The sequence below is a fragment of the Micropterus salmoides genome, unplaced genomic scaffold (assembly GCF_014851395.1).
Source record: "Micropterus salmoides isolate LMB-PRFRI ecotype aquatic unplaced genomic scaffold, ASM1485139v1 Ms_hic_scaffold_7, whole genome shotgun sequence".
Classification (NCBI taxonomy): domain Eukaryota; kingdom Metazoa; phylum Chordata; class Actinopteri; order Centrarchiformes; family Centrarchidae; genus Micropterus; species Micropterus salmoides.
Window position 1 is genome coordinate 16,537,296 of NW_024044459.1, and position 67,133 is coordinate 16,604,428.

The following is a 67,133-nucleotide window of genomic DNA, read 5'->3' on the forward strand; positions in this document are numbered from 1 at the left end:
GTGTGATTGTAATTAATGTACAGCTGTAAGTGACAGTTAAATACATATTGACAGCTGTTAAGCATTAGAGTATTTTATGGGGACAGAATCCATTTTTACTGTAGTGAAAGGCTTAATAGGTAATGTCTACTTTATCTACTTTATCACTGTAAAGTTTAAACAAATCAAGAGCAAAATATAAATGTTTATATATAGGCTACTACATACAAAATTGTGTATTATTTGACAAATGTTTATGTTCTGAAAATCATAATCATAGGATAATGCAGATATTTTGGATCAAATGTATCTCAGTCCTTCAAAAAAATTTTGAGCCTGAAGGTTTGATCCAGATCAAAACCAAGATTGGATTAGGTGATCTGATCTAATTTCAGAATCCTGTTCATTTGAACAATCCCTTTTCAGGATTTGATTCAATCCGATAGTCGAAATCCTATCAGTTCACTTTTGAACAATAGGGCCCTGGTGTTTTTTCAGGATTTCCCCCCAAACCACTAGACCTGAATCGTCCAAAATATTTTGCAAAAACATGGTTACATGCCAGCATGCAATCTTTTATGCCTTGTCAAATGAGACGCTTTACCAAATCTTTTCCCGCAGATCTGGCAAAGGTAAGGCTTCTCACCTGTGTGGGTTCTTATGTGGACTTTCAAGTCACTGCTAGCACTGAAATCTTTCCCACATATTTTGCATAAATATGGCCTCTCACCTGTGTGGATTGTCATATGCCTTTTCAATGCGAATGTTCGACAGAATCTTTTCGCACAAGTCTTGCATTGGTACGGCTTCTCACCTGTGTGGGTTCTCATGTGGACTTTCAAGACACTGCTAGCACTGAAAGCTTTCCCACATGTTTTGCATGAATATGGCCTCTCACCTGTGTGAGTTCTAATGTGGCCTTTCAATGCTGAGTTGTCAGTGAACCTTTTCCCACAGGTGTTGCAAAGGTACGGCTTCTCATCAGTGTGGGCTCTTCTCATGTGGATTATCAGGGTGCTGTTAACTCTGAAATCTTTGCCACATGTTTTGCAAGAAAATGGCTTCTCACCTGTGTGGATTGTCAAATGCCTTTTCAATTTTGACATTTCACCAAATCTTCCCCCACAGGTTTTGCAAAGGTAAGGCTTCTCACCTGTGTGGGTTCTTATGTGGACTTTCAAGTCACTGCTAGCACTGAAAGCTTTCCCACATGTTTTGCATGAATATGGTCTTTCACCTGTGTGGATTGTCATGTGACTGCCTGTGTGCTTTCTCATGTGGACATTCAAGGCAGTGCCACTTCTAAAACCTTTTAAACATGTTTTGCAAGAATGTGGCTTCTCGACCGTGTGGGTTCTCAGGTGTCTCTTCAATCCTGACTTATACCTAAAAGCTTTTCCACATGTCTCACATTGGACAGACTTTTCACCTGTGTGAGGATTATGGTGAATTTCTGACCTGGTAGAGTTGTGTACATTGTTACTATGACTTCTGTTTTCATGATGTCTCGTCTGTGGCTCTGCATCTCTAGTTGATCCTGAGTCTTCATGCTTGCCTCTTGCCTGATCTTGACTCTCAGCTACATGAGAGCTGTGAGAGAGGAGCTGGTGGTCTCTGTTTGGTTCTGGTTCACTGTGGTCACTTTCCTCATAAGCAGGAATCCACATAAAGACATCAGTCTCCTGCTTCAGTACATGCTGCTCTCCCTCCTGACTGCTGCAGGGTTCCTCCTGTTCCTCTTTAATCTGTGGAGGCTCTGGGTCCTCCTGGTCCAGACTGGAGTTCCTCTCCTGAACACAGAGCTGCTGGTCAGCAAGAACCTCATCTTCCTTACAGACATGTTGCTGTGGGAGCTCTGGAGGGCCAGAGAACAAAAGGAACATGATACTACTGCGATGGTAAAGAAAACATGCAGACATGCGAGCAAATCAACAGCAGTACACTTTTAAACCACTGCCACTTGGATTATATATATCTGTTGTTTTGTTTTATTAAAATAATGAAGCTTCACTCACCTGTCCTGTGTAACTTTATTTCGGGTTTCCAAGCGATATCCAGCAGTCTGCGCTGACGGTCGATCTCTTCTTCGTACTCGAGGACAGTTTTTCTAAAAACTCCAAATATTTCCTCAGCAGCTGCAGTTAGTCGCTCGCTGACAAACTCTCTCAGAGACTCAACTGAAGACATTGTTGCTTAATTATAAAGTAAATAATTAGCTGCGTTACGTTAAATAAATAACGTTATCTGCGCTACGACTGCAATAGACTATCTTCTTCCAGCTAATTGAATGCATTCATGCAGTTTAAACTACTAGCGCCAGTGTTGTTTACTTCTTTCTTCTTCTTCTTCGGGTTTTATGGCAGCTGGCATCCATTGAGTTGCATTACTGCCACCTTCCGGCTTTATTTTCCATTTGCTTTCTGCCTATCTAATCCAGTCGCCCTCAAAAACAAATATCCATTTCCCACACTCTCTCCATACTCCAATAATTTTTTTACTGTATTATCTACCCGTCCCATTTTTTAAAAACTGTGTTATCATTTCTTGTCTCTCCTGAGTAAATATCTTGCATGTTGTAAGAAAACACTGTTTCAGCCTCCTGACATTGTTCACACATTCCTGTAGAATGTTTTCCTATAATTAAAAGTGTGCTGTTAAGATTGCTATGCCCAGTTCTCAGCCTGCTTATTATCCCCTGCTCTTTCCTCTTTGCTCCCCTCCTTCTTGATATGCCTACTCTGCTTTGGATTGCATACATGTCTCCCTTTTGTTGCATTATCCATTGCATTCCATGCATTGTTGATTTACACTTCTCCACACTATCCCTTTCCCCTCTGATTTTCATAATTTAATATTGACTTCAACTGCTTCTATTGCCATCTTATCTGCTTTCTCATTTCCCTGAATTCCCGAGTGTGCAGGGACCCACAAAAATATGACATTTTCCCCCTGCCTAGCTATTCTTGGGTTCATAAATAAGTTCATAAATAAGACTTCACACAGCAGGTCCAGGTGACTTCTAGCTGTACCTGTCTTCATGCTTATAAGAGCTGACACAGAGTAACTACAAATTAATATTTCCATATCTCTAATTTGTTCTGTCCATTCCAATGCCATCAATTTGGCAAACAGTTCAACTGCAAACACACAGATGTTCTTTTGCCAAGTTCCACTTGATACCTAGGAACAACAACTGCAGACCCCGTTTTCATCTGCTTGCGTGTCCTTTGACCCATCTGTAAAAATCTGAATACTTTCCTAATACTTACTTTCCGTATAGCTATAATATACACTAGTTAAATCAGCAGTCTTATTATAGCGTTTAATCTTAAGTAATTTCAAATCTACACATGGTGTTTCTAATTCCCAGACAGGTCTGACAGGCCACACGACATTTGTGCCAAACTCTTTATCATATACTCTTGTTTCCTTTGTCATTTGATCCCCTATCCACCCAAAACTTGTTTTTTGTGTTGTCTCCGTCTCCCAGCATGTCTGCAGCACCCTTTTTGCTGGATGGCCATCTCCATGCCCTCTTAAATTGACCCAATAATAGCCCCCAGCTGCTTCCTCCTCACCCACAGTGGCATTTCACCTGCTTCAACTTGGACAGCGTATACTGGGGAGGTTCTAACCGCTCCTAAGCACACTATTAAAGCCCGAGTTTGTATAACATCCAGGTCTGCTAACACAGATTTGGTTGCTGAACCATATACAATACTTCCATAGTCTAACCTTGATCATATTAAGGTGTATATATGTATTTCAGTGATGCTACATCAGCTCCCCACCCTAATCCTGCAAGACACCTCATGACCAACTTTTTTGCACTTATCAACTACATATCTAATATGTTCCCTCCATGTTAATCTCACATCAAAATACACTCCCAAAAAATGAAAACTTTCAACTCTCTCTAAATTATTTCCATACAATTTCAAATACCCTTCCCCGACTTTCTTTCTTGTGAAGAACATAGCTTTTGTTTTTTTCCACTGAAAACTTAATTCCTCATTTTGTTCCGCACTTTTCGACTTGATTTATTCCAACTTGCATTTTCTTAGCTACATATACCACATTTCTCCCTCTTTTCCACAATGCTCCGTCATCTGCAAACAATGGTCTCCCAATATCAGTTGGAATGTTTACAAATACATCATTTATCATAATGGAAAATAAAGTTGGACTTATTACACTCCCCTGAGGTGTCCCGTTCTCTACAGTATGTTGGCTAGATAATTCTGCTCCTGTCTTCACCTGAATAGTTCTTTGATTTAAAAAGTCCATAATCCAATTAAACATTCTCTCTCCAACACCCATTAGGTTCAGTTTAATTAGCAACCCTTCCTTCCATAACATATCATATGCCTCTTCCACATCAAAAAACACCCCAACCATTGTCTGTTTATTCACTTGAGCTCTCCTTATTTCATCTTCTAGCCCCAGCACTGGATCTATAGTACTTCTTCCCTTCCTGAAACTGCTTTGATATGGAGCCAACATTCCTTTTTCCTCCAGGAAGTACGTTAACCTCTCACTCACCATACGTACCATTAACTTACAGATATGAGACGTCAAGGCTATTGGTCTATAGCTTCCAGGTTGGCTGGCATCTTTTCCAGGTTTCCTTATTGGAATCATTAGCCTCCTTCTTAACTCCCTGGCATTATTCCCTCTTCCCACTTCCCACATTGTTCCAGACTTCCAACACTTAGATGCTTTATCCTGATATAACATATTTCATCTTTCACCGGCGCTGTCTGTCCTGCATTATCTAGTGTCCTTTTTAACTCTCCTATTCTAAAGGGGACATTCCCAGCAAGCAATAGCCGTCTAGGTTTACTATATATCAAAAAGTTGATTTATTTCAGTAATTCCATTCAAAAAGTGAAACTTGTATAATGTATACATTCATTACACACAGACTGATATATTTCAAGTGTTCATTCCTTTTAATTTTGATGATTATAACTGACAACTAATGAAAACCCCAAAATCAGTATCTCAGAAAATTTGAATATTGTGAAAAGGTTCAATATTGAAGACACCTGGTGCCACACTCTAATCAGCTAATCAACTCAAAACACCTGCAAAGGCCTTTAAATGGTCTCTCAGTCTAGTTCTGTAAGCTACACAATCATGGTGAAGACTGCTGACTTGACAGCTGTCCAAAAGACAACCATTGACACCTTGCACAAGGAGGGCAAGAAAGGGTCATTGCTAAAGAGGCTGGCTGTTCACAGAGCTCTGTGTCCAAGCACATTAATAGAGAGGCGAAGGGAAGGAAAAGATGTGGTAGAAAAAAAGTGTACAAACAAAACCCATTCAAAAATGTGGGGGAGATTCACAAAGAGTGGACTGCAGCTGGAGTCAGTGCTTTATGAACCACCACGCACAGACGTATGCAAGACATGGGTTTCAGCTGTCGCATTCCTTGTGTCAAGCCACTCTTGAACAAGACACAGCATCAGAAGCGTCTCACCTGGGCTAAAGACAAAAAGGACTGGACTGCTGCTGAGTGGTCCAAAGTTATGTTCTCTGAATTTTGCATTTCCTTTGGAAATCAAGGTCCCAGAGTCTGGAGGAAGAGAGGAGAGGCACAGAATCCACGTTGCTTGAAGTCCAGTGTAAAGTTTCCACAGTCAGTGATGGTTGGGGTGCCATGTCATCTGCTGGTGTTGGTCCACTGTGTTGTCTGAGGTCCAAGGTCAACGCAGCCGTCTACCAGGAAGTTTTAGAGCACTTCATGCTTCCTGCTGCTGACCAACTTTATGGAGATGCAGATTTAATTTTCCAACAGGACTTAGCACCTGCACACAGTGCCAAAGCTACCAGTACCTGGTTTAAGGACCATGGTGTCCCTGTTCTTAATTGGCCAGCAAACTCGCCTGACCTGAACCCTATAGAAAATCTATGGGGTATTGTGAAGAGGAAGATGCGATACGCCAGACCCAACAATGCAGAAGAGCTGAAGGCCACTATCCGAGCAACCTTGGCTCTCATAACACCTGAGCAGTGCCACAGACTGATCAACTCCATGCCACGCCGCATTGCTGCAGTAATTCAGGCAAAAGGGGCTCCAACTAAGTACTGAGTGCTGTACATGCTCATACTTTTCAGTTGGCCAACATTTCTAAAAATCCTATTTTTGTATTGGTCTTATTAGTAGTAATATTCTAATTTTATAGATACTGAATTTGGGATTTTAATTAGTTGTCAGTTTTAATCATCACAATTAAATTAAATAAACATTTGAAATATATCAGTCTGTGTGGAATGAATATAATATCCAAGTTTCACTTTTTGAATGGAATTACTGAAATAAATCAACTTTTTGATGATATTCTAATTATATGACCAGCACCTGTATACTGCAAACACTGGAAGACATTTACTTTGGTCTTGTAAGTATCTGTGTCTTTGTTTGACATGTCTTCATTATTTATCTAAATTATTTGTTAACGTGTAGGAACCGTGACATTTCAGCGGGTAACAGTGTAGAGTAAGGCACGTTGTGGTTAGCTTAACATGCTGCATGCAAGTGTAACTTAACGTTACTCCATGATACCCACAGGTTTCCTCGTGCCCTTAAAAACTCTTACATTATATTATCTGAATTCAGAAGGGATGAACATAAAACATGTGCAACCTTACCTATTATAATTTGTAATGAAAGCCACACATATATTTTACTCACCAGATCATTATGATATGAAAATATGAGTTTTTGACTTTTGACACTAAATATTTATTGCAAATTATCAGTCAGCAAAGACAACAATAAATATTCAGAACAGAACACTTACATTCACCGCACATACCTCTCTCAAAAGAATAAAAGCAACTTCTCTATTTGGTTGTTCTAATGCAACATGGCTAAGTTCAAGTATCTTTATATTTTCCATAGAGATAAATGGGTCAGTAATAAATACTTTTAAATTAAAAAGAACGTTATAAATGATTTTTTTTAAAAGCTTCATTAGAATGATAATTAGAAATATACTGTATGTTTTCATTTAAAATCATTTGATGATAGTTGTCATATCTTATGGGAAAACGGTGAACATAGTCAAATTATGTTTACTTATATTCATATTCTTACATATTCAACAGTTATGAATCCCATTTACCCGAGAGACTGGCGCCAACCGAGAGACCCATGTGTTGCTCTTCCTGCATCAAGTAGCAGCTTATATGAAGATCTAGATTTGGATGTAGCCAAACAATTTATTTTATCATTATTTATGTTTTTATTACCGCATGTTGTTAAAATTGTTTGTATTTTCATATATAAAAGTTATATATATTTTCATATATATATAACTTTTGTATTTATAATATTTTAGCAATAATTCCTTTATATTTTCATCATGTTGTATTATCTTAAGTTGTCTACGTTGTAATCCTTTTTCTTAATAAAATCGTTATATTTAATTTGTTTGGACGAATTACCATTTGTGAGAACCTGTTTTGTTTGAGTAAAAACAATCCTTTAGCCTTATTCTGTTGTCTATTAGAGGTAGATAGTTCAAGACATATGCATATTAGCAAGTTATGGCATATGAGAGAAAAGGCTTAGCCTAACAGCCAATGATAAGTTAATCAACATCCTTTATCTGTCATGGTCCGCGATTTATTTTTTTTATTATAGAACATTCTTATACAACACTTTATAGCTTATTTCAACAATCTGAAACATAAAATGGTGTTGAAACAGCATTAGATTACAGCAAAGCCAAAAGAAAACAAACCAAAAGAAAGAAGGAAATTGTGAGTCTTATTCTAGAATCATAATATGCATCTGTATTGCTAGGATTTTGCTAAATGTGGTCAATGAATTTTATCGTTTGAGTATGAGAATGTGCAAAAGTTTGTGAACCCTTTGGAACTGGCTGGATTTCTGCATAAACTGGTCATAAAATGTGATCAAATCTTCATCTAAGTCACAACAACAGAGTCTGCTTAAACTAATCCCACACAAACAATTATATGTTTTCATGTTTTTACTGAACACACCGTGTAAACATTCACAGTGCAGTGTGGAGAAAGTATGTGAACCCTTGGATTTAATAATTGGTTGACCCTCCTTTGGCAGCATTAACCTCAACCAAACGTTTCCAGTAGTTGCAGATCACGATTCAGTCAGGGTGTAATCAGGGGTAAATCAGTGGTCGATCGGGGGTCGCCCGTCGTTATGTGTGAACTATACAATGATGCATCAAAATGGCTCCCCGACACATTTCTGACACATCGCCGACTTCTGCCAGACATCTAGCATGCCAAATATCTAGAGGAGTCAGCCGACTTGACATCCACATCCAGCCAATGAGAGCAGGCAGCTGGCAGAGCAGGCAGCTAGCCAGTTCTCTCTGTAGCTCTGGGCCCCAATGGACGATGGCATCGTCTATCGGCCCAACCCTAAAAGATACAATCAAATATTTACAAAAATGTCAGTGGTTTACTCACTTTTGTGAGATACTGTAGATCCTCAGGACATGTGTTAGAATTTGATTTGAGTAAAACATTTCCCACAAGTGCTGCAGTTCTGTGAATTCTTGTGTGTTCTGACCATGAACCACTAGACCTGAATCATCTCTCACATATTTTGCAAATACAAGGCTACTTGTTTGAATGGCATTTTCTGTGCCTTGTCAAATAAGATACAATGTATATTTTCAGTGTTTTCTGTTGTGTTTTGACCATGAACAACTATAACTCAATTGTCTCCCACATATTTTGCAAATTCAAGACTTTTTGCCTGTATCCAATTTTGTGTACTTTGACAAATGAGACGCATCAAAGTATCTTTTCCCGCAGCGTGGGCTCTCCTCATGTGCACTATCAAGGTACTGCAAAGTCTTTCTCACATGTTTTGTAAGAATATAGCTTTTCATCTGTGTGGATTGTTGTACGCTTGTTCAATTTTGACATTTCACTGAAGCTTCCCCGCTTCCCAGGGTTTTGCGTAAGTATGGCTTTTCACCTGTGCGAGTTCTAATGTGAACTTTTTCAAGTGTCCAGTAAATCTGCAATCTTTCCTACATGTTTCGCAGGTAGACTTAAATAGCTTCTCACCCATGTGGATTCTTTAATCGTCACTGTCTGATGAAAACCACGTAGCTCCAAAAATTGTTTATTTCAAGGACATGAAAAACTGTTTTTCTCATAAAATAAATTACAAAATGGACCTAAAACACTGTAATCAGACACATTTAGCAACATAAAAAGTCATTACACGGTCATCAGTGAACCGTTTAATAGGCTAACCTTCAGTTGGTAAACTATCGATTGCAAGCCTGCCCTACATGTTTCCACAAAGCTTTGCCAAACCAATGTAGTTTGAAATCTGTAATAAGTAAAGTAAATGAGTAAATGTCCTTGGATAATTTCCACCACTGATATCTATAGAAGGCAATAGTTGTGTAAGAATGTATGTGTCTGATAAAATACCTGATTGCTCGGAGGTCATGCATGATTGGATCTCCAGCTGTTTTTCCTGGTTAGATGGACTTGCAGATGTTCAATTGGCTGAAGCCTGTGAATAAACTGTGGTCCACGTATGTCACATGGTATAGTCTGGGATTGGAACGAGCACAGGAGTGCTTAAATTCTGTGTGGAGGCGACTGATGGACTTAAACAGAGGTTCGTCCTTGATGAAGAGGACCTACAATTTCTCCTCTTCTTCCTACCCACTTCAAAAAACACCACTGCTTTATGCCTAATGTTGACAGGAACATACGTTGGCACACTCGGATTCTTCTCCCATCCACTACAAAGTGACAAAAAATGGATGCTGACCTCCTGGATTTGTCTGCTCTTGTCCTCGACCGCTTTACCCTGCTCACATCCACCAAAGACTTCACAAAAAATTCCCTTTCTTTCCAGTCCAATTTCCCCAAGAAATACTTAAAGATTTCCTCCCTCTTCAAGTCTTCTACTTCTCTGCAGCAAAATTTAGTGGACTTATGGCAGGCCGCTGACTGGCATGGCATCCCCATTTGTCTTGCCTCCTTCAACCCAGGCTCTTGATTCTTCCTACCGAGATAGGACTGGCCTCTCATTCTCCTCATTTTCTGGATGTTCACGTTCCAGATCTCTGGATTTCCCCGATTCCTTGACCTTCCCAGACAAGCTTCACCCTCCTCCTCAACTCCTTTTCCTTCTGATTAAAAGAAAGAGAAAAGAACAATTCTGTAAATGTTGTTCTCACAGTGCATCTTAGTGTGTGTGTGCATGAAACAGACGGTGTGCGGCTGACCACAAACAGTAGCTAACTAGCAAACTGCATTCACTTTTCAACAAACACTACTGCATTAAATACATCACACACACACTTATGTGTATGCATCAGAGTGTGTCTATGTTAATTAGTGCTGTTTTATTACTTCTTACTCGGTTGTGATCTGTAAACTGCTTTGATCTACATTTTTTGTATGAAAACAAGTTTGGATCGTCTATGAGATCAGATCAAAACGAGTTTTTAGTTGCTTTACAGGTAAGGTCGAGAGTAGGGAGAGAGCGTGTGTGTATGTGTGTCAGATTTATCTCACAGCTGCAAAGAAAAACACTATACACACAAAAAGTAAGGAAATTTGTGTTTGGTATATTATTTCTTTGTTGTAACAATGTTTCTCAACAATAAATCTTATACCATTGGAAAGCCTGTTTATGTCCCTTTTAAATGGTGCCACATTTGTACGAAACATGCATTTGTTGGATGTCTAACTTGCAGGCATGATCACTCAATCATGACATCATCAAAATAGTCACATGACACACGCAGCTGGACGACAATAAAATAGGTTTATGGTGTAATATTTACAAATTATAGGCCTACAGCTTGCACTACCTTTAAATACAGTGTTTCACACATAGATTTTACTTAGGCGCCTAGGTATATTAGCAGCTACCAAATTGTGTTTGGAGACCCATTTTAGCATTTTGCAGAGAAACACAGGGAGAGATGTTATCTGGTATTACGTTACAACCAGTGAACACCCAACGATGCATGTATGAGTGGCTATTTTCTTCCAACTTCCATAGACGCTATCTCAAACAAAGGGAGGGAAGGGCGTATGGCCTGGAGTGGGAGATACGTGGTTTGATGGACACTTCTTGATGGACAGATCCTCGTTAAATACACAAAGTTATAAATCTACTGCTCATTGGTCAGTTCAATTACAAATACTGACAGTAAACAGAGGAGAATATGCACATTCCAAATATAAAAAAAGTAAAAATCATCAAAGTGTAGTAAAGATACGGTTTCACCTGTGTGATTTCTCATGTGGACTTTCATGGCAGAGCCACTTCTAAAACCTTTTCCACACATTTTGCATGAATGTGGCCTCTCAGGTGTCTCTGCAATCTTGACTTAAATACTTAAAAGCTTTTCCACGTGTATCACATTGAACATAATTAAAAATTATTTTACCTGTGTGAGGATTATGGTGAATTTCTGACCTGGTAGAGTTGTGTACATTGTCACTGTGACTTCTGTTTTCATGATGTCTCGTCTGTGGCTCTGCATCTCTAGTTGATCCTGAGTCTTCATGCTTGCCTCTTGCCTGATCTTGACTCTCAGCTACATGAGAGCTGTGAGAGAGGAGCTGGTGGTCTCTGTTTGGTTCTGGTTCACTGTCGTCACTTTCCTCATAAGCAGGAATCCACATAAAGACATCAGTCTCCTGCTTCAGTACGTGCTGCTCTCCCTCCTGACTGCTGCAGAGTTCCTCCTGTTCCTCTTTAATCTGTGGAGGCTCTGGGTCCTCCTGGTCCAGACTGGAGTTCCTCTCCTGAACACAGAGCTGCTGGTCTGCGAGAACCTCCTCTTCCTTACAGACATGTTGCTGTGGGAGCTCTGGAGGGCCAGAGAACAAAATGAACATGATACTACTGCGATGGTAAAGAAAACATGCAGACATGCGAGCAAATCAACAGCAGTACACTTTTAAACCACTGCCACTTGGATTATATGTATCTTATTCTGTTGTTTTTTACACACCTGTTCTGTGTAACTTTATTTCGGGTTTCCAAGCGATATCCAGCAGTCTGCGCTGACGGTCAATCACTTCTTCGTACTCGTGGACAGTTTTTCTGAAAACTCCGAATATTTCTTCAGCAGCTGCAGTTAGTCGCTCGCTGACAAACTCTCTCAGAAACTCAACTGAAGACACTGTTGCTTAATTATAAAGTAAATAATTAGCTGCGTTACTACTGCAAAAGCGTCTACCAGCTAATTCAATAACTCACATCCACGCAACTCACGCTCATAGTCCCAGGCTTGTTTACTTCCGCTGGATGTCACAATGTTAAGTTCCGACAGTGCAACCACGGGAGCTTTTTGTTCCGCTTTAATCTGATGCCATTTTATTCACAACTTGAGTTTACTAACAATTATGTGCATCTAACGTTACCTCGCTTCCTTCCACAGAGGAATTTGGTACTCTTTTCTAAACTACTACTTTTAATTGACTCACTTGTTTTGCTACTTCGCAGAAAATGATTTTACATAAAATAACAAATAAGCAGTAGGATCACTTATATATTAAATACCTTAATGTAATTCATGGTGCATTCAAAATGTAATTTATGTACAAAAACTTAAGTACTATTAGAAAAACATATTTAAAATAAGAAACGCTAAATTAATAATTATACTGAATGTTCTCAGTCAGTGCAATATTTGACTTTATTACTGATGATCTAACGTGAACATGTGGATGCAGCAGCTAGTCAACAGCGAGCTCAGTCTTGCCTATTTTGCATCCTGTTGGATAGTTTTCCAGTGTAAATTATTTTATAAGCTCATCATAAGTTTTATTAAATTGTTAACCTGCAAAGTAACCATTGTAACTACAGCTGTCATATAGGCTAATGTTTGGGGTAAAAGGTGGTGAAGAATTACTAACAAAAACCACAACAGTCTGGTCAGTTGAAAACAGTCAAGACATTTGGAAAAGGCTCTTATCCTGTGAACCTTACCTTCTCGGGAGCAGGTTAGATTCACAGGATAAGTTGCTGTAGTTACTGATCTAGGGATTATCTGATCTCGCTCTCTGAAACGGAAAACCCAGAGTTTCCCTCATCTAAGGCTTAACATACTCAGAATTTTCACTAATCCCGCTTTCTGAAACAGGGCCCTACTCTTGTGTTTTTTGCCACCAGTTCTAGCGTGTAAACAATTCAAAAGACTGACAAGCTGATCTAGATACAGTTTGATCCACAGGAAACACGCCTGAAAATAGTGTCAATTTTATAATTAAATAATTGTTAATATGTAAGCAGCTTCTACATACAAATGTTATATGTTATGGCATCAGTAATTAAAATCAAATTTTATATAAGCATATGGCTTTAAATACTTTAAATAGCCTATGTTTTGCCAATAATAATTCCATACGTTTTCTGTTTTGAATGCATTGTTAACAGTGGTATTTCTAGTTAAATAAAATCAGTTAATGCACTTAATCTACTAGTTTTATTGTTAAGTGTCTTTGAGTGTCCTTCTTCTTCTTAGTTAATGGCGGATTGCAAACAACTTTTAAGTGCCTTTTAGTGTCCTGAAAAGCGCTATGGATATAAAATCTATTATTATTATTATTATTATTATTATTATTATTATTATTATTATCATTATTTTATATTTTAAATATTACCATAGCGAGGTAGATGTACATCCTTGCTACTGATATTAAATGCAGACGTTTCAATAAAATGACTTAAAAGCGGAACAGAAAGCTCCCGAACGTCTACTGTCGGAAATTAACAACGTGACACTCAGCGGAAGGAAATAAAACAAGCACTAGTAGCGTTAGCTGTGTGTTGTAAGATGATATTGTAGACATAGCGCAGCTGGGTATTGAATTTTTAATTAAGAACAACAATGTCTTCAGTTGAGTTTCTGAGAGAGTTTGTCAGCGAGCGACTAACTGCTGCTGCTGAAGAAATATTAGGAGTTTTTGGGAAAACTGTCCTCAAGTACGAAGAAGAGATCGATCGTCAGCGCAGACTGCTGGATATCATTTGGAAACCCGAAATAAAGTTACACAGAACAGGTGAGTAAAATTAGTTTACTAAAACAAAACATGGGGAATTCAATATAACATTATGCAATTCAAATGGTTCAAATGCGTTCTGGTAGCCTACTAATTTGCTCGCACCTTCTTTTTTTTTTTATTTTTATCATCACAGTAGTATCATGTTCCTTTTGTTCTCTGGCCCTCCAGAGCTCCCACAGCAACATGTCTGTAAGGAAGAGGAGGTTCTCGCTGACCAGCAGCTTTGTATTGAGGAGAGCAACTCCAGTCTGGACCAGGAGGACCCAGAGCCTCCACAGATTAAAGAGGAACAGGAGGAACTCTGCAGCAGTCAGGAGGGAGAGCAGCACGTACTGAAGCAGGAGACTGATGTCTTTATGTGGATTCCTGCTTATGAGGAAAGTGACGACAGTGAACCAGAACCAAACAGAGACCATCAGCTCCTCTCTCACAGCTCTCATGTAGCTGAGAGTCAAGATCAGACAGGAGACAAGCATGAAGACCTAGGGTCAAATAGAGTTGCAGAATCAGAACCAAAGGAGAGATGTAACAAAAGTCATAGTAACACTGTACACAACTCTACCATGTCAAAACGTCACTGTCCTACTCGCAGAGGTAAAACATCATGTGACAGTTGTGGAAAATCTTTTAAGTGTAAGTCAAAATTGCAGAGATACCTGAATATCCGCACAGGTGAGAAGCCATATTTTTGCAGCATCTGTGGGGAAAGATTTTTAGAGACATCAGTGTATCAAATTAGAATCTGTTCAGGTGAGAAGCCATATACTTGCAAAATATGTGGGAAAGGTTTTAAAAAGAGAGGTCACTTGGTAGGCCACATGAGAACCCACACAGATGACAAACCATATTCCTGCGAGACATGTGGGAAAGGTTTCAGATTTTGCTATAACTTGAAAGTGCACATGAGAATGCACACTGGTGAGAAGCCATTTCCTTGCAAGACATGTGGGAAAGCTTTCACCTCTAGTGGTTACTTGACAATACACATGAAAACCCACACTGGTGAGAAGCCGTTTCCTTGCAAGATATGTGGAAAAGCTTTCAGCTCTAGGGGTCAATTGACAGTCCACACGAGAATCCACACAGGTGAGAAGCCGTTTCCTTGCAAGACATGTGGGAAAGCTTACAGCTCTAGTGGTCACTTGACAATCCACATGAGAACCCACACTGGTGAGAAACTGTACCTTTGCAAGACTTGTGGGAAAAGATTCTTTAATAAGTCAGGACTGAAAATGCATATTCGAACCCACACAGGTGAGAAGCCATTTACTTGCAAAACATGTGGGAAAGCTTTCAGTCAGAAGGGTAACATGACTGTCCACATGGGAACCCACACAGGTGAGAAGCCGTAGCACCACAGCAAGTGGTGTAAAATGGACTTTGAGGTGTCTGATTTGTCAAGGCAGATAAGATCACATACAGGCAAGTAGTTTTGGAATTTCAAAATATGCGGGAGCCAATTGAGTTTCTAGTTCTAGTGGTTTGTCGTCAGAGGACACAAGAACTCAGAATAATTGCAGGACTTGAGGGAAAAGTTGTACTCAAATCACATACTTGAAAATGCGTTTGAGGATCAGGAGAAACCATCAAGCTGAACTCGTGAAAACGTGTTCATCTACTGAATGAAAAACACTTATGGATGTATTACACTATTAATCTCAGTATCTTTGTGTAAAGTTTCCCTTGATGTGACAGAACTGCTTATATTTCTGTTGGCAACAGTATTTCTTTGAAACAGTCATAATCTCCCAAATAGAGTAAAAATGTTAGTTTCACAGTTAGTGTACTGTAGTGGTTGTTAAAGGATAAAGTCTGTATTTTTAAACCTGGGCCCTATTCTTTTTATTGTTATTTTCTTTTACATATTTTGGTGTTGAAATGACTAGTAGATACAAGGACAATTCCATCTGTGGAATCTCGGGACAGACAAGTGATAAATCAGTCTGAGCAAAAGGCAAAAAGGAGCACGTAATTTTGACGGCACAATTGCCCCAAAGGAAGACGTTGCAGCCGGTTTGCGGAAGCCATCTACTGCAAGTATTCCAAAACTTTCCACCCCAAAATATGTAAAAATAGGGCCCAGGTATAAAAATACTAAAATTACCCTCTACCCTCGAAAGTAATGCTGTGTTCTTGATGATTGTGGTTTTTGACAAATGTTTATTTATGAAGTGTCTTGGAATTGTTATTTGTTTAAACTTTAACAAGGACTTAAACTCCATGTACCAAGTTGTATTGATGGTAGACTCCTACACATCTTTGAAGTTGAATGTCTGACATCACTTTTTAAATAACTAAATAAGAAGTCTTATTAAATGTGAATGTATTGTTTTTTTTGACTACCATATTCTTATATACTATGTTTCTGATCAACAGACTAAAAAACACAATTTTGGCATTTTTGCTTGAGAAATGATTTAAAAGATTAAAGTGAGGTAAGTGATTCTGGAGAAATCCAATGCCATGACAAATACCATGATACAGACTGAACAACAGCACAGCAAGTAATGTAAGTAATGTTAGCTAAGTTGGGGGTTAGCAAACTGTTGCTACAGTTGCTGCTGCAACACTAACATGCAGAGGATCAGACCGTCCCAGAGTCAGCTATAATGATAACGAGAGCTATATTTCTCATTGTTGATTAATTGGTCGATCAAGTTATTTGGTCTATAAAATGGTTGAAAACATAAATCAGTGTTTCCCAAAGCCCAACATGATTTGTTAAAATCCAAAGATATTCACATTTAAGAAGTTGAAATCTACAAGTCATTTAACATTATCTCACACAGCTGGAATGGTGTTGTGTGACTCAGTCCGAGCCACTATGTTTGTTTCCTATTTTCAGCACGCACACACTGAGCGGACAGCTAGCGGACCATGAGGAGATATTTCGTGAATTTGACAACGAGCTGCGCATTTGATTTTTATCGCATAGTTCCGCATACCCCACCTTTTAAAGGATTATCAAAATAGTTGTGGGTTCATGCCAATTAATTTTAAAGAACAGCATGGAGGCTCTGTATCAACTGGGAACGCCAAGCCACAGAAGATACCTTAAAGAAGCACTAGTCACACTAACAGTGTATATAATTAACACCGGTGGAATGCTGGTTTCAGGTGTAGTTGGACCCACATGGGCGAGAATACGATATACTTAAAATCTGTGGAACAGGTTTAATGGTGGAATATGGATGACGGATTGTTGTGTGGATAAGAGCATTTGCCAAATGTCATAAATGTTTGTTTTTCATAAGGCCATCTCTTGCAAAGCAAAACCTACCAGCCCAACTCCCATAGTTATGCTAAAGTAACTGACAGTTCTAGCTCTGAAACTAAATAAGCCGCTAACTTAGTCCAGCCAATGCAACGAGTAAACAGCACGGAGGGAGTGAGAGTTATCACCAAAACACATTTCTTAAGCAACATGCAAATCTTCTTTACAAGCAATTGCATCCTTACATATTGCTCTCTGTGCACTTCAGCACAATTTGGGTTCCACCCCACCGATCACGCACAAACAACAAAATTAAATAAGCCTACACATCACATCCATGTGCACACACATCACATCTTGCAACCGCCAACATTTAGTGACGTGCATATAAATGACCGTTTTCCAAAATAAATCTCATATACATAGACAACAGGGCAGTAGAGGCCAGAATAAAATCATTTGGCACGGCGATGATTTCACAGAATCGCAGAGGATGTTTTCAATAGGGTACAATAAACCATCAATTTGTCTAGGACGTAACAACAAAACAGATGGTTGTTAAAAATAAAAACAAAACAAACAGGATTGCAATGTTAATACTGATAATATAATGGTGGGACAAGGCAAAATACAAGTAGAGAAAGTTGAGCCAATAAAAAAAAAAACCAAACAGGCATTGAGCAAGGGGCTCCACACTCTCAGTCCCCGTCTCATTTTTCCCTCCTGTCTCATATGGAACAAGGAAAACAAGGAAAAATAACTCCACCTGTAGCCTAGGCCCCATCCCATCAGCTCTCACCAAGACCTCTCTTACATCATTAAAATTATTAATTCCTCCCTCACTTCCGGATCAGTCCCTACACCACTCAAACTTGCAGCTGTCACCCCTATCCTCAATAAACCTGGTTTCAACCCTGACATTATGTCCGTCTCCAGTCTCCCCTTTCTATCAAAAAATCTGTAATGTGTTGTCGCTGCTCAAATTAAAACCCACCTAGCCTCAAACAACCAGTTCAAACCATTTCAATCTGGATTCCGCCCACAACACAGCACTGAAACAGCCCTCCTCACAGTCACCAATGACCTTCTCTTCTCCTCAGACTCTGGCCGCCTCACCATCCTCATCATGCTCAGCCTCACAGCCTTCAACACCATCCAACACTCAATTCTCCTCTCCCGACATGAAAACTACAACATCACTGGCACGGCACTCTCCTGGCTCTGATCCTATTTCACCAACAGACAAAGGTTCATCAGCATCAACAGCTGCACCTCCTCCATTGCTCCCTAGTCACAAGGAAGTCCCTGAAGGTTCGGTGCTCGGTCCTCTCCTGTTCATCCTCTACGTCCTGCCACTTGCCACAATCCATCACCACAGTTGTCTCTTCCACTTGGTCCGATTGCCTCACCGATATACAAACCTGGATGCCAACCAACTATCTATCCTACATGATTGTGACTGGCCCCAGATCCCTTACAAAGAAACACCCACATCTTCAGTCTCTCCATCAACAACTCCACCCTGTCTCCATCCCCACATATCCGTAACCTCATGGTCATCTTTGACAGCAACCTCACTTTTGAACATCGCTTCAACCAAATCAACAGGACTGCCATGATGTATTTATTCTCCTTTTGCAGTTGGCTAGTATGACTCAGGCATGTGTTAAATTAGTTTAAAAACAGGTGTTTTCAAACACCCTTGTGGGGGTCTAACAAATGGGATCTTTTGTTGGGTTCTTTATTTGCCCTTAATATAAATAACCAAGCATGTACATTTAGGTTGTTAACTGCAGTGTTAAATGTGGGGAAACAATGTTAAGTATCCCGTTGTATCTATTTAAAAAATACACGTGAAAATACTCTATGTAGGCCTAAGTGTAATTTCTTAGCAGGTAGTAGCCTATACTTTTCGGACTGCACACTCCGGCACAGTAGGTGGCAGTATGAGCTGTAGACGTTGTGTATGTCGTCAACATCTCAGGCGGAAGTAAACAGAAAAACGACTACGCAAGTCCCGTTAGCAGCACAAGAAGTTGGATGAAGTTTGAGTAGGGAAAAAGTATCTCGTTTTTAATTCAACAATGACTTCTGTCCAAAGCATGAGACAGTTTGTCTGTGATCGACTAACTGCGGCTGCTCAGCAGATACTGGGAGCCTTTGAAAAGAAAATAGAAGATTATGAGGCAGAAATCGCTCGTCAACGCAGACTGTTGGAGTCCGTTCAGACAGGTTGGACAAGTTATTTTGCAAAGAAGCCAGTTCTGTGTTAGACACTAGAAAGGATCGGTGCATTCACATCATACTTTTATCTTCGTCGAGCCTCACCTCGCAGACTCCACGTTGACAGGTGTAACGGATCATTTGGTGTCGAGTGGATTAGAGCTGGGGGCATAGCGCGTCGCTAAGTATCCAGATGTGTCCAAATTATTAGCTGGTACACTTTAAGGTGTGTATTTGTAACCAAATACTACCACGACATGTTATACACGTAAGCCACATAAAATGCGGAAGTCGCCACTGTACTTAGTCCCTATTCCCGGGGGGGCGGCAGTGTCACTTAGGGTTCCTTATCATGTCTTTGAGTTGTAGTCCACCAAAGAGACAGTTCTTGTTCAAACTTTAGGTTTCCTTTAAATACCTGTTGGAGGTCCAATAGGGGTAAAATGATCCAATATTAAAGAAGACAGCAAAGATTTGTCATGCAGAACTATATTTGTTCTCTCCCACCCCAGTAATCACTCCATAACCGTTCAGATTTGTTTGTAGGTTGGACTAAAATACCAAACTGTATATAAAGTAATTAAACGAGCTCCACTTAAACAGCAAAACGCTGCTTCTGCATGAATGCATTAGTATTAAGAATTTAATACTGACATATAACAATCAGAATCAAAAAATGCTTTATTGAACCTTGAATTCTCCTGTTACAGTTGCTCACTTTGCACATGAAGGCATTAAAGGGATTGAAATAATAATAGAAACCTGGTAAGTAGAAAATATTAATAAAATATACAAATCTAGAAATATAAATCAAAGTATAAAAAGGAGTGTGCAAATATGGGCAGTATTTTACAGTATATGACAGAAATGTAATGATAAATAGTAGTAATGAACAAATAGTAATAATAATGAGTACTGATAGTGCTGAGGAGGAATGGATTATAAATCCTTGAATGATAATGATTTGCTCACAAGGGCCATTTTTATACTAAACAAGTACTTTGAATGTTGATACTTGCGTTTTGCTGATAATACATTTTTACTTAAGTGGGATTTTGAATGTGTGACTCTTACTGGTATTGGTGTATTTTTACATTGTGGTATGTGGTTGTGTGTATTGATGTTGTTTTATTGCTGCTTTTAGATGTGAGTACGTCTTCCACCACTAAAAACTGTTAGATTCAGGCATAATGTTTTTGCAGACTGACAAAGACTAAAAATAGAAGGAGAGTGAAACTATACTTCCCTCATAAAAGTTTTCTACTCTAATCAACTTAAAAAATCATAGAATCATTCCCGCTTCAGATAACAGTAAAATGACTAATAACAAAGCACTCGTGTGAGACAACAATCTGAAATCAAGGTCCTCTTACAAGCTGTTACCAGAGCTTTTAGCCACGGTGAGGTCTTCATCAGAAGGTGGAGTTTGCTCTGTTGTAATGGTGATTAATACTTTCACATTCAAGCTCTTGCACAAAAGCCCATATTCTTGTTTTGAGATGGTTGGATAGATTTTACTCAATAGAGTTAACCAGTGAAGTCAGTAAACCTGCTCATTTAAATGGGGACTTACTTTCTACCAATAAAATATCCATAAGAAGTTGCATTTCTTCCTTACCTTATCTGAGATTCTGTGGTGGTTGTATTTTAGACAATAGCGCCACTTAGTGGTATGATAGACACACTTAGCAAAAAAGAAAAAAAAAACACTTGTTACTGTCAGAAATTTTCACACAATAATAATGCTTTTATTTTTCTTTGGGGTATGAAAGTGATTTTCACATCAAAAGGGCAAAAGGGAGGATGTGCAACAAACAGGCCTGCCTTACAACTTTCGCCTCATTACAGAATAACCCGGATATCAGTAAGTGGAAAAAACCAGTCAACCCAGCACAGTTTTGTAAGAGCATCTGACCCCAATAACTGCAATAATACCTCATAATTACCTATTTTGTCCCTCCCTATGGTACAATGTAGTATAGTCATATAAACAAGCATTGGACCGATGAAATTTAAAATATATAAGCATATATAAGTATGAGGTTAATGTAGCACAGTTACATACCAGATGTATTATTTTAGCTAAAAATTAAAACCCTATAAAAACAGCAGAAGTACAAAAACATGCATTGCAGTGATTGCATTTTCAGTCCTTGGTAAGGAAATCGCAGTGTTTCACAACTGTTAAATATAGGCTTATGTGTGTACAGCATTTCATCATTGTTCCATTCCTTTGTACTTCCCTTTAGAGCTCGCACAGACGTCTGTCCATAAGGAGGAGGAGGAGGTTGTCCATATCCAGGAGCAGCACTGTAACAAGACAACATGCTCCAGTTTGTTCTCACCAGATCCTCCACAGATTAAAGAGGAATATGAGGAAATGGACGTCAGTCAAGAACGACAGCAGCTTGCACAACAACAGGAGACTGGTGCCTCTATGTTGACTCCAGCTTCTGAGAGAAGTGTCCACAGTGATCAGTCTCAGCCTTTGGACCCTGACAAAACTCCCATTGGAGTGAATAAAGATCATCAGTCTAGCATCTCAAACAAAGACATATTAACTGCATCTGACAAAGAGAGTTCTGCAGTATCGGCACCAAACAGTGACCACCGGCTCCTCTCTCACAGCACTAACATCACGAGCCAAGATTACATTTGTAATCATGAGAGTGCACAACTCACTAGACATATTCAGTCAACACCAAAAGAGAAAAGCAATGAAGAGAACACAACATCAGCTGCAAGTACTGAGCCAACACCCAACAATAAATGTAACAATACGACCACAACATCAACTAGAGTCGCAGAACTAATACCAAATGAGAAACATAATGATGACAACCCAACATCAAAAGGAAAGAACGAGTCGGCACCAAATAAGAAAAGCAATGACGAGAACACAACGTCAGCTACAGAGCAAACATCTAATGAGAAAAGCAACGATGGGAACACAACACCAGCTACAAGTACAGAGCAAACATCTAATGAGAAAAGCAATGATGGGAACACAACACCAGCTACAAGTACAGAGCAAACATCTAATGAGAAAAGCAATGATGGGAACACAACACCAGCTACAAGTACAGAGCAAACATCTAATGAGAAAAGCAATGATGGGAACACACCAGCTCCAAGTACTGATCCAACACTCAGCAAGAAAGATCATAAGACCACAAAATCAACTAAAGACACCGAGCTAACACGAAATGAGAAATGTAAAGATGCGAACCCAACATCAAAAATAAGTAATGCCTCAACTCCAAATAAGAAAAGCAGTGACAAGAACACAACATCAGCTACTGAACAAACGTCTAATGAGAAAAGTTATGATGTAAACACAACCTCAAGTGGAAATATTGAGCCAACACTGAATAAGAAACATGATAACGAGAACACAACATCAATCAGAAGTACTGAGACAACACCACAAACGAGTAGTAATGATGGGAACACAGAATCAAACAGAGCTACTGAGCCAACATCAAATAAGAAATGTAACAGTAAGTTCACAACATCAACTAGAGGCACTGGGCTAACACGAAAAGAGAAACGTAATGATGACAGCCCAACATCAAGTGGAACTAGCGAGCCAACACCAAATAAGAAAAGCAACGAGAACACATCACCTACAAGTACTGAACAAACATCTGATGAGAAAAGCAACGATGGGAACACAGCATCAACCAATGGTATGGAGCCAACACCAAATGAGAAACACAACAATGAGAACCCAACATCAAGTGGAAATAGTGAGCCAACTTTTCATAAGAAACATGATGAAAACAAGACATCAATCAGAAGTACTGAGACAACACCACAGAAGAGATCAAACAAAACACCAAAAATGATTCCAGATAAAACATCAGCTTCAACGACTGAGCTAACACCAGATAAGAAATGTAGTGATGGGAATAAAACATCAACTAGGGGAACCAAGCTAACACCAAATGAGAAAGGTGAGAATGACAACCCAACATCAAAAGGAAATCATGAGCCAACACCAAGTGTGAAAAGCCAAGGTGAAAGACCAACCACAACTGCAAGTGTTGAGCCAACACCAAATGAGAAATGTAACAATGAGAAGACAACATCAAATGAAGATACTGAGCCAAGGCCAAAAAACAAACGTGGCAGTGGGAATAAAACATCATCCAGAACTACTGAGCTTGCACACAATGAGGAACATAATCGTAACAACACAACGTCAACTAAAAGTATTGAACTAACAACAAATAAGAAATGTAATGATAAGACCACAACACTAACTACAGGCAAGTTAACACCAAATTTGAAGCGTAATGACGAGAACCCACCATCAAAAGGAAATAGTAAGTCATCACCGAATAAGAAAAGCCAAGATGGGAGACCGGCATCAACTGGAAGTGGTGAGCCAAGTAAGACATGTAATGATGAGAAGACAGCATCACCTAAAAGTAAAGATCCAACAGAAAATAGTAAACCCAGTGATGGGAAAGCAACACCAACTTCAATTACTAAACCAGTAGTAATTAAGAAACACAATGGTGGGAAAACCACTTCTACTGGAAGTATTGAGCCAACACCAAATAAGAATTCTAACAGTGAGAGCACAACATCAGCCGAAAGTACTGAAACAACACCAAATAAGAAACCCAATGATGGAAAAATAACTCCAACTTCAAGTAGCAAGCCAATACAAAATAAGAAATGTAACAAAAGGAGCACAACATCAACTGGAAGTGATGAGTCAACACCAAATAAAAAAACGAACAATGGAAACACAACGTCTACGAGGAGCAAGGAGTCAGCACCACGTAAGAGACAATACGATGAGAGTGCAACACCAAATACACGTACCGACCCACCACTAAAAAAGAGAAGTAAAGATGAGAATACGACATCAACCAGAAGTACGGAGCAAACTCAGCGTGAGAAACGTAACAATGAGAGCACAGCATCATATGAAGGTACTAACCCACCACTAATTAAGAAAGATGGGAAGGCATCAGGTACCAATATCAAGGATGATGATGATAACCCATACAAGTGTGACAGGTGTGGTAAAGTGATGACTAATTTCAAAAACTACAAATTTCATATGAAATCCCACACAGTTGAAAAGTCTTACAAATGCAACACTTGTGGAAAAATGTTCAGGGAGACTTGGGATTTGAATAAACACATGGTTATTCACTCCGTTGAAAAGCCTTTCAAATGCAAGGTTTGCGGAAACGGATTCAACCGGCGTTACAATCTTGACCTACATGTTAGGGTTCACACTGGGGAAAAGCCATTCAAATGCACCATCTGCGATAAAAGCTTCAGCTCATGTGTGAATATGAAGAAGCACATGAGAATCCACACAGGTGAGAAGCCCTACACCTGCAGCGACTGTGGGAAGGAGTTCGCAGATTCTTCGTCTTTCAAAAATCACCGGCGAGTACATTCAGGGGAAAAGCCTTTTAAGTGTTCCTCTTGCAAGAAAAGATTTGCTACCTGGACGACTTTGAAAAGGCACACTAGAACACACACTGGTGAAAAGCCATACACGTGCAATGTGTGCGAGAAGGTGTTTGGTCTTAGTTCAGATCTGAAAAGACACATGAGGACACATACTGGGGACAAACCTTACAAATGCAGTACTTGTGGAGAACAGTTCTCCAGCTGGTCAAAATTCAATAAACACAAGAGTGTCCACACAAGCGATGCCCAAAGCTCCTCTGCGTAAAGACATGTCTGGATTTGAGATAAAAGTAAATCATTGCACTAAAGCAGAATTGCTATTGGTATTTTAACATTTTATGAGTGCTGCACCAATTTAGCATTACACTTCTGCATTGTCAGACTCAAACTAAAATCTCAAAAAACTAAATCAATGCAGCAGAACCTGAGATATTGTCACTTTTATTCAAATAATTATTTTTCCTTTTACAATATCACAGTGACAATCATTTTATAGACAGTCTTAATGTAAACACTAGATCTGCAATGTTCTTGTTATAAATAAGTCATGGAGTGTGAGCCTGCATTTGTTTGACTGGCAAATGTGGTTCTGTGGCAGATTAAGTTGCATTGTATTACAGTTTCAACTTTTTTTCTGGACAAGCCTATGTTTTTTTTGCTGCCCACTCATTGAAATCAATGAGTGGGCAGCTCTTTTGCAGGCAGTGCTAATGTCGGTCTGAACATCTTATCACTGGCTTTAGGTCTCTTGATGGTGACTCAAAATGAATACTCTATTTCATCAGGGTAACTTTCAGAGGCCTCTTTTTAACCAAATGCTCAAGTTGTTGATGATAAATGTATTTTAGTGTCTGGTATTTTCCTCTTTCCATCTTGTTGAAAATAGAAAAACAGGGGTGATGTGCCTGCTTCTTAGATCTGGATGAAACTGTTGTCTTCAGTTGTTCACTTCCAGAGGCCATTTTGGATTTCATTTCCTGCAGCTATGTATTAATCTGTGAAATAAGACACAGAGATATTGTCAAAAACCTGTAAGTATTTTTGAACGACTAGGGTTTAGATTTTCATAAGGCATCTAGAACCTGGGAAGGTTCAGTCAGTTTGTAATCCCACAGTTTTGTGTCTTGCAAAGTTTTATGGTTTTTCACGTGTTTTTAAATACACACAGAAATGTTTGATGTAATTAAACTGTGTTTTAATCAGAGCTCATGTTATTGATTGTACTGGGCAAATTAGGAGAAGCAATGCTTCTTTGTTGTCTGAATGTCTTAATGCCTTGACTTTGTAATGAGTTTGTTTTTTGAAAGTAGAGCCTATTTCTGTAATCTACAATACAGTTTTTTGGTAAAGCACACTAACTGAATGAATACTGAATGTTTTACTTCATCAATCAATTTAATAAATTTTAATTTCCTTAAATGGTGTGGCTAAAATGTTATTGTTTGCAATTTACATTTTGTGCAGTTGATGGACTCAGTCACCATAGTATCACTAATTCAACACACATGCACTGCTAAACCCCCCATAGACAGAAATCAGTGAGTGAGTATCAATCATTATCATCGTCACACAGCTCATCAATGATATACTAAAATTGTTTCAATTTTGCAATGTCCAATGCTAAACTGAAATTTTTAGGCTTATAACTTTATGCATAAAACAACTTTACTACAATTCTGCTTATTGTTAAGATGCAGAGCAACTGTAGAGACCAGCATGATGGAGCCAAAAGAAAACCTGCAATACCCTCCGCCATTTTTGACCCTAGCTTAATAATTTCTGCAGAGTCCTTATTTCATATTGGCTTCTGTTTATATTCTACTTCTGATTTGTTGAGCTTACAACAGACTACTTCAAACTGTCACAGTACATATTGTTAAATACTGGTACATTATTTATTAAAATCTTTTTAGAAAATCATCAACGTTCCTTGTTTTGTCTATTCAGAGTTCCCACACTAACATGTCTGTACGGAGGAGGAGGTTCTCGCTGACCAGCGCCTCTGTATTTGGGAGAGGGCTCCAATCTGGACCAAGAGGACCCAGAGCCTCCACAGATTAAAGAGGAACAGGAGGAACTCTGCAGCAGTCAGGAGCGAGAGCAGCTTGTACTGAAGCAGGAGAGAGACCCACTTGTGATCAAACGGAACTCAATTATTAATCCCTGCTTTTACACCCTCAGCAGAGTGCAGCAGAGGAATATTTGACAAAGTCTGTGTCATCAATCTGACAGAATGAAATCTGGAGTATCACAACGAAACAGTGACCATTGGCTCACATAAGAGAGAAAACCATGGAAATGCCACACGTACTGTACCAAAACCAAAAGAAGAAATGCAAACACATAAATTACAAATGTTACAAATGTTAAACTAAAACCAAAATAACTCTGGTAATACATCATCCACTATAAGCACTGATACAAAACTAAAGAAGAAAAATAAGAATGGGAATGCAAGAGCCAAAGCCAAAGATTAAATGTAACAATGGCTGTACCACATGGAGTTATACACAAAACAACAGGAGAAACTTTGACAACACAATGTCAACTGGTATTTCCGAGTCAAACCCATAAAACAAACCTTACAAGTGTGACAACTGAAGCCTGATGTAGGAAAACATTCACACTCTGTACAACTTTAAAAAAGCACAATACAACCCACACAGGTGAAAAGCCATCTAAGTTTTTCTCAAAAACAGACTTGAAAACAGATTAGGATCCATCCAGACGAGAGACTGTACTGTTAGGAATGTGGTGTTGTGTTCAATTTTTTTTCCTGTTTTAGTCTGTTTTCATGATTTTGGTTTTGTGTTTCTTCTGTTCAGCCTTGTTTGCTCCTATGTTCATTTGGTATATTCAGCTTAGTTTACTTTTACCATTACTGTCTCATTACCTGTTATAGTTCTGTGTCTTAGCTCTTAGTCCTGTGCCTTAGTTCATGTGTTACTCCTGGGCTGTGTACTTCTGTGTTTTATTATTTTGGTCTTGTCGGCTTTGTGCTCTGTTTATCCTAAGTCTTAGTGTGTTAGGTTGCAGTTTATTTGTATTTAGTTTTCTGTCTGCTAAGTGTTGGTCTGTGTTCTCTGTTTGGTTATTGTTTATTTGACAGTGTTTAGTCTTGTGTGCTTGTTTCCTGTTATGTTTAGTTTGTCTTTTGGTGTTCAGTTATGTTTCTGCATTTTGGTCTTGCCCTGTCTGTTCTCTCCTTGTGTCTGTGTCTTAGTCCTTTGTCTGATGTCTCCATGTTAGTGTAGTCCTGTTTCCTGTTTGGTCCTGTCTCTGTTCCCTGTTTTCTGTTTTACTTTGGTATCTCTGTCCTTTTGTGTTCCCATATGCTTTACTTCCTGATTTATTTTCTTCTAATCATTGGTGTTTTGTGTTTTGTCTAACTTTGTTTCCTGTCTGTCTTGATTTCTCATGTGTCTCACTGTGGCCAATAACCCTGCCTGCTTGTGTGTGTTTGGTGTGTCCCAGTATATATTGCCCTCAGTTGTGTTAAGTCTTTGTGACGTCCTTGTCTTATGTTGAGTTTTCAGTCCTGCAGCTGTTCTTTGGATTTCTCTGCTCTGGATTACTTTTGTTTGATTTACCTCAGTTTTGGACTTTGCCTATTGCTTCCACGTAAGCTTGTTTCAGTTTGGTTTCTGAGTTAATAAATATTTTGAACTGCACATCCTCGCCTGTGGTCTGCATTTGGTTTCACACCCAAGACTGCACTCAGCCTACCCATAACACTGTACAAATGCAGTTTCTGTGGAAAAGGGTTTGCACAAAACGGAAGAATCACATGAGAGTTCATACAGATGTCTCAGAATAGCAGTTCTCATGGCTTTGTTTCTAAATATAGCCACAATGACTTTGGGACTTCAAGTTCGTTTTTGTTTTTGTTCCCTTTTATATTTCTTTGATTTTCTCCCGAACACACTGCTATTTAAATGGCTGTCTGACCTCTTGCACTTGCTTCATGATACACACTGACCCACACATAGGTCTGTTACAGACACAAACAATGACTGGAAAGTGACTAGAGTACAATCCTTGAGGGAATGGTTTCTATAGATTTGAGGACAGAAGGCTCTAGTTACAGAAAATACCTCCTTGGCTGTAACAGAAAAAAGCCTTTGAATGTTTATATTTTTGAGTAGATATTTTGTGTGGTTGTGTGTTTATGTGCAAATTGTGAGCACGAGGGGGGTCATTAACACGACTTAACCAAATATGGTATGTTTTCATTTTGTTTTTCTTATGTGGAGACATCATCTCCAGAAGCTTTTAACTTAAGAGGAATAGCTTGAAAACAGCTACAAATTTTAGCACCCCTTTCTGTTCACTATTTCCTTTGTATGCACACACTCGTGTTTTATCTCTTTATCTTTCCTTCTCTTCTCTGTTATATATACACACACAAGCAAAGGCTCTCTCATTGCAAAATATTATTGTAGTGCAGAGGTTGCTGTCAGATACCAAAATAAGTGCATGTATATAGTTAGTAGTTATAGTAGTTTGGGGATATACAACATGATAAAGGTGATAATTGATGATTAAAATGGAAGAACATTGCAGAAACTGTCTCTATCTGTCTGCCAGACCACCTACATACTACTTTGTACTGTACATTTATCAGTCTGGGTAACAGTGGTAGTGGCTTGTGGTTCCAGAGCTGAAGTGGCTCCAGTCATTTTGGAGTATTAGCAGCTCACAGGTGGGTTCATAAATCATCTGGATTGTGTTTGCACAGCTGGTTACTACCCCCAACTCTCCTAACCCCAACCTCAGCCACCATATCAATTTCAAATGGGCAAATATTTGTAATCATCTTGGATGACTTGTGTTACTTTGTAAAGTTTTATTATGTGATTGATGTAGTAAGTGTGAGTAGGCCTATGGGGGTAACTGAAAAACTGGAGTAAAAAGTCCTAGACCACAGTAGCCTACATTTAAATGCATTTATTTTGTTTTATACTGTATAACCAGACACCATTTATCTACAAAAGAAAAATGATCTTAATGATAATTTTATCCAGGACAAGATATGCTTGCAACAGGCCTCCAGCATCCTAAATGACTCTTCACCACCAGGAGGAGCTTCTTCCCCCAGCTTGTCAGACTACAGAAGTCAGTTTTTTCTCGTTATCTTTTACATGGTTGTAATATATTTTTACTCCTTATACGTTGTATTTAAATTTAAATTGTGTTTTGTTTGTCTTTATAATAACCCGTACACTTTGTGTTTTTGTCTCAATTTATGTTTTATGCCCCTGAGGGAGACGATTTCTATCAAAATTTTTTATGGCTGAAATTACCAAATTAACTTGAACATATAGGAGAATACAGCTTTTATTACAGGATACATGTTACCCATCAAGTGGAAGAGCGTGCGAGCTGGTACGCTACTGATAACTCCAGTGAGGCCTATAACGCGCGCACATGTCAAACTCATCACTGCAATTTATATCCAACGCAGTTTCTTTGCATCGGTTGCCTACTAATTTCTGCTTTTATATATTTTAATTGGTAGGGCTATTTATTTATGGTGAATTCATTTGTTGTGGCTAAGATGGCTTTACTTGGTTGTTGTTTGGCAACTGTATTATGCTTTCATGCTAAGTGTTGAATCCACCTGTTGGAGTTTTACGACTCTGAATAGGGTAATCGAATAGATAGGTGGATGTTTTGAGTTTGGTTGGGTTTTGTGGCATCCTCTCAAGTTGTTATTTTTACCCACTGTCTCAGAAAACCTGTTTTGGCTCTCTAATTTTGTTTTTATGCATGCAAATATGATCTCTTGCACACAATCCATTCACGTAATAATTTCCATGTAATATTGGCTTCAAAGGAAACTAAACTTGGTGTTTATCACACAATGGATGGGTGGACTCACATTTGGCATTAGAAACACTTTTCAACTCAAAACAATGGATGTGTTGCTTGCTTTACAATGGCTGATTTAATTTAATCTCCTCATTTGAGCTGTGGTTTAAAGCTGCTACATTTAGCTCCTCTCCATATTCATGCATTGATGGTCATCTGCTACTTTCAATGTTTCAAGACTTTAAATTAGAGGACGTAGCCTGCTACATGCCATGATTTAAACATGCCTGGTGATAATTATTTGCTGCATACAAGACATATTTTGGAAGAAGTAAAATTAAAGGTGGTGGAAAAACAATAATCAGCTTCTTAAAGACTGAAGGTTTGGGAGACATAACTCTGTTTTTATTTTAGTAATGTTTTTTGGGGAGTTTTTAGTTATTCCTCACATTAATTACAGCCTGAGATGGAAATCAAAAGTAGGCATTAAACAATGCCAAATATCATCTGCTGACTATTATTAATATGCTAACTCTTAAGGGCAATGCAGTGCTAGAGACCTGCAAACGTTTTACCCCAGTGAATACGTGATCTTATTACAGATCTAACCAGCTGGAGTCTGACAGTCCCAGAAGTACAGGTTCCATTGTGAAATGATGCTGAAATGAAAGGCTGGGGTTAGGGATCCCCGTCAGAAGGCTGTCCCCCTTGCCTGCATGGTCCCTGTCACAGTTGGAATCATCTGTTGGTGCAGACAGACAGCTTAAGCATTTGCTATTTTGAGGATATGAGGGATAGAAGGATGTTTTAATGGAAATAGAGTTGTATCTACAAATCTACAGTGATACTTTGAAAATGACCACCTTGTGTGAGAGGTTTTAACCAAAACAAAGAGTATTACCTCTGATTTATAAACAAAGGGGTTAACTTTGCAGTCAGTCTTTTCATGCTAAAATTGATTTGTAGTTCCTCTATTCTTTCTGAGAAAGTAATAATACCGTACGTTCTCCTGATGTCATTAGGATCCAAGCAGCGAAGAGCCCTACTGTTTTTGTTCTCATTTTTCTTTCTTTTTTCTTCTTTTTCTCCGCTAAAAGTTTTTTGGGAAGCAAAAACTGCTGCATTCCACCCACTACTCAGGCAAAAAATGGCTCCCTTAGACATCACGGTGGTGATGTGAATTTTGCAATTATCTCAAATGGCTTCGTTTAGAGTCAAACTTCTTTCATTATTTTAATCTCTGGATTCATCTTCATGTTTGCTTAATTGGTCTTCTGCTCTAAAAATGTAAAATTAATGCAACTTTTTATCTCTTCTCTCTAAAACCTATTTTGCGAACTCGTCCCAGACGGTAGGGGGGCTTGCAAAAAGTTTATACCTCATAATTCGCTGCATGGATTTGTACAAAATGTACGATCTATTGTCACTAATCAGTTGATGCATAAAATTTGGTAATGATTGCGGAAAGTGGGGGTGGCTTATTACAACAAATGTAAATTTCTAGACATTTCTCATTTCAAACTTCAATAAATCTAAGAAGATCACCCGTACGTCCTGAAATTTTTTCCTCACTGCAACCTATGGTCAATTCAGAAGTCAGTCACTCTATATTTCAGAATATGCTAATTCAATTAACATCAATATCTCCACAAGTCTTTGTTCAAACGCTACCAAAATCAACACAGTCATCCTCCAGATGGCCGATATCAAGTGTTTCAAAGGGTTTTTAGACTGGTCAAACGGTGAGTCTGCAGTGATATTCAGTATCTTGCTATAACAGCTTTGGATCAAATGCAACCAGAGTAATTGACAACACACCCAAAACCAGCAGAATGATGTGTGACTTTTTTTTCCAGAATTTTCTCACCAACATCACCAACAATGTTACAGGCATTTTAAGTTTAAACTGACAAAAATATCCGGGTCTGCAACGTGACGTCTCTACCTCAACTTGTTTGAAGGTGTGTGGAAACATCCTCTCACTAGTGGCTCAGTCAGTAAGTCACCCACGCTGAGGATCTGAAGTTCTGGGGTTCAAATCCCCAGGTGACCAACAACCATACTGAGTAAAAGGTCTCCATTTTATTTGGATCCCGTGACACTTTCTTCTTGTTTCTCTCTGCTAAAAGGTTTTTGTGCAGCTTAAACTTTAAAACTTGGAAAATGTTGCAGGTGGGTAGAACATTTCACCCAGTGGTCAGGTACAAATGACACTCTCTGATCTCAAGGTGATGCCATAAAAATCAAGTTTGCGTTTCCGCAATTATCTCCAAGTCCAAATTCTTTCATCACTTTAATCTCTCAAGTCATCTGCTTCTGTTCTCCTCTGAAAATTTTTCAAAACTATAGGCTATGCTTGACCATTAAAGCAGCCTTTTTTGTGCGGGAGTATAATGGAGTGACACACGACAAAGTTCGTTATACATTTAATAACAAACTGGATAAAGCCATAAAGTTCTTAAAATAACTAAGATACAGAGAAAGCAACACAAAAATAAAAGTGCAACATTTGGAAGGTTATTACAACATTTCCAGACGACAAGAGCTGCAGACCAGCTGCAGCACTCGTCTGTGTTGCCTGAGTGTTGGAAGAACGTGATGTTTAATGAGCTTTATTACCTGCTGTAATCAGCTGTTCCGCTTGTTTTGGAAAAGAGGAGACCGACTTCCTGACTGATGAAAACTTAAAACAACAACTTCGGACCCAGTATTTAGCGTATCTCTATCAGCTGTTCAATTTAAACACACTGCTGCACGCAGGATGCTATTTCTGTTCTTCACAATTCAATCTATATATTATATAGATTGTGATTTATTGGTTTGCAAACAACGGTGGAAAAGAGGAGCAGCAGTAGAAAAACACCCGACATGCTCGATTTAAAGCCAGTAGCCTCCACTGGCCCATTTAGAAATTCACTGCAAGGCAAGCCCCATGCCCTCCAAAGTACCGGTACTTTTGGAAAGTACTACCCCCCCCGAACAGGAACTTTTTGGGGGGTAAAATAAAGATCCTAGAACTAAATTTAGATCCTGATCCCTTTGGTAGAAATGCTGTGAGTTTCTCCAAAGGTTCCTTGTTCCGGGGTATAGTCGAAACGCAGCTTTGGTCTCTTTAACAACATCAGTCTCTTCATCTTCTTTCTCATTAAGCTCAGCATGGAGCAGCCTGTCATGCCTATATTGTCTGCCTGACATTTTGTTTTACAGCTAATCATTTTTTGTAGTTAACAATGTGGAAATTGGATTGGACAGCGGACAGAACTGGAAGACGAGCTGTTCTCTCATCCTGGTGTCAGCAGTGCTCCTTAAACCAAACACCACAGTACTAAAGTCACACATTGTCTGCCTTTACCTTCTGTCAGCTCTGTCAGTCAGTATCACCCTCATTCTTTCTCCTGTATACGCACGCACGCATGCACGCACACTGCAGAGTTGAAGTCGATTTCAAAGGGAATTTCCCCTTCTATATCATACTTTCCAACAAGGCTAGTGAGTCTAAAATGGACACATAAAAAGATAAAAAGGATTCTGTATATTTAACCAAATTACATAAAAGCTTAAATGGATTTGTGATGAAACCCTGAGCTCAAAAACCATGTCTGCAAAATCCATCATGGTTTTCACAAGCTTTCCCTGGCGATTAGCATTGGCTGGAGCGTTGGCGTGCACTGCAAATCAAAACCATATTCATTCTGGCCCGACACGCTTGTGTGCTCTCAGAAGTGTCTCAGTTGCTAACCCCGTGATTTATAAACGTTTATGTCACCGCAGTGGCCAAATCAAAGGCCTGGGAAAAGGGAACAAATTAACAGAAAGGTATTTAGCTTTTCTAAGAGACCTAATTTTGAAAACCGCAGTATTCATAAAGCCACAGTGCATAATTATGTTTTTATAGCTGTATAAACTATAATGTTACCTTGTAATTTCATGGTTACAAACGTAGCAATTCTGAGACCCCAGTTTTGCTTAGGCTTTGTTTGTTTGCGTTTTTGTGTAAGAAGTTATGCATGTTTTTAAAATCTGAGCTCTAATTTTCACAGGATGTGGGATTTTTGTAGATGTTACATTTGTGTCTATAAAGCACACGAATCTGGAGCGACAGGTGTGCAGTGGATGTTGGCAGGGGTTTTGATGACTCATAAGCCTGAAACTATTGATCATACACTGTTGGCTTTATACTATTCTGAACTATCTCTGTATTTAGACTGTGACATAGCAAAAGGTTAAGTTCTAAAAGCATCATATATGCATGTCCTATCGTTCTTGGAGGGAGAAAATGTGCTCTACTTTATCTTAGGCAACACTTCACCCACAGTATAACGGCGCTACATGCTCTGACTAATGCCTGTTGTGGACAGTTTATTAAGTACACCTGTATAATCTAGTGCAATTCAATACAACTTCATAACATCTTTCCTTACGAAGCACATAATGTTCAGATTTTGGTGACGCTGTTTGAAATAAGTAAATTAAATGATATGTTCATTGCTGAGGACATAGTTAAATTTGGTTATTTACTGGACAAGATTATATTGATAGGTGTTTGAAATGTTTTGTCCATTGCATTTACATACACACACGATGGACAGAAAATTAGAAACATTGCTCAGTAAAATGAAGTACAGTACAATACAATCACTAATTTTGACCTAAATGCTAAAGCATATAATTGAAGTAGCACCTCTAAGACAGTGTCAACAAAAGCTGAACATATAAGCATCATAAAAGTAGACTTTATGGCAGAAGAGCTGTATTGGATTGCATTAGATTACACAAGTGTAATTGTGGCCCAGCTCTTAAAAACAGGATGTCTGTATTATTATTATTATTATTATATTATTATTATTGCAGATTAATCAACTGGTCGATCGAGATAATATCAATTGGCAACTATTTTGATGATTAAGTTATTGTTTTGAGTTATGTTTTAAGAATGGAAAAATTCTCTGATTGCAGCTGCTCCAGTGTGAGGATATTCTGCTTTTGTCTGTTTCATTTCATTGTAAACTGAATATATTTGTGTTCTGGACTGCTGGTTGGATGAAACAATACATTTGAAGACACCATCTTGGACAGGGAATCTGGGGTGAAAATACTTATTAGTTGCAGCCGTGGTATAATTATACGATACTGTCCCTGGAGTTAATACTTGTTAATGTCGAGCTGAGATGTTAAAGATAAGATATTTTAAAGAGGTGGTATTATGCTCATTTTCAGGTTCAAAATCTTATTTAGGGGTTGTACCAGAACAGGTTTACATGGTTTAATTTTCAAAAAACACCATATTTTTCTCATACTACACATCGCTGCAGCTCCTCTTTTTACCCTATGTGTTGTGCGCTCCGCTCTTGAGCTACAGAGTGATGCATCTTACTTGTACAAAATCTTTGTTGGGAGTTGCACATGCGCAGTTCCCAGGTGACTAGCCAATCAGAAGCTGAGAAGGGCGGGTCGTAAGAAACAAGGTAGCGTGATTCAAATCAAAGCCACTTCAGACTGCGACCGTAACCTAGCAGATGGTATAAGTTACTCTCAAGTCCACAACCACACAACATCATTGTTCCACATCTTACCATCGGGACTAAACGTTGAACTGTTGCCGGTGTTGTGACGATCTATGCTGCCTTGCCGAAAAATGCTACCATAGCGCAAATCGATAGACTCGACTCTACTCGGCCCTGCTCCGTTTTCCATTGCAGATAGTACCCAGAGATAGCACGTAGCTTGTCGTCATAGCCACGCCACACACAACTGCCGCGACGTAATGTTCAATGCAACACACACACCAGCACAGCTTTCTCTTTTTTAAGTTAAAGCGTTTCAACATTCCTCAGAATGTAAAGACAGATAAGCGGTATGAAAACCTTCCAGCTGTGTTTTCCTCTGCCGTTGTTGCTGCAGCGGTCTGTGTGACGGCGGGACCAGAGGGCTCTGTGAGCGGGCGGCTGGCCGGCCTCACACGCTCCTCCCGCGGGTTGGCACAGGCTTCCCCCGCAGCCACTTGCAGAGGTCCTCAACTCCGAAAATATTCAATAACATTTTTGTTCAGCCATCACTTCTTGCCAACTGTCAATATCCGAAATCTACACAGCTGATTTCTCACCTCAAAACTTCTCAGAAGTGGATTTATTGATGAAATTCCATATGAAAACTGTAAAATATAAAACTTTCTGTTCCTGGCCTCTGTCTGGCACACACAATGATGATGCAGTGAATAGTGACGATTCTCTCTGACCAGTCAGCAGTCTGTCGTGTTTTCACCGTTAAATGTTAGTATCGCTCAGCTCGCTTGGAACCTCTATGGAGGTGAGGTGATACGAAAAAAAGTACCTGGAAGCAGGTACAGGTACAGGTACAACATTTCTACAATGGAAACCCAAACAAAGGCAAGTCGAGCCAAAGGGCCTCCACTCAGACTAGCTTGGTTTGAGGGCGTGACTGACCCCGCTAGCCACTTGGCAAACTTTATGACGCGTTTTCATTGTGACAAGTAAAGGAAATGAAGGGCTGAACTACAAATGAGCTGTTTTCAAGTGGTTCAGAGCAGAGCTTTCTGTGGGAGATGGGAACTCCCTTTGGGCTGGACTTTGGGCTTTTTCAGTTTGCAAACCTGTTACATGCACAAAAAAGACATATAACTCAATAAAGGAGAGGGAAAAAGCCTAAACGCATAATACCACCTCTTTAATATGTCCAACCTTATGGTGCAGTTGAGCTTCTGCAACAGATGAAAGGCAAACACTTATGAGCAAGAGGATGACTCACACCGTGTGGCAGTTGTTTTCCACAGGTGCAGGTACATTTTCTCAAACATAGCAGGTGGTTTACTGAAAATGTGAAGGGCAAACAGAGTGGGCGCCCACCATCTCTCCTGTTTGCCTGAATTTTAACAATTTTATTTCTTGTATTTACTTACTATACTTACCTTACACGTACCAAAATCTGTGTAACTATATAACCAGTCCATGTTTTAAATATCAAAGGTCTATTTCTTGGTCTCCTGCTTTTACGCTTTAGGTTTGTTATCCAGAGCTCCACAAGCTGCACAACAGGACATGCTTTTGCCTTTACTTTGCCAAGTTTACAGCCAAACAATTAAAGGTAGAACAACTGCCAAGGCAATATTTCTCTTACAATACTCCCATGATCTCAGTATAATATTTTAAAAGATGTGAGAGGTGAGCATTCGAATGAAAAGCAGAGAGGGGATCTGATTGTTTCAAGGCGACATGAGGTAATTGCTGAAAAGATGACTTTTTAGGTAGGAAGCAACTGCTGTTCTGATCACAGTAGGACAGTTATTCCACCACCAGGGAGCCAAGAAGGAGCAGACACATTATTAGCTATCTAATAGTGCCATTTCTTCTTTGGGCTAAGATTCCAATAGTTCCCTCTGAGCCTCGCAAGACAGATGCTCTATCTTTATTTTGGCGGCCTGAGCTCTAACATAAATAATGGCCTTTAAGTGCAGCTCAATTGTTGTAATAATTTAGACCAAATGCAGTGAGAATGAGTTTTTTACAGAAATAATGGTGAAGCTCTTAAGGGCCTCAAAACCTGGGTAGGCGGTGTAGCTGCAGAGAGCTGAAGGGAAGAAGCATTAATCAGCCAGCTGTTAAAGTATGTAACTGTCTGTGCTGTTAGACATTTGAATGTATTTGTGGGTGTGTGGTACAGCAGCAGATTGTGTTTTGCTGTTAAACATAGCTTGCGATAATCAATATGTTTGTGACCATACATGTTATTGTCCATCATGTCTGCATGGCTTTAGATTACTGCATATAGTGTGTGCACACAGTAGAGCTGCAAAGATCAGTTGAATTAATCATTTTGACGATCAACAGAAATTTATCTGCAGCAATTTTCATAATGGATTAATCATTTTGAGTAATTGTTGTTGTTTTTTTCCCCTCCAATTTCAAAGGGGAATATCTGCTTGTTTCCTTTGTCCCCTACGAATGCTCATACAAAACAAGACATTTGAAGATGTTGCTTTGGGAAAGGTCATTTACATTCTTCTTTTTAAAATTGAGAATATAATCAACAAATTAATCAATAATGACAATAACTGTTGCAGCCCTAAAAATGTTACAAACAGGGCTGCAACTAACAGTTATTTTTATGATCTATTAATGTACCAATTATCCTCTCAATTATTTGTTTATTTACTTTACAAATTGTGCAAAAATGTTCATTACACTTTCCCAAAGCACAAAATGACTTCCTCAGTCTATCTCTTAACATATCTCCATCCTTACCAGAAAGTATCAAAGTCTCAGTTCTTAACATATTTCCAGCTGCCACAGTGTTGATAAGTACCTGCCAGTAACCAGCAGGGGGCGCCAGTTAACTGGCTGACTGGGCTCTTAGTGCCTCACCCTGAATGTAAATCTCAAGTTTCTCTCTAACACTTGATGAGAGGTTGCTTATAGCATAAGTTTGTGAACAGGATCAGGTTTTAAACTCAGACATACATTCAGTTTAGGTTTTATATTGAAACCACACCTGCATTAGGAGAAAAATAAACAAAGAAAGCTAATTGCTGAAGTTTTACGATGTACAGGTTTGTATATACTAGCCAAACGAAGGTTGAATCAGTAATTATTATTTTTAATGACCATATAACACATCCCATTTATTAAATTTAAAAAGTGTATTTTGGGCTTAAAGTTGTATTGTTGGCGTTAATGTGAGCCTCAGTCAGTTGTCTGACGGAGCTGTCACCAGCAGATAGTGTTAAAGCAGCTGTGGGAAAACAGAAGTGAGCAGAAGAGGTCATGAATCTTCTTTAGCTCCCAATAGTGTTGGCTCACTGACCAAGTGATGTGACATCAAAGAGAACCCCTGTCTTCAAATGAACTTGTTGCCTTCACTGATACTGGTTTAGCTTGGCCAGCTGTTTCAACTGTGTGTGTGTGTGTGTGTGTGTGTGACTGAGTTTTGGTTTTTGGTGTGTGTGTCTGTCATACTGAAATGTTAATTGTAAACAAAAACACCAATGTGTTTGCCTGTTGTACTCCATTTACAAATTATTTATATGTACATTACTTTTGGTAATTTCTTAAAGTATATTAGTGTTATAGATTGTTTTTTATACCTTCCAGGAAATCAGTTTCCATTCATTTTCTTTATTTACTTAATATAATGGGCTTCTTTATTAGTTTATTATTGTTTGGTCTATCAAAATATCAATCGATGAATTGAAATAGCTAATTGTTAGCTGCAGCCCTACATGAGAGGGAATTGTCACTGTTAACATCATGTGTGCATTAATTGTTGTCAAAATGACTTTATCTCAGCTTGTTGATGGTTGTAAGAGCTTGTTTAGAAAGAAAAGATACCTAAAATATTGCAGCGTACTTTGGCAAAACGTCACCAGTAATGTTAAAACGGGGGTAGGCAATCTATTTCTATTATATTTATTGAAATTCTCTTTACATCCTACAGCCAAACATGGCTTCTGTCTGTGCACTCATTGCACATGAAAATGTGTTTTGGGGGAGTGGCTTTGGCGGGAGGCCAGAAGGGAGGTGGTGGGATTTTTGCTGTTTCATACTTTTAAAATCTAGCTGTCTCTTGCTAGTTTCTTGTGATTTGCAGTAAATGAGTAAACCATTCAAAATACTGCAAAATTACTGTTCTCATACAGAAACCAAGTTTGGAATCTCAGAACAGTAAAAGCTATAAAATGTATAATAAAATGTGGGAATGGGAGAATTTTTTTTTTTTGTATCCAAGTGAGTCACACCCATTGGAAAAACATAAAATAATATCTTAAAAAGCCTGCAGCATGAGCTCTGACATCTTGAGAAAGATTGTTATTGGCAGCTGAAAGAGAGGTTTTAGTTAGGCTATTAAACATGCAGGAGTTTGGTCTAATTTGAGAACCTAAGCTAAAGTATTCTGCGAACAAATGAAACAGGCATTTTCTCAAACGCTGCGAAAGGAAACAGTTGCCTAATAAAATGCATCCCTTTGGTTTTAAATACTGGAACGTGTTAGGGAAACAATTCTTCTTTTCAAATGCACAATATTTACATATTTGGAATGCAATGTTGTAAATACAAGAATTTAAGATTAGAATGAACAAAATCAGCGTAAGTTTGTACTTGTTGATGCTTCTTAATAAGGTCAATATCACTTTAACAAGTGCACTGCCTGACTTCACTTCGGTCCAGACTGACCATGTGTTGGGGGGCCTGCAGGGTGTTTGAGCATTCCAGTAAGAGCAACGTCCTTCCAATATCTTCTTGGTATTACTCTTTCTTTATGGGATCTGTATTCCTGCTAACTTTGATCTCTCTACTTTAACATCAGTCTTTCTCCCACCCATTCTCACCTCACCCCTCTCCTTCCTTTCCTCCTTTCTCTCTCTCTTCCCATCTCTTGTGTTGGTTGTCTTTCCGTGTCAGAGACTAAGCAAACAGAGTCGTGTGTGAGCAGCCTCATAACTCCACGTTCCTGAGAGACTGGGAGCTCTCAGACGAGCACAGCTGTGTCTTCATTTGTCGGCCATGTTCGGCATTCTCCAGATATCTCCAGTAGGCTCCTGGGCTTTTTCTGTGTTCTGGTTTGATCTTGTGGCCTGTGAGAGGCTGCGTGGAATGGAAGCAAAGTGAGATACTTTTTTTCAGGTACAGTTACGAGGTACATGGACAAATGACACGTGACTCAAGAAAAGGTATTGTATATTGTCAGTAGGGCTGGGCGATACGGTAGAAATCAGTCACATATTTCCAATATCAACAAATCACATGTAGGGCTGCAAATAACATTTCTTTTCATTATCATTGATTGTTAGGTCTATAAAATGTCTGAAAATAGTATACACTGTCCTACACAGCATCCTAGAACCCAGGGTGACATCTTCAAATATCTTGTTTTGTTTGACCTACAGTCCAAAACACAAAGATGTTGGTGGGACTTTTTCGTATAAGTGAACGTCCGTTGCATTCAGTCACTTGCCAAATGAGTTCACACAACGCTGATTAAGTTACCTCCTGGTAAATCTTTTTTTGCAGTATATCGGACGTCTGTGGCGACGTTCCCACACTGGCAAACCGGTAGGGATGTGTTTTATGCAAATTGGCAATGATTTTTTGCCATAGCTGAATGGGGAAGCTACAGTAGCGACAGCAGTAACTCATGATGGCAGTGCCTTAATGCCTTAAACACATATTGACAGTATTGTGTAATTACTCTCACTATCAGTTCCACACTACAGTTTTAATATCATAAGAGACTGAGAAAACCATCAAATCTTCCTATTTGAGAAGATAAAACTTGGCAACTTTGCTTGAAAATGCCCTATTTTTTGTTGCTCAGTTAATTGATTCATTGACTAATCATTTCAGCTCAAAAATTGTTGTTGAATTCACAGACTTATAGTCCACTGTTAAGCATTACAGCAGACAAAACATTTCACATGTAAAACAAGAAATTCCTCATCAGACTTTACTTAATTGCTTTTAATAGTTTACAATAAAACAATAACCACTAAAAATGGATTCCAATGAAAATCAATAAACGAGAATTTAGGGCTGTACTTGCATTTTTTTTCATTATCATTTCATCTAGTGAATCTTTTCTTCATTAATTGCATAATTATTTGGTCCATAAAATGTCAGAAAATTGTGAAAAATGCCCATTGCAAGAAAAGCAAGAAAATCCTCACATTTGACAAGCTGCATTGACAGAATGTTTTGCACTTTTGCATGAAAAATAAACTCAAATGATACATTGATTATCAAAATAGATGACAGTAGGGGCTGTCGCGGTGAAGTAATTTCTCGCACGGCAATATGCTGAGGCTCAACAGCTCGGTATGCGGTATTATCGCATTTTTTATCAATGAAGTAATTTGTTGCCATATAGCTTAGAAAGTGTGTATGTGGATCTCACCTCACTGCACAGCGAGCAGCTAACAGCAGCTTTATGGTCGGAGCAAGCTAGCTGCTGGGTGCTAGTCAACAACATTGCCATGCAAAGTCTTGTCATTTTCACACGTAACATTAGATGTATCATTACCGTCAGGGCATGTCTATCAAGTCAAGCCCTAGATGACAGTTAATTTTCTGTTGAGAGAATAATCGATTAATCGTCTCAGCTCCAATTGAATTATCAGCCAACTCGAGTTATAATGTTGCAGCCAAAACAGCATGAGAGCAAGTGAGCGAGAGAAGGTAGGAAGGCCAAGTGGTTGCAACAGTTTGAAAGGAAAATGAAAGAGGAGGAAATGCAAGGCGATGGAGCAGAGAGCAGATGGTGTGTGAGAGGGTGAGAAAGAGTGTGTGAAGAGACAGGAGTGAAGAAGAAGGAAGGAGAAAGTGTCCAGGCCGGTCTCATCGCTAACACAGATATCAGCGGGAGGCCAGCATGTGTTTTCTTCAGCTTAGCCAAAGGAGGTTTGCACTCCCCCTTTCTTCCTCCCCTACTTGCAGTCCCCTTGACCCCTCTACTCCTTCACCTCGCAGGCGTGAATCATCAGATACGCATACATCTCTATCCACACTCCTCCTACTACTCACTCTTTTCTTCTCTCCTCCCTTCTATCTCTTTCTATTGTCCTCTTTTACTTTTCCAGTCGCCTCCTGAGTGGTTCAGAGGGTCTCGCTCTCTTTCTGTCTTTGTCACTCTCTCTCATCTGTTTCTTGGCGCATCTGGCAAACATGAACTGTGGAAAGACAACAGACAAGTAATGGGAGAAGTGTGTGGGCGAGTGTGTGTGTGTATGTTATGTGGGGGTGGCTGTGCACATCTGCATGTGTGCACACAGATGACAAAGGCAACTGTGCGTCTTTGTCATCTAAATCCCATCTGAAAATGGTTTCATATGAGCTTTTGGTTCTGTTCCGACACTGAACTGACACCCACTAAACCACTGACACTTGAGACGCTAAGCAGTCCAACAAGGACTGTTGCAATCTCTCAGTATGCACCAATATACTGTATCATAATATCATGAACATACTCTGCTTTTCAAAAGCTGACAAAGAAACCTTGTGGTTGGAGAGTCAGTTCTCTAGCCTGATGATCACAGATTTGATCCCCTTTGCAGCAAGTGTATCCATCTGTCTGGGTCTCATCAACAACTGGACAGAATCACGCAGGAAAAAGTGTTCTGGGTGATTTGTCAGGGGACTCCAAGTAGCTACAGTCATTGCAGACTCAGAGTGTTTGGCTTAGACTGCTTTTTGGATGGCTTGTTACTCAGGTTTATAGTACCATCATAGCCACACTAGATGATCAAGAGGTAGATTATCTGACAAGCTGTTACAAGTACACAGAGTTGAGACCATCATGGAATCAGTGAATTGTATGTTCATCATAATGGAATTAGGTCAGCTCCAAGCACACTTCTGCACTTAGATTCTGGTTGTGAGAATAACTTGTAAGATGCTATGACCAGGTCTGCAAAAAACACTGATTTTCATTGTCGATTAAACCTACTGTTTCTTTTCTTAAATTATAGATTCATTGTTTGGTCTAAAAAATATCAGAAACGGCACAAAATAAAATGCCTATCACAACTTTTTCAGAGGTTTTTGTCTGACAAACAGTACACAGCCAATAGATATGCAGTTTACTGATTTCATTTTTTTTTAAAACAGCAAAAATTTACATTTTAAAGTTGAAACCAGTGATTTTGGGGGAAATTATTAATAAATAAAAATGAGTTAAACAGTTAATTGATCATTTCAAATGTTACAGATGAATAATTTCAGGCTCTAGTCATGATATTTAAAATTGAATTTCCTTCTACAACGAGACATGCTCTATTATAAAACACTGACACATCCCAAAAATGACTTTTTGTATTAAAATCCTTTATGGGTAAATACTAAAGTTTGTTTGGAACAAAGTTTGTCGTCATGAGACTTCAGACAGGTATTTCTGCATTAGTGAACAGTGTTAACTGAAGTGAGTATTGACAGATGACATTTGGAAAGCAAATGTTTTTCAAAAGGGACATTTTGAAATAAATTCCTTTGTGTATAGTGAGATGAATGTTGTGCGAGTTCTCTTACACTTTTCTCTCAAACTTTTGAGCGGAAGCATAAGTGGAAGGTTGCATAAGACGGTGTTCAACTTCTGTATTTTGCATATTAACCTTCCACGGCCATGCGCTGCTAATGAATGGTGGGTTTGTGGTGCAGACCAGGCAGATGCCAAGTTCTGGGTGTGCAGAGCCTGCCAGTGACCATCGGTTATGCAGTAATATGATGACCTGATGGTCTAATTCGCTAAGAAGTAACATCTGTCAAGCTAAAACATAGTCTGAAGTGTAAACAGATGAAGGTTGTATTGGTTTCTGTTGGAGGCAGTCTGGTGGTTTGTACTTTCAGCACACCTACAAAACAGCGCAAGCCACCAACCACATCTCTTCCATCTCTGGCCTCACTTTGCCTGAGGTTTCTCCTTGAAGTACCTTTGCTAGCACCTTGCAAGCCGCAAAACACTAACTGACTTGGGGAAGTGACAAATTGAGGGGTTTTGGCAGTCTGCTGGCGGTAAAAAATGCCTGTTTACATGGGAGGATCCAGTGAACCACAGACTTGTCTTCGACAGCCAATAAGGGAGGAGGAGAGGAGGGAATGAAGGGAGTGCTGCAGGGAGAATGGAGGAGGGAGAAAGTAAAAGATGGGGGAGAGGAAATAACAGAGTATTTCTGGGAAGATATTAATGCTCAGGAATTTTAGGCAGGTCAAACCCAGAAGCTCACGTGTATTTCAGAAAAATATACAGTGTTCTAAAAACTTGTAAAATGTGGACATTCATTCATATTCAGATTTTTAGCCATGTTTGTGGCATTCCTCAAGGCATGACAATGTCTGCCTGTTCAAAGACTTTGGTGAATGTGAATGATACCAACATTTTCCATATAGCCCCATCATGAGGTTTAAATTAAAATTTTACTTTTTATGACGAAATAGCTGCAAAACTATTTCAGTCAAACCACTCGCGTCTGAAATGTTTATTACAGCAGCAGAACGTTTGGCATCTAAGCTCCAACCTCATCACTCCGTGCAGATATGTTTACATGGAGGTGGGGCTGAAAGAACAAGCAACCATACTCATGCAGGGCAGCAGTGGCATTGATAGGGCAGAGGAAGAGATGGGACATTTTGCAGCTTCAATAGAAATTGGGAGGGTGTGCTTGGTAGATGATCGTGACAGTGAGGCATGTCATGTATGCTGGCTATAGCAGTGTAGGTCAAATTGACCACCTGAAGTAGCTTGCGGCATTTCTTCAGCAATACTTTGTGTTTAGTGCTAAATAGCAAAGGTTAACGTGCTAAACTAAGATAGTAACATTATATCTGCTAAATATTAGAAGGTTAGCTGGCGTGGCTGTCTTAATTGATTGATGATTAAAATCCATGTTGGATGCTGGTGGCACCAAACAAATTCAAAGATCAAATGCAACTGTTCCTCACCAGACCTCTTCAATAAATTACTGAAAGCCATTGTCAGTGTGTTGAGCTGCCTGTGGAGTGGCGCTCAGATTTCCAGGCCAAGACAAAACTTTTAAGACGCTCTGACAGAAATGTCTGAGAGAAGTGAAACCCTATCCAGCCCATGTCATTGTAATTCAGGAATATTATATGATTTAGAGGGTGGAGAGCACAGGGCTATGGAAACACAGTACTCAGTGGCAGGGCACACAAAGGACATCTGTTCTTTCACAATGGAAAGCTTGTTGGCATTTTCTTAGTGCCTTGGAGAACAGTAAGGATAAACAACAGTTTGCTGTCCCCTGTCTCTGACGTGATTATATCTCTGACAGCCCTACCCCTTTAAATAGGGTGGATTTAAATTCATCCAAGCCAAATCTCAGCTTGATGTGTTATTGAATTTATTCAGTCAACAACTCTGTATGGTTTCATTGTGAAATTGTGGGGTAAAATCCACAAAAGTGTTGACTAAAGCTGGAGTGCAGCTGCAAAAGACAACAGCGTGGTTGAAGCTCAAATCTGTTCACGTGACATGTAAAACTAATTTTCAAAGGGTCACTGCTCTGTCTCCACTTCCCCATCTGTTGTCTTTCAGCAACAGAAATCCCTTTGCCCTACAGGATGGTGTTCAGGTCAGCAAGGATAATAGACCCTTTGTATCTTCTCAAAGTTAAAGCTTACATCCAAGTTAAGGAGCTGTACTTTACATTTGTGCCTGCACAATAAAATATAGATCTTTTTTTAGCTTTTACATTATCCACAGCTCAGTTTATTGGGTTAAAGCTGCTTTAAACAGTAATTGTAATGTGAATGGTGGTGATGACCCCACAGAGAAGTATCACTGATCTTCTTGCTATCAGGTCTGTTCTAGGAATTAATACCAGTACTGTATGAGTCCACTGCTTCAACATTTCATTTATCATCTTTTGAACAGTTCAAAACAATACAAGAGTAACAGTTTTAAACAGCTGGACAAGCCAGACCTGTGAAGTCAACAAGTTCTTTTGAAGATAGGGGTTCTCTTTGAAGAAGTGTCACTAAGCAAACAACAAGTGAGCTGAGGAGGATTTATAACTTCTGCAGCTCACCTCTCTTTCTCCCCAGATGCTTTTACACACTCAGCTGGTGACACCCCAGCAGGAAAGCCAGGAAGTACTGCCACACATAAACCAGACATTTAGCATTTTCCAGTTATAGTAGGCGACTTCATGGCATTGAGGAAGCATGAAGTAACTGAAAAGTTAAACTTTATTATGGAGGAACACTTTTCAGTCAAGCTGGTCATGAAAATATTTTCTAATATTTTCATATTAGATTTTTTTGCTCATTTCATATTATAGCCTACAACATAGATAATGGTGATATAACAGTACTTCCTGTGAAATGTATGTCCACTAGGCTATTCAGATACTTTGGATTTGGTGTCCGGCATGCAAAACCCGACTTAGTCAGCATATAAAACCCCGTCTTGTTGCTCCTGTTGCTAAAAACCTGTAAACACTAAAGAGTAATATAGCAGATCTGTTTCTTAGTACATCCAGCTTACTCTGGCCAGATGTCTTTTGAGAAGACCGATTGTATTTTGTTCACATTTAGATTTTTTTTTTTGTAGATGAAAAAGTTTATATTTAACATAAGATTAAGTTAGGTGGAATTAAGAAAAAAGTGCATTCTCATCAGGCTTTGATTGAAGCTTTTTCTCATTTAAACTAAAAGAAAAGTGTCCATGAAGATTCTCAGTCATCCAGGTCATAGTTATCCAATGAAGGTTAAAATCAAGGGCAAAGGCCAAAGGACTTCTTCAGTTCTGAACTGAAGAAGTCCTTTGGATGAGGGACGAAACGTCTTCCAGTATCTTCCACCAAGTCCAGTTGCCCTTGATTTTAACCTTCGTTGGATAAAAGAAAAGTCTTATTTTAACACCTTACCAATTTTTATTGTTATGACCAGAAATGTAAATGAATTTATAGAAACTGTCTTGATAGACTATTTGACACATGATGTATGTTTATTTAGTGAGTTTTGTTGCCCCTTAGTGTCTCATTAACTAATTAATGGCACCCACCTTATTTCTTTGCAACTTTAAAATGTGTTTTGATATTTTTGGGATGTTTTGCGACCTAGGACTGAGTTTGTGCAAGACTTGTTTGAAGTATACTTGTATGGAGGACTCATTAATGTTTGTATTTTAGTTATAACAAGTGTTTCTTGACACATGATTTTGATGCCACTGGTCATTTTGCCATATTTGGTATATCCCTCATTTCCGTCCCCTGGCTACTTGCCTGTAGTTTGCTGAAATGTCGCTAGTAAAATTAAAAGAAACTGAGATGTGAAGAGATGAGTGTTGGATGCTCCTTGTACTGCACTTTAAATTATGAGAAAGTTTTTAGCACTTTTAATGAAAAAAAGATCTCATAACGAGGATTTTCTCATTATGACAAATGGAGCAGATTTTGCTTTCTCACTGCTGCAATAAACTGCTGTAATATTTAATATACCTGTTAATATATCTGCTGTACTAACATAGTTCACACATACAGTGTACTCAGTGGCATGAGAGAATGAATCTTTATATTTCAGTGGTAACCGTTAATCAACCTCTGCTCCCCAAAGCAGTGGCAGGCGAATACTGGGCTGGTTTTAAATATACGTTTCTGTTTCCATGTGGCAGCAGTCTTGCAGCGCGCCAGTTCATCATTTTAACACACAGACACAATAAGCCCATTATGGAACTCATTTTCAAACTTTAAATTCGAGCTCTACTGACTTCTGTTCATTATAGAGAGATTAGGAGGATGATCAACTCTTCCAAACCTGGTTGGTTTTCACAAAACGTCTTATGGCTGCTTTTATTCAGGAGAAAACTGTATACTCTGGAAAAGAAACTGGCATTTTGGCATTTAGTACTGCAAGCCAAGATTTGGTAGGATTACATTAAAATAGTTAGGATCTAATAAAGGATGTCTTATTTCCTGGCAACAATTTACTCAAAACCTGGTTTATAACTGTTTGAATTAATACTGATACATGTAAAGGACACTTTTATTATTTAGTGCAACATTGCTGTGTAACAATATTCAACCCATAAACCAATATTCAATATGATATTTAATATTTGATATGATAATGAGGTTTAAATCCGTTCAGCCATTTGCCTTAATATTTTCTTGTGTTAGTTTAAAAATGTATTTTATATGCTTTGCTATCACAAAAACATGCATGAATATCACCATTAAACATATTATCAAAAAAGGCTTTTCTTTTCTGATTGCTGATTTTTTTTTCTTCCAGGATAGTCATTTAACTTGGAGGGAACAGGCTCTCATATAGAGGACTGGCCAGGATTTAATCAATTTGCTCTCATCTTGATTAGCCCACAATCCACCAATCTGCCTGGCAATCAGCAGCAATTGGCCTGGCCTGAAAAAAAAATAAAAAATCTCCTCCTTAACCTCCAGTGTGCATTTTGTCCAACGTATCAGTCTGGTCTGTGCACCAATGGCAGGGGCTCGTTGGAGTTCCTGTGATTACCTTTGGCGTCATCTGAGCCGCTATCTCCTCTCTTGTGTAGAGAGGCCAAAAATGTGCAGGCATTGAAGGGGGGGGACTAATGGTCCAAATCGTGAATGGTCCAGATGGCTGCGGAAGAAATTGGTCTAGGCTGACAGTTTGTCCAGGCATCTGACAATTACAGCCTCCTACTGAAATAAAAGGCAACATTTGGATAGTTCATTTAGATCTTAACAATGGAGAGGAAATGTCAAAACACATTCCCACACATAAATGAAACCATATGGTTGCCATCTTACCTGGGCCCGGTTCAAAACCAGCTATTCAGAGTGTGTGGAAAAAGTAGCATCTGCAGTACATTAAAATCTATTTCTGTTTTTTTTAATATATATATAATATAGCTTTAGTGCTCCAAAACAGGTAGAAAGCTTTCATATCCCTCATTAGTTTGGTCCAATGGCAAGTGATAAAAGATTCTGAACATTCAATTTGAGTGTGTTCAATTCATAGAAAACAAAACAAATAAAGAGTGAATGAATAACAGATGGTTTGGTGTATAATACAGAATCAATTCCCAAACATCTGCTGCAAATAAGCCAGGGAGACATGGAGAGAAATAATAATTATGCATGAATCTCAAATATAGACGTGACTACGGCCTGATCAAAGCTTTGCTTTTCTTCAGCAACATATTGAATGTATTCAACAGTATTCTGAATAAGACATAAAAACACACTACTTCATTATTATGAAAGAATGACTACATTCATCCAACGCATAAAGAAGGGAGTGGTGTCAGTATGTTTCCAGAGAAATGGCTGGTGTCTTTAATAATGCGCAAACACATGATAGTGTTGTGTTTTTAAGAATACTGCAGAACACAATTTTCACAAATGATTGGATATAATAGTCCCTTCAGGTGTGGCAGAAAATTTGGAGGTGTAATTCTGGGATATAACACGCAAGGTGGGACTCGCTTTTTTGAAGTTTTCAGTTTAGACTATGAAGCTTTATGAGTCACCGCTGAATCAATCATGTGCCTTTTTTCACATCAGTGGAAAGCAAAACCCTTGTTGTGAGCCAAAATAATCCTTGGAACCAAATGTAAGTGTCTAAGTAATGAAATTCATGGACAATTTGATTCCAAGTGCATGCTGATCCATACCAAAAAGTGATTTTCATGGATGAACAATACAACAACTGCGTGAGATAATCCCCTCCCAAAGTGATCCCTATATCTGCACTGTGAGCTCTTTAAATCCTGGTAAACGGGACCCAGAGTGAGATGAGCCCAAAGATAGAACACCAGATTTATTGCACCCCAGATGTGCCTGATTTACGACCATTGTTTAATCTCCAGATTCCAACCACATGAAGGTCTTATATTTGGAGCCTTAATTTATAGAGCTCAGAGAATGCAAGCTTAATGTTTTCTCTCTCTGTAGAAGATGAGCCAACACTGTGACTCGGGCAGATAAACAGATGCTTGGATTACCATTGATCTGATAAACAGATGTGGAGAAAGGTTATCTCTTAAACAGGCTACATTATTTTCAGTCAAATACTGAAACCTATGATCTAAACTCGACTAAATCCAATATGAAAACAGTTTTTACTTATTCATGATTGCATATTAAAAAGTCAAAATATAGCTGCAGTGTACAGTACGGTCCTAGACTCAGTCACTTCATCTCCAAAAGTCGGCTCTTTGCTCAAAATCCTCAGTTGAGTTTTTAAGTTAAAATCTATTTTGAGAAGAAATTTAGGAGTCCAAGGGGAGCCCACTCCAAAGCCTTCACTCCAAAGCCTTCACTCCAAAGCCTTCACTCCAAAGCTTGATGTCAGAGCTGGTAGTAGGCAGGACTGTCACACAAGTAATTATACATCATAATATATCTCCTATTTTCTTATTCCCACCCCTTGGCGTCATAGGCAAGTTCTCATTACCAGATCGGCTGAGCCGAGAGCCCCAGGCGGCTGTTTTTTCCCAGCGAGCTGGGGTTCCTGTGTTGTGGTGGGAGGGTCGGCAGAGGCGACACGGGCAAATGTTGCTGTTTATTTCCATTCTGTCATGTGTGTGAATCTGATTACAGGTCGCTAAGTCAATATTTAGCTTCTGCGGACGGCATCATCGTCGGCCAGTTTATTTTTTCAGGGCCCCGCCACATCTGGTGCCAATGTCATGCGCGGTAGCCGACGTGCGCTGCTACCAGGAAGGAAAGCAAACAATGAGTCTGCAGTCCTGGTCGAGTGAGTCAGGCAAAAGAGCGGTGAGCATGAAACCATGATTTGCAGCTCTAAGTCAGACTCGTTCGAGGATAGTGGTGCTTGGAGCGGTTTGAGGGATGCTTTAATGGATCTGATGAGGGGTCAGGGAAGTTCAACGCAAATTTCTCACATCAGCCTCATTCATATTTGAGAGAAAAACAAACCGCAAGTAGCAGACGATTTAAAAGTATGTTCAAGTGCACACTTTCAGTTCAGTTGTTTGAAAGAGTAGAAACATGTCACCAGCGTGCTTTACTATATTATACTTATATATTATATCTTTCATTTAGTAGAAACTGCAGGGACAGCAACTTCATGCATTTTTTTTCGTTTGCTTCCCCTTGTCTGAGAATCTTGCATGGGGGCTGCCACTTTATTACGAGCCAAGAGGAACACTAGGTTGAGGCTTCTTCATCTGGCCCTCAGGCAAGAAGGATTTGATATTTATTAAAAATAGAGAGAGAGGAGTATACGTATTTTCTTCCAGTCATGACATAACTGCTAGGTTATTCCAGAGAGGTGGACCACACACAGTCACTAGATCTGAAACACCTCCTCTGCTTGTTTGCATGACCTACTATTTGAATTTGAGGGTTCACAGAATTGTGGACTTTATGTGCCAAAGATGTGCAAGTCGGGACTTTATTAGACTTGGATTAGTTTCTTTACTGGCTGTTATTTGAACTGAGCTGGCAATCGTAAATAGTATGTGTGGACTTGCTCGTAGCTGCATCAACTGTATATTTTGCATTTGCATTTATGTTAAATGTAAATTATGTAAGGACAAAATGTCTCAGCACGACCTTGGAGTCCTGCCATGTGTAAGGGGCCTATACTGCTTTTTAGGTAGACTACATACATACATTATACATACTGTGCAAAAAAAAAAGAACTCCCCCCAACTGCCAGCAACCCTCCACCCCTTAAAATTCACTTTCGTCTGCAAAACATCTGGAATTCATTTAGAGGAGGAGGTTTGGGGGAAATGAACTCCGACAAGAGTTTAGGTCCGGCCCCCTGCTTTAGGTTCCTTCAGATGGTTAAGATAGGCCTGCAGACAAAAACCTACTGGTTTGTCTCTCACAGAGTTTTACTTGTCCCACCCTGAAAACAAAATAATACTTTGTTGCACCGGTTTTAGCATAGCAATATGCTTTTATAACACTGAAATATCAACAAAATGCACTAACTATAGACATCTGGAGAGAACCCTCCATTTTGTTCTGTTAAAACATCCTCTCTTTTCATTTTATGTCCCCCATAGAAACAGGCTGCTAGTGGAAAAACAGTTTTTATAAAATAATTTTAAACCTCTAAGAGACCTGTTGCATTTTCCTATTCAGAAATGAGTCATCATGTTGGTCAGAGTGACCAAAAACAAAAAGCTGGAAAGCTGGCTTGTACCCTTGCAGACATTGATGGTTGCTTTTGTGTTTGGGAAACGCAGAGCACACTTGATGTAGCAGCCTAGGGTTGCTCAAAAAAACATACTAACCTGTAAACCAACAGAAATCTGACTAAATAATCTGGTTGAAAGAACTCCATGTGATAGCAAAAAACCCTCCTCATCCATGTACGTCCTTCGAAGCAGTTAACTGATTACATGAGTTGATGTATAATCTTATGTATGTGATCGTCACCATGTAAAGTAATTTGAAAACTGTAATATGCTGGAAAAATAACCGCATTTCTGTGTGTCTGGCTCCATAGTGCAATATTTATACCACTAAACCACTTTACTTCATTGCACTGTACTTTATAACCTTTACTCTGGTTTTAATAGACAGCTGGGTATTTATAAGATCCAAACAAAATGTAACATCACATGACTGTTTGATCAGCCACCACTTTAAACAAAATTCAAGACTCAGAAGAGGAACTCCTGCCTCCATTATCGGTGCACATTATGTTGTCACTTGTTGGTTCTTCTGTTTTCACAAAATGCTCTTTTAAAGGTGTTCAAATGAAGCATTTGGTTGTCTGGGATATGAGTGACCTTGCATATGTGTCAAAGGTTTAAGCTCGCAATTACCTATCCTCCTCTCTCTCTCTGTCTTTCACTTGCAGCACTTGTTTTTCCAAAGAGATGTTCCAGCTCCAAATGTAGCAAAATTACGCTGTGAATCAGGTCTTTCCTAGAAGTGAACGTCCGACTTGCCTGTCATACCTGTAGTGTCCCAGCATTATAGCAAATGTCACCTTTGTTCATTGTTGGTCTAGTTTATTCCTCCTCGTGTTTCACTACCTAAATATGAGAGCCTCACAAGCCTAGAAATGCTTGTTAAAAGAACGTAAGCATGTAGCAGTGCCTGAAGCAAATAGTTTCACAGTAATACATTGGTAGAGGCTGCAGGTTTGCCTCTTTATGAACAGAATTACATCTGTTTTTTGTTGGTCTGAGACATTAATGATATCCCTTTGTAGCTGTCTACACACTGTTGGTATAATTGATAGTGAGACAAATCACTGCGTACAATGCCCACTTTTTCTTTTATGTTCTTTCTTTCTTATATTCTTGAACATTTATGTTGCTTTTCCATATAGTTCTCACCGCATGTTTACTAAATATGTTACAAGTTCATATTCTAAGTATACTTCTGTAGAATGAGATATTCTTAGTGAAAGCCACAAGTTGTTACACAACTTACAGCTTAGCAAATTATCTTTAGTCACTTGCTTTAAACCTGCGACACATTTTTCGCTGCTGCAGGAACAAGCTGTGATCACATCATTTAGAAGTACTTTATTAGTCCCAGTAATTTTCTTTACTCAGTTTTACTTATTTTTCTTCAATTTTACATCATGGCCCTGACACACACACATGAACACACCAGACATGCATTCATGTGGGGAGATGCCAGAGTGATGGGGCTGCCTGGACAGTTTAGGTGTTTGGTGCCTTGCTCCAGCCACCAGTTCACACTCTGTACCATCAGGCTGGACTACAACTTGTACTGTTTTTGGTATCCTCAAACCTCTGGCTCTTTAGCTGCTAAATTCTCCAATATGTTTGCTAGCTAGTCACTGACTTTACCAGGTAGTGTAAAGTAGATTTATCAGAGCTTTTCCCCTGAAAACAGCTGCTTGCTGCAATGGAAAATAGCTCTGAGAATGAACCAAAACAGTGAAGTTGTGGGGCGTAAAGTGAAACTTGGATATTCTATTCATTCATTACACACAGACTGACATATTTCAAATGTTTATTTCATTTGATTGTGATTATTAAAACTGACAACTAATGAAAATCCCAAATTCAGTATCTCTGAAAATTAGAATATTAAGACCAATACAAAAAAAAGGATTTTTAGAAATGTTGGCCAACTGAAAAGTATGAACATGAAAAGTATGAGCATGTGCAGCACTCACTACTTAGTTGGGGCTCCTTTTGCCTGAATTACTGCAGCAATGCGGCGTGGCAAGGAGTTGATCAGTCTGTGGCACTGCTCAGGTGTTATGAGAGCCCAGGTTGCTCTGATAGTGGCCTTCAGCTCTTCTGCATTGTTTGCTGGCCAATTAAGAACAGGGATATCATGGTCCTTAAACCAGGTACTGGTAGCTGTGGACACGTGCAGGTGCCAAGTCCTGTTGGAAAATGAAATCTGCATCTCCATAAAGTTGGTCAGCAGCATGAAGTGCTCTAAAACTTCCTGGTAGATGGCTGCGTTGACCTTGGACCTCAGAAAACACAGTGGACCAACACCAGCAGATGACATGGCACCCCAAACCATCACTGACTGTGGAAACTTTACACTGGACTTCAAGCAACGTGGATTCTGTGCCTCTCCTCTCTTCCTCCAGACTCTGGGACCTTGATTTCCAAAGGAAATGCAAAATTTACTTTCATCAGAGAACATAACTTTGGACCACTCAGCAGCAGTCCAGTCCTTTTTGTCTTTAGCCCAGGCAAGATGCTTCTGACGCTGTGTCTTGTTCAAGAGTGGCTTGACACAAGGAATGCGACAGCTGAAACCCATGTCTTGCATACGTCTGTGCGTGGTGGTTCTTGAAGCACTGACTCCAGCTGCAGTCCACTCTTTGTGAATCTCCCCCACATTTTTGAATGGGTTTTGTTTCACAATCCTCTCCAGGGTACGGTTATCCCTATTGCTTGTACACTTTTTTTCTACCACATCTTTTCCTTCCCTTCGCCTCTCTATTAATGTGCTTGGACACAGAGCTCTGTGAACAGCCAGCCTCTTTAGCAATGACCCTTTCTTGCCCTCCTTGTGCAAGGTGTCAATGGTCATCTTTATGACAGTTGTCAAGTCAGCAGTCTTCCCCCATGATTGTGAAGCCTACAGAACTAGACTGAGAGACCATTTAAAGGCCTTTGCAGGTGTTTTGAGTTAATTAGCTGATTAGAGTGTGGCACCAGGTGTCTTCAATATTGAACCTTTTCACAATTCTAATTTTCTGAAATACTGATTATGGGGTTTTCATTAGTTGTCAGTTATAATCATCAAAATTAAAAGGAATGAACACTTGAAATATATCAGTCTGTGTGGAATGAATGTATACATTATACAAGTTTCACTTTTTGAATGGAATTACTGAAATAAATCAACTTTTTGATGATATTCTAATTATATGACCAGCGTGTGTGTGTGTGTGTGTGTGTGTATATAGAGATAGATAGCTATAGCGAGAGAGAGCGAGAGAGAGATACGTGTGTATATACACACACACACACACACACACACACACACACACACACACACACACACACACACACACACACACACACACACACACAATATGTGAAATTCATCCATCTCATGAAGCAACAGAGACATAAGACATTACTTTATTACTTTAAGTTTTGTGATTAGACCATTGAAATATTTAGTTGTGACAAGTAGAGTAAAGTCGGCAAACTGACTCGCACAGCAATATCTGTTTAAACTTTGCTAACATTAACTAGCATTAGAAACCATAAGCAACTGGTCATACCAAGTCAAGAAAGGCTTGTAGCAGCAAAACCTCTTAAATGTATTGAGCAAATGTTTTATTGCTAATAAATCCAACGATTGTTCTATTTATGTTTTCAAGAGCTACATAGTTTTTCTTTAAATTATTACAAAACCAAGAAGTTTAACACTGGGCTCAGTATAATCATAATAATATATTTAAAAAAAAGCTAAATTAAGAGCAATTTTGGCCGTTGTCTGGCCATGGGACTCTGACTTTCTCTGAAGGTTTTGTTGTTGTGACGGTACACTGTATTTCCTATCTGCTCCGGCCCTCTTACTTTCAAACTTCTAAGGGAACTTGATAAAAATAACTTTTCTTTGGCAAGCTCATCACAAAACAAACTGGGTGAAACAACCACTGCTCACATTTAAGAATAGCAAAAAAAGAAAGAAGCTAATATCATAACGATAGAAGTGAAAAGACCTTCGGTTTTGGAAAAACTTAATATGCTAGCTTTTGTTTTAAGTGTTCCCATCTGGTCTTTTCTTTTTACTTTAGGCCTCTCTCAGCGGGTCTGCTGCAGTAACAAGGCTGCCCCGTTGTCCTGGGGTCCTAAAACTTTATCATACATAGAACAGAGGATCAGGATACAAGCATAGGCCATTAAGCCCCTCCTTTAATAACCTCAAATATGTGGCAGTTCATATGGATGTGGTTCACCGTATTTCTGATGGAAAACTACACCCTGATGCAGGAACCAAAACACTGATTCCATCAGCGCAGGGCAGGGCGCACTGCCAAAACACTGCACTGATTTGAGGCTTGTTCCTCATCACCAGTGAACCACTCAGGTCCTGCTGCCGTCGACTGAAAGGGTCTTTCAGAGGGGATTTGAGAAGTCGTTTTCACGTTGGGTCAAACTGTGCAGTGCTGTCGTTTTGAGTTAATTTATTACTTGAAAGAACTGAAGGTTATGCGAGTGGAAAGATTGCTTCATCAGCAGAGTTTAACAGTGTTTGGAGAGCACAGGTGAGACCCTTGAGGCCAAAATCCTCACTGACTTTCATCCATGGTGCTAAAACACAAATGCCTTGCCAAAATTCCTTCTAGTTTAATCATCTGTTCTTTCTTTTTTGCCTTCTTCATTAGTATATATCAAATGGACTCTAGATATGAGGACAAAAGGAGTGACACATTTTTGGGACATACTTTACTTTAAAGCTCCCAAAATGACAGAAACGACCATTGTAAGCTGACAAAAGCGTCTTCATCCTCATGTTGTTTAATTGATTTTTGGTTTTCTTCCAGCTAGGTTGTAACTTTTATGCACTTTTTTCTCCGTTTGCTTCTGTTTCTAAAAGCAGCTGTTGTAAGAAGTTGTCAAGCTTTTCATCAGTGTTCAGTAGCTCAGAGGGCAGACCTTTTTGGATTATCATCTAAGCCCTCAAACAAAGCTGATTGCTGTGTAAACAAACTTGCCTTTTTTCACACTTGTTTTGTCTATTTGCTTTACTTTTTGGCCATGATACTCAAAATAAACAGCTCTTCGGCTGCAGTTGCTCTGCTAAGGATTTGTAATTTATCTGTTCATGAACTTTTGGTCCTACTCAAAAATAGTAAACAAGGAGCAATTTTAGACTGGTTGTCTGCCAAGGCAAATGGTTATATTATGATAACAGTCCTATTTCCTGTAGTTAAGATTTTTGTTTAACATTAGTCCCTATTCTCAGCCTGCAACTGGCAAGGAGCGGTGGCCCAGTTTCAACACTCTTAACCTCTGCCTCAGCCATACGACCAGATGTGGGTTCCCTTAAGCAAATTATTAGCGGTTCCTAGTACACACAGGTTCCCTACTAAGTGTTTCCAGCTCAGATTTGGCAGGACATGGAGGAGACATTCCAGTGGAGCAACATCATATTTTCCCTTCGGCATAGCCATAGCAACTAATTACTTATTGTGTAAAAATCCATTTCTAACTAATATGTTATGATTGCTCATTATTTTCTGGATTGGATTATTATTATTATTATTTTTTTAAGTTTTATTTCACAGGGCGGCACGGTGGAGCAGTGGTTAGCACTGTCGCCTCACAGCAAGAAGGCCGTGGGTTTAAACCCCGGTTGTCCCGGCCTTTCTGTGTGGAGTTTGCATGTTCTCCCTGTATCTGTGTGAGTTCTCTCCGGGTGCTCCGGCTTCGTCCCACCATCTAAAGACATGCGGACTAGGTTAATTGGTGACCCTAAATTGTCCTTAGGTGTGAATGTGAGTGTGACTGGTTGTCTGTCTATGTGTGGCCCTGCGATGGATTGACGACCTGTCCAGGGTGTACCCTTCCTTTTGCCTGATGTCAGCTGGGATTGGCTCCAGCCCCCCGCGACCCTGTACGCAGGATAAGTGGTTGATGATGGAAGGGTTTTTTTCACACTGAAATGCTTTGGGAAGATAAATATTGCAAAGTCTCTAAATGTGTGGAAGAAGAAAAGTAGAAAAGTGAGACTGGCCTGTGAATTGTCATGCTTGTGTTCACACAACCCATCCCATTCTGGTACACGTAATTTAATCCACACAGTAAACCGGCTCCAGACCCCTGCTATGATCACTTTTAAGAGAAATGATCACTTTTAAGAGAAAACCACGAGCCGATAATCCAGTAATGAATATCTTGGAGGTATTTGTGATGTATTGTCCAGTACAGTTTTTTTTTTTTTGTGATGTCCTCTCCCTTCCTCAGACATAATCATGTAATGTGTTTTCATAGTCCTCCTACAAAACTTGTACACTCCAGTGAGTATTATTTTATAGATGATATTTGGTGGTGTGTAAATAATTATCAACTGTAGTACGTAGTGGCTTTAATATAAAATGTACTGTTTATATATTGTTCAGGGAGTCGCAAAGAAACAATTTTCTATTGTATAAACATGTATTGACTATAAATTTCTAAATGCTTGAATTTTCAGTCCTGGAAAAAGGCTAAGCTTTTTATGTAATGTTAACCAAAGTGCTGTAAATGAGGCCACAAAGCACTTGAAATATATAAGTATCTAGTATTTAGAGCACTCAAACAAAAGGTGTGAAGCAAGGCTCCAATTAATTATTTACAATATAGATTCATCTACAGGTTTTTGTCTCTATTGATCATTTGATTTATAGAATGTTTGCAAATGCTATGTAACAAGGTCCCAGAGGTCATCCTAGAAGTCATGGTTATGTAAATGATGTAAAAATAATATATTCAGGTTACTTTGCATTTACCTTATCCCCTTGTATACAGCCTGATCATGGCGTAAATGTTGTGTTATTCTGTCTCGCCGTTCTGTGTAAAATGTACCAACACGGAATCAGGGGTCATTGTTGTTCCATGGTTAAACTGGCAGCAGAGGTAATAACTGAACCGATTCGTCATCTGTGTAACATGGGGGAGCCGGTAGGGGTATTTAATAAGCAGCTAGTAGCTTTTAGCAGCTAACTCAAAAAAGAAGTTAGCAGCTAACACTCAACTAAGCACCCAGGAAGTGTGCCATGCTTTGAAGCCAATAGACATTGTGGCCAAACCTTGTTTTTACACCTTTGGGGTCCGTCGTGTAATGCACACTGGCCCAAAAATACTTTCCCTTTATTGGCTTACACGAATATCCCTGACAGAAGCATCTGTAACACAGTGGATTTTTTTTGACAGTTAACACCCCTCAAAATGACTCGTTTCACTATCAGAATTTGATCCTTGTGGAAAGTCTAATTTTATCCCCATTCAAGTAAGCGTAAACCAGAAGTTAGCTGGCTTGGCAGCGGGAGTCTCTAGTACACTTGCTCTAAGGGCCCCACGATGCGGAAGCTATGCAGAAGATCTGGATAATTTTCTACAACGGCAGTCAAACATTTTTGGCTTCATGCGCTACTGAGCTTCTTTCATAAGAATAAACATAGCCCCGCCTCTAATGCCGTATCCAGTTGTCTTTATACATCCATGCACTCAACGTGCCATTAGTATTGTTTAGAAAGCAATATCGCGTATGTTATATGTCACACTCTTCAGTTTACATTACATTTACAATAGCCCCTTTTATACAGCCTGTTTATGAAGTCTCAAAACATCCATGTGAGGTGAAGGGAGGGGGGGTAATTTTTAAGCCAGCCTGCAGTCATACCAAAGCTGACTTGGGTTTGATGTATTTTTTGTTCAGGTATTGCGTTGTTTGTTATTAACCTAGACTACATGAATATTAATGTAAGATCAGGTTTGCATCTTAGGTATCCAACGACTAATTTGTTCTAATGATGAGGGCAAAGCACCACTAATAAACTCTAAAGTCCTGTAGAAAGACATATTTTTGCTGAGGGAACACTTACTCTCTGACTGACAAGTAATCTTCAATAGCCCCTGATGTACTGTAGCATGTAAACCTGCACTGTCTAAATCTGTCTGAGCCCACACCTTTTTAAAATGTGAGTGCTGGCAGGGAGGGCAGCCGACAGCTAAGGAAATATTTACAGTAAGAGAACACTCACACATGGTGGTTGTCTCTCTCTTGGCTGAATTGATGTCGGTCGGTTGGTCTCCAGAGTGAACATAAACAGTCAGCTGGAGCAGGAGCCCGCCTGGTGCGAACGCCATACTCCGTAAACACACATCTTTCAGCTTTGTGAGTAAGCGGTCACGTAAAAGTCATCACAGTTGGAGACATCAACACGCAGATACACGGAAAGTCATGTATTAAGGTTAGGATCTGTTTCAGAACGATGCAACTGTAAAACATAAGGAAATAGATTGGTCTAATTTGATAAAATGAGCTGATAACTTTCAGATGTTTGAGTTACTCCCCCTCCATAAATCAAAAAAAAATGTTACATCCAAATAATACATCATTAAACTGTCTGTGTGTTTTATTTAGGCCATAATTAACTTACTGTTATGCTATTATTACAGTATCTTTACTATTTCAGAGAAACTTTCCCTTAAAACCTCTGAAAGTTTCAGATTCTCAGAGGTGATTATCATATTTTTAAACTGCACTGAAAACGTTCTTTTCCCATCTATTCCCAACTAGGAATGGGAATCCTACTCCACTACAGTTAAGTGTATATTAAAAGTTAGGCATATTGAGATAAACAGTTGGGTGCAATAAATCACTACAGAAGAATAGGGTGCAACAAGATGACATGATAATTAAAAGAGTGTTAGTTAAAACAAACAAAAACGATGTGGAAAACGTATTTTGCTTTGTTTTATGTATTCACTTGCAGAGCATTGGTCTCGTCGCTCCACACAGATCAGATGTTTGTGTCTGCCAAAAGTTTTTGTCTCCTCAGTGAAGTAGAAGCTTCATAGGTCATGATTCACTCTCCGAGTCTGTTTCCATTGCATTTCACTTAATTTTTTTCATACGCACAAAAATGAAAAAGGAAATGCACTTGCTGTAGACTTTTTCAATATTTTCCTACTAAATCTAATCAAGTTCTGTGTAGGCCTAAACATAAGCTTAAAAAAGTTGAATCATCATTTTGCTACAAGGTGACTGTATCACTAGAGCTGATAAGTGAAAACAAATGAATGAATCAAAGTATTCACGGTTATATTCAGTATCAAGATTTTACATATTTGCAGATGCGTTCAGATTAACAGGGCCCCGTCATACAAAATGCTGTAAATTAGAAAAATGAACATAGTTTCTAAGACCATATAAAGCAAAGTTTCAGCATAAGACCATGTAAAGCTTCAGCATCACCTATTACCAGATATCACTTGACATCCTCACCAAAGATAGTGATGCTAATGCTATCTTTTAGACAGGAAGTCTTTCTGAGTAAAAACTGGGGCTTCCTCTCTCTAATTGTACTCTTAGCTCTGTCTTCCTGTGGGGACTCCATAAGGGATGTTTGGTCTTGACTCTTCAGATGACCCCAAACCAGAAACCTTCGCACTCATTCTTCTGTATCATGAAATATGTTCTGGACTCAAACCACTCCCCAGTGGATCATTAATATTGCACTGTGTAAGTGCTGCCAGCATTTGCTTTCAACCCTTGTCTCTGACAGAGAAAACGGGCTGGGGTTAATAGAATATAATCACAGTACGGGAGAATTTGTTCAGCCTGTTCTGCTTAGACTCCATGTTAGAGCAAATGTTTGCTCTCTCTTCATGTTGTTGAAACGATCCGATCAGCCTATATGCTTTTTTTTTTGCATAAATGTGTATCAAACCAAATAAATGGTCCCGTTTGCCCGTTTTCCTGGTATCTAGTCCAATTTTTCAGGCTTGCACAATTTTCTCAAACTCCTATCAAAGTTTTTCACTAGCTGCAGGAAAAAGACTCCCTGTGCAGTCAATCATCTGACTCCTGCTCCCTGCCCTCGTTTGCTCTGAGAACACAATGAAGCCCCGCAGCTCAAAGATAGATTTTCATAGTCAGGTTGTATTTACATTTTAAATTGTTCAGAGCGCAGCTTGTCTCTGAGGCTGCCAGGAGTGTACACTGTTTAATCTAGAGACACCAGATAAATCACAGGCAGTCTGGACAACCACGCTGAGCATTTTTAGCTGGATCAAAATCAAATCTATCAAAAGGACGGCTCAGAACTCAGTATAAAAGCCTGCTGATGCCTCTGTACTAGAAAAAGTCACATCACTGTTGCAGGAAAAAGTTAAATTATTGAGAGGTTTAGAAAGTGGGGGGAAAAGATGACCTCGATCAGAATTAGAGGAACTACATTTTCTTACACTAAATTAAACTGTAACTAGACATTTTACCAACATGTTTTCTTTGGTTTTAAGGTGCTTATCCCTGAACAGGGTCCAACATTTAGTTTTTTGGTCTATCGGCCAATGGCTGGTAAACTGAAAAAATTTATCAGTTAAAATATTTTTCAACCTGCTATAAAACTGTGTAAGATACAGCTGATGTTGGCTTTTGAGTTTTCATGGTTCCATGGTTAATCGATTTCTGTTTTCATACAATTAAGTCTGGCCACAAACCAACAGGTCCTATTTGTCGAGTACCTCCTGCAAACACTGCAGCTCATGCACTGGCATTGCTCCTCACCCCCTTATCTGTGAAGCGCCACTTTTCTGTAAACTTACTTTTAAACCGTGCTCTTCATTTTTCCTTTAGGAAATGCTCCTCTGATTGGGTCAAATGTTCTGTTCCTGACGTTGTCTGGACACCAAGGTCCAACTGTTCCTTTATTTTAATACTGACCCACATGCCTCTATCCCTTCCAGCCAAAGAGAAAGCTTAAGCAAAAACAAATCCGGATGCAATTTCTTTCCATTAATAAAATAAAACCTGCAGTTACTGCAGCCTGGAACATGGAAAACTGTGATAATATATCAGTAACAGTTTTGACTATCTAACTAACACAAGTGTTGCTCAATGCTCCTACAATCCAATACAAGGCTTTATTTAGACTGTTGCAGGTGGATTTGATGATAATATTTGTTTGAACAACTATTGAGATAAGTTGTCTTCTGTGAATTTCAATGTTCTGTTTCTGGAATAGCTTCAAGGCCTGTATACTTATCTACAGTATAGGATGCTATTCTTGTTGTATGTCGTTATTTAGTAGTGAATATATGGTGCTTACTTTACCTCCTTTGGTGGATACTAACAAATCTCTGACTCCCCTTTCCTTCACAGTTATGTTGTCTGCTGTAAGTAGTTGGTTGACTTTTATAATACTTTATATTTTCTTTCTTCAGAAACAGTTTTTGCCTCCCTACATACTCACACAAGGCATTTAAAGACTAGGAAAACAAACATCAGATTATTACACTGTTTAACCAATACAAAATTTCCTAGGAGACCAAAACCATTTTCAGTCATGTGTACAAAAAAGTAGATGATTCTTATAGCATGTTTTTTTTAAACAAGTTTTAACCTCCTTTGCAAACTTAATACCCTCTAGTTTAACTGACTGGAAGTCACCCAGGTTGACCCCTCACAGCACTACTGACTGAATTATTCTCTTATTTGACAGCCACTGCAAAAACACTTGAAGGTGTTTTTACATTCAACTTGAAATTTGGATCCTGTGCCAATTTTCTGTCTTCGGCCAGAGAAGACCTCTTATTCACCCCTCAAGCAGCACAGACATAAATCCAGACTACAGAGAGGAAAATATAGTTCAATCATAAGAAGATAAAGCTTAAAGTCACTGAGAAAAATCAGCTTTTATACAACCAGAATGCTCCTGTTTTCAGTGATGTGGTGAAGCAGGAATAGCACGTTTGACAGAGTGCAGAATAATCATCTTGCATTCTTAACTGAAGAGTGGCTGATGCTCCTTATTGCAGTTTAGTAGGCTGTGTATGCAATAAAAGATGGGAAATCCAAATTTGTTGGTGTCATACGTGTTAAAATATGAGCATTTTTGATGTTTTGTTGGACTCTTTTTAGAATATACATGTCCAGCACATAATTAGGTTGTGCATGAGAATTTGTTTTATTTTTATTCAATATAGCCAGCAGGAAAGGTCATGACCTCAACAGTAGTACAGAATAGTCAAATAAAAGATGTAACAAAACCAGAAAGTGATGCATAATTATTTAATTTCCATTTAGGGAGTTTAGGAGACACTTTTGTCCAAAGCAGCTTACAATTTGTCTGGGGGAGCTAAGCAGAATCAAGTGTGAACTCTAAACAAGTGAGTTTTGAGTGTTTTGCGGAAGCTGGTGAGTGACTCTGCTGTCCTGACATTGGCCTGGAGCTCGTTCCACCACTGCCGCGCCAGAACAGAGAGGAGTTGGGACTTACCTGAGCTTGCTTGCTCTGAGCGATGGCAGTACCAGCCGACCAGCAGAGGTAGTTGAGCGGAGCACTCGAGCTGGGGCACAAGGTCGAACTAACACCTGTGGGTAGTTGGGACCCATTGTCTTAATTGTCTTAGTTTTAACAAAGGAATATTTTCATTACTTATTAGTCTGTCAGTTATTTTTTCTATTAAAGGTTCAGTGTGTAATATTTAGGAGGATCTATTGACAAATATAAAACAATATAATACACATAACTATGTTTTCAGTGGTGTGTAAAGACCTTACATAATGAACAGTTTTGTTTTTATTACTTTAGAACAGAGGTCACTAATAGGCGAACCGCTAATAGTCCGGATCCGGAGCCAGCCGGACCGCCGACCTACAGCTGATCTAGTATTTACTATACTGGTTTAGCGGACCAGGAAACTCACAGACCAATCACATCCATTAACTGTAAGAAAGTGTAAAATGTCCCTATTTCCTTTTTCGTTTCAAGATTAAAACTATGCAGAAATTTGCTGTTTTTTGGAGGAATCTAAACCAACAGAAATGAGAGGAAGTAATTGGCCTAAAATGAATCGACATCTAAGAAGACTGCTTCATTTTTCCCATTTCCTGATTTATTTATTTTTGTTATCTGTGGCATCATTATCACAGTTAATTTCCCAAAGTTTCCGTGAAATAGTTTGTAGAGATATAATGATATCTCCCGGATAATTTATTTTCCTCTGATCTTCAAGCAAAAAAAAAATCACATTAAATCTTACTTTACAAGTAAAAAACACTTTTGTTTTTTAAAGGATTATTCATGTGGGTTTTTTTTATTTATTTGCTGCACGTGTCCAAGTGTGGTATTATTAAGTCTTCAGCAGAAGTTTATCCAGCTTCTCTTTCCTGGCCGCCTTTTTTCTCTTCTGACGTTGTAGAGATACTGAATAACCCAGGACCACCCGAGTTCTAACTCCCACTCACAGGTGGGAATCTAGTGTTTCAACTTAAGTTAAAAGTGATTATTGTGTCTCGAAACAACCCTGTCTACACACTAGCATGTCAAATAAAGCTCTGAGGAGGGTGAAAATAGCCAGCGATGTAGCAGTGCAGTGGATCCTGAGGCCACAGCCGCCTGGCTAACCGCCTGCCGCTTGATGTTTAACAAGCCGGTCATTTAAACACCACTAATAAAACATCTCCTGCTGGGGGGATAGGCTCTTCATAAACCCTCATTTCACAATGTTCAGTGTACGTTTCCCTCTGCAGCCCTCCTCCTCCGCTTCTTTTCCCCTGACCAGTGAAAATTCAAACAGGCACTTACGCAGGCGTCACAACTATAATTGGAGTGATAAAAGTCAAACAGCCGCCACATTATAGCTGCTGTAACTCATGGTTAGACTTGGGTAACATATAGGAGGATTTGCATGCTGTGTGTGCAAGAGAGTTATTTTCTAGCGTGACGATATTAGGAAAGCTTTTATTATCAGATTTTCTTCATCATTAATGGAAGGCTAA

At 39.1% G+C, this 67,133-nt stretch overlaps 3 protein-coding genes across 5 annotated transcripts; 2 read left to right on the plus strand and 1 right to left on the minus strand.

Moving 5' to 3' along the window:
* Positions 1-104: 104 nt before the first annotated feature.
* On the minus strand, positions 105-2,298 carry LOC119892098 (zinc finger protein 121-like). Its single transcript, XM_038704195.1, has 2 exons — positions 1,995-2,298; positions 105-1,834 (listed from the first exon to the last, which is right to left on the minus strand). Exons 1-2 carry the CDS (start codon positions 2,164-2,166, stop codon positions 534-536), a joined length of 1,473 nt encoding a protein of 490 aa, XP_038560123.1. The 5' UTR covers positions 2,167-2,298; the 3' UTR covers positions 105-533.
* An 11,438-nt stretch (positions 2,299-13,736) lies between these two features.
* LOC119892103 (gastrula zinc finger protein XlCGF57.1-like) lies at positions 13,737-16,371 on the plus strand. Of its 2 annotated transcripts, none has more exons than XM_038704202.1 (2): positions 13,737-14,037; positions 14,209-16,371. In XM_038704202.1, the coding sequence occupies exons 1-2, from the start codon at positions 13,866-13,868 to the stop codon at positions 15,390-15,392; spliced, it is 1,356 nt and encodes a 451-aa protein (XP_038560130.1). In that variant the 5' UTR covers positions 13,737-13,865; the 3' UTR covers positions 15,393-16,371. The 2 variants fall into 2 exon arrangements, with proteins under 2 accessions (XP_038560130.1, XP_038560131.1); XM_038704203.1 differs by having other exon boundaries at positions 13,896-14,037; positions 14,174-16,371.
* Positions 16,372-19,250: 2,879 nt separating this feature from the next.
* LOC119892095 (cell surface glycoprotein 1-like) lies at positions 19,251-26,338 on the plus strand. Of its 2 annotated transcripts, XM_038704192.1 has the most exons (3): positions 19,351-19,486; positions 20,188-20,242; positions 21,727-26,338. In XM_038704192.1, exon 3 carries the CDS (start codon positions 21,858-21,860, stop codon positions 25,182-25,184), a length of 3,327 nt encoding a protein of 1,108 aa, XP_038560120.1. In that variant the 5' UTR covers positions 19,351-19,486; positions 20,188-20,242; positions 21,727-21,857; the 3' UTR covers positions 25,185-26,338. The 2 variants fall into 2 exon arrangements, with proteins under 2 accessions (XP_038560119.1, XP_038560120.1); XM_038704191.1 differs by lacking the exon at positions 20,188-20,242 and having other exon boundaries at positions 19,251-19,486.
* Positions 26,339-67,133: the final 40,795 nt, after the last annotated feature.

Bases quoted from the DNA above. Each gene is read 5' to 3' on its own strand.
- LOC119892098 (XM_038704195.1), bottom strand. From the start codon at position 2,166: ATGTCTTCAGTTGAGTCTCTGAGAGAGTTTGTCAGCGAGCGACTAACT. The intron at 1,835-1,994 runs GTGAGTGAAGCT...CTGGCCCTCCAG, and splicing joins AATAAAGTTACACAGGACAG to AGCTCCCACAGCAACATGTC.
- LOC119892103 (XM_038704202.1), top strand. From the start codon at position 13,866: ATGTCTTCAGTTGAGTTTCTGAGAGAGTTTGTCAGCGAGCGACTAACT. The intron at 14,038-14,208 runs GTGAGTAAAATT...CTGGCCCTCCAG, and splicing joins AATAAAGTTACACAGAACAG to AGCTCCCACAGCAACATGTC.
- LOC119892095 (XM_038704191.1), top strand. From the start codon at position 19,339: ATGACTTCTGTCCAAAGCATGAGACAGTTTGTCTGTGATCGACTAACT. The intron at 19,487-21,726 runs GTTGGACAAGTT...ACTTCCCTTTAG, and splicing joins GTTGGAGTCCGTTCAGACAG to AGCTCGCACAGACGTCTGTC.